This window comes from Clarias gariepinus, chromosome 27, assembly GCF_024256425.1.
Source record: "Clarias gariepinus isolate MV-2021 ecotype Netherlands chromosome 27, CGAR_prim_01v2, whole genome shotgun sequence".
In the NCBI taxonomy this organism is placed as follows: Eukaryota; Metazoa; Chordata; class Actinopteri; order Siluriformes; family Clariidae; genus Clarias; species Clarias gariepinus.
In genome coordinates this window covers 23,284,445-23,356,533 of record NC_071126.1, presented here as the reverse complement: position 1 = coordinate 23,356,533, position 72,089 = coordinate 23,284,445, and the positions used below count along the sequence as shown (strand labels likewise).

General features: G+C 39.9%; 1 protein-coding gene and 1 non-coding gene across 2 annotated transcripts; one reads left to right on the top strand and one right to left on the bottom strand.

Moving 5' to 3' along the window:
- Window positions 1-4,331: 4,331 nt before the first annotated feature.
- Window positions 4,332-4,404, top strand: trnat-ugu (transfer RNA threonine (anticodon UGU)). Its single transcript has one exon. It is a non-coding gene; the product is annotated as a tRNA-Thr (tRNA).
- Window positions 4,405-47,150: 42,746 nt separating this feature from the next.
- Window positions 47,151-63,902, bottom strand: flrt2 (fibronectin leucine rich transmembrane protein 2). Its single transcript, XM_053488637.1, has 2 exons — window positions 63,602-63,902; window positions 47,151-53,168 (listed from the first exon to the last, which is right to left on the bottom strand). Exon 2 carries the CDS (start codon window positions 52,752-52,754, stop codon window positions 50,739-50,741), a length of 2,016 nt encoding a protein of 671 aa, XP_053344612.1. The 5' UTR covers window positions 52,755-53,168; window positions 63,602-63,902; the 3' UTR covers window positions 47,151-50,738.
- Between the last annotated feature and the right edge of the window lie 8,187 nt (window positions 63,903-72,089).

The following is a 72,089-nucleotide window of genomic DNA, read 5'->3' as shown; positions in this document are numbered from 1 at the left end:
GCTCCCTGCACTCAATCTACAGCAAGTGGTGCTGGACCAAGGCCAGAAAGATCGTGAAGGACCTCAGCCATCCCAACAATAGACTGTTTTTTCTGTTGCAGTCAGGAAAGCGCTCCACTCCCTGAAAGCCAACACAGAGAGACTGAGGAGGAGCTTCTTTTCACAGGTGATACGATCACTCAATTAAAACACCACACAGGACTAAAAACATCCTTTTTTTGCACACTTCACTTTATGGACATTGCTTACACCTGACATTAACGATCCATTTATGGATATTATACATTTAAACATTCATGCACATTTACACACAATTCTGGACATTTCTATTTCTATTTATTCTATATACTGTATTATATTTTGTTTTTCTATTTTCTATATTTTATTCTTATTCTTATACCATTCCCTAATTTATTTCTTATTGATCATTTAGCGGTTGTATAAGCATTCCACTAAATATGTGTATAACGTTGTATGTGACAAATAAAATTTGTATTAGAATTTTTATTGAATTTGTTTGTTGTAATAATGTGCATTAGTGTGTAATTAAATACATTTCATATAAAATCAATCAATTTAATTTATTAAATGTGTTATTAAAAGTTGTACAATATGTACTTACAATTATTATTTTTTTATTTATGGTTGCTTTTGGTGGTAAAAAAAAAATGTGTGTGTGTTTTATTAGCAGGCTGAACATTTTAAATTCAGTGAATAAAAACAAAACTAAACCACAATTATTAACATAGTTGCACAAATATATCCCTTTAATTATGTTAAAAAGATTTTACTTTTATATTGAGTTTTTACATTAAAGTTTAACTTTTAAAAGGTAACTTTTTTGTGTTTAAGTTTATAAGTGACGAAAAAATTGTTAAAAAAATGTTAAAGAAAAAATGTTAAAAATGTATTTAAAAGTAGTATTAAGTTTAATGTACTGTGAAAAATCTGTTCACAACATAAATTTAAAGCAGTACAGTAACCATAATCAATTAATTAACATGCACCTGTGGAATGGTCGTTAAGACCTTAACAGCTTACAGAAAGTAGGCATTTAAGGTCACAGTTCTAAAAACGCAGGACACTAAAGAGACTTGTCTACCGACTGTGAAAAACACCCAAAGAAAGATGCCCAGGGTCCCTGCTCATCTGCGTGAACGTGCATTAGGCATGCTGCAGGGAGGCATGAGGACCGCTGAAGTGGCTAGGGCGATAAATCGCCATGTCCGCACCGTGAGACGCCTAAGACGGCGCTACAGGGAGACAGGAAGGACAACTGATCATCCTCGCAGTGGAAGACCACGTGTAACAACACCTGCACAGGATGGGTACATCCGAATATTTAAAAGAAAAATTAAAAGAAAAATGATCCAGTTAAAAGAAAAATGATTAGAGATAAGAAACTCGCTCCTTGGTATAACGATCACACACGCACTCTAAAACAAACCGCTCGGAAATTAGAACGCAAATGGCGTCAAACTAAATTGTTAGTTTTCCAAATAGCATGGAAGGAGAGCATCCTGAACTATAGAAAAGCTCTTAGTGTAGCTAGATCAACATATCTCTCCACTCTTATAGAAAATAACAAAAATAATCCTAGATTTTTATTTAATACCGTAGCTAAATTAACTAAAAACAAGACCACTGCAGAAATCTCCACAACAACAACATACAGTAGTGAGGATTTCATGAACTTTTTCAATAACAAAATCATAAATATTAGGCAAAAAATTCAGGCTTTAAAACCAGACAATTTAAGTAATACAGATGATAAATTAATCACATCACATCAGAACCTAGAATACTTTACTCCCCTTGAAGCGAGTGAACTAATTTCACTCATCTCTTCTTCAAAATCATCATAGGAATAGCATACATGAATTGTATCAGTCAGGATTTAGGCCTCATCACAGCACAGAGACAGCACTCGTTAAAGTAGTAAATGACCTCCTAGTGGCCTCTGATCAGGGTTGTGTCACTATACTTGTGTTACTTGTGTTACTTGTGTTGTCTCAGTGTTTAAGTCCAGGCTAAAAACCTATTTATTTAGCCAAGCATTTTTATAAATAGATTAGCCATAGGTAAAGGAGCAGATCTGGGGGACTCATGGACGTAGAGTATTATGGTGAACTGGTATGTTTGGATGCTGTCTTCCTCACTCTCATTGATCACTCAGGTTTGCTGACGGTGAGGTGATTGTTTGCTTTACATCTCAGTTCCCCCTCATGTCTGTGTTTCCTTCTGGCTCCTCCCTTTTAGTTATGATGTCATAGTTAGTCCTGCCGGAGTCTCTGCTTGCACTCTGCACTAAATATACATTCACTTTTTACATTGTTCGACTGTGACCATACCTAACTGTTATTTCTCCATCTCTTTGCTCTCTCCTTTTCTGCTCTCTCCTCTCTCTCTCTCTCCCGCTCTCCTTTTTCCTCTACCTATCTCTCTGTCGAGCTATACATGTCGCTCCTGAGCTGCCAGTGATCCAGACCCCCTCTGCCCGCTGGACCTCTCTAACTCATCCTGGAGTCCTGCTTCTGGTTGGAGATCTTATCACATGGATGCCCCCGTGTGGTCTGCCTGGAATGCGTGTGGTGACTGGGGTTGGTTCCAGTTTTCCATGAAGGTGGTCCTGTCCTCGACTGATGCAGACAGCTGTTCTCTGAGGACCTGTGACTTCAGTCGCTCAATAGTTCAGGACTGAAATTTTTCACAGTCTACCTGAGCCTCCAGGAACAAACTGGACTTTAATCTTACACATCTCCTCTTATACTGAACTTTTAGTCTCGCATATTATTATGCAGATCAATCCCTGCTATCTGTTTTCACCCAGATGAGGATGGGTTCCCTGTTGAGTCTGGTTCCTCTCAAGGTTTCTTCCTATTACCATCTCAGGGAGTTTTTCCTTGCCACTGTCGCCGTCGTCCTAGGCTTGCTCATCAGGGACAATCAGGGACAATCATATCATTTTGATTCATACACATTCACATTTCATACAAACTTAGTTCTTTTGATTGTGTAAAGCTGCTTTGTGATGATGTAAATCGTTAAAAGCGCTATACAAATAAAATTGAATTAAATTGAATTGAATTGAATATCACACCTGCGTGACAGGTACAGGATGGCCACAACAACTGGCCGAGTCACACCAGGAACACACGATCCCTCCATCAGTGCTCAGACTGTCCGCAATAGGCAGTCCATGAGGAGGAGATGCACTGCAGTACTTCAAGCAGCTGGTGGCCACCAGATACTGACTGGTACTTTTGATTTTGAGCCTCCCTTCATTCAGGGACACATTGGGAAACATTTTTAGTTTATGTCTTATGGTGTCGACTCTTTTAGTGTTCATACAAATATTTACACATTAAGTTTACTGAAAGTAAAAACAGTGAAAGTCAGAGGACGTTTCTTTTTTTGCTGAGTATATAAGGAATAAAACATTTAAAAAATTATGTTTGTATAACCTGTTAATATTGTAAAGTATATGAGATGTGTGATAAAGTGTGACATTAATTTGACCGACTGTCAGATTTCACAGCGTCCTAACGTCTTCCTGCTTCTCAGTCGTACCAGTAAAGATCGGATTAAACAGTAAGATATGTGCTGTGTGAGCTGAACGTGAGTGCACTTTCTATAAGCTTTATAAATCAAAACATCATGCATTAAAGTGTAAGTATAAAGGACACAAACCTTCCTTAAAGGATAAAAAGTTCAGCTCTTGATTAAAGGAACAAGTTTCTTTTTTCTTTTTTAATGTTCTTTCCCTCCAGTAATCAATCTGCCCTGATTTGTCTCAGTGCTCTCGTTAAGGGAGTAATTAAAGTTGCAGGATGGTTGAGATGAGACAGAATGAGGGGACTTCATCGATTTTTTGCTTCGTTTACTGGAAACGCTGAGTGATTCCGCTCAATAACTCTGGACGCCTGAGGAGGATCCATGTGCACAGTGTTACAGACAAAACTAGTGAAATAGACAGCAAGTTAGGAACACGCCGGGTGAAAACAAGAGGAACAGGAGGTAAGATCCAACAAGCCAAGCTCAGACACAGAGCAGCAGACCTGTAGGTGAAAGATCTGGTACGTTAAAGAGAAGGGTATGATTGTTTGTACATGGCACATCCATTTATAATTAAACAAACTAGAATAATTAGCTGATAAGTAAAATATTTGTACACAAAGCCCTAAAAATTAGACCAGTAAATACTGGAAACATAAAGGATTGGACAAATGATGCACTGGGGACATGGGACGTTGGGAATGTTGGACCCTAGAAATATGGTGATGTAAAAACTTATGGATCTCTGGGAATTAAAAAGCATAAAGGTTGTGCAAGGCTCCATAGCTCAGTGGTTAGAGCACTGGTCTTGTAAACCAGGGGTCGTGAGTTCAATCCTCACTGGGGCCTGGGAGTGACCTCTTGTTCACAGCCATACAAGTCGTGCCCTGTACCAGAGCATTTGATTTTGTCTGATCTCAGAAGCTAAGCAGGCTCTGGCCTGGTTTGTACTTGGATGGAAGACCGCCTGGGAATACCAGGTGAAGCTTTATATGGGCAGTGGTAGCTGAGAGGTTTAAGGGACTAAGCTACTGCACAGAACGTCAGTGGTTCAAACCCCACCTACTCCATGTTGCTGTTGTTGGGCCCTTAACTCTATATGCTCCTCTGCACTCTGACTTCAGATAGGCTAGGAAAGTATTTCACTGTGCAGTAAGGGGTGTATACACTCACCTAAAGGATTATTAGGAACACCTATTCAATTTTTTTATTAATGCATTTATCTAATCAACCAATCACATGGCAGTTGCTTCAATGCATTTAGGGGTGTGGTCCTGGTCAAGACAATCTCCTGAACTCCAAACTGTCAGAATGGGAAAAAAAGGGGATTTAAGCACTTTTGAGCGTTGCATGGTTGTTGGTGCCAGACGGGCCGGTCTGAGTATTTCACAATCTGCTCAGTTACTGGGATTTACACGCACAACCATTTCTAGGGTTTACAAAGAATGGTGTGAAAAGGGAAAAACATCCAGTATGCGTCAGTCCTGTGGGCGAAAATGCCTTGTTGATGCTAGAGGTCAGAGGAGAATGGGCCGACTGATTCAAGCTGATAGAAGAGCAACTTTGACTGAAATAACCACTTGTTACAACCGAGGTATGCAGCAAAGCATTTGTGAAGCCACAACACGCACAACCTTGAGGCGGATGGACTACAACAGCAGAAGACCCCACCGGGTACCACTCATCTCCTCTACAAATAGAAAAAAGAGGCTACAATTTGCACGAGCTCACCAAAATTGGACAGTTGAAGACTGGAAAAATGTTGCCTGGTCTGATGAGTCTCGATTTCTGTTAAGACATTCAAATGGTAGAGTCAGAATTTGGCGTAAACAGAATGAGAACATGGATCCATCATGCCTTGTTACCACTGTGCAGGCTGGTGGTGGTGGTGTAATGGTGTGGGGGATGTTTTCTTGGCACACTTTAGGCCCCTTAGTGCCAATTGGGCATGGTTTAAATGCCACGGGCTACCTGAGCATTGTTTCTGACCATGTCCATCCCTTTATGACCACCATGTACCCATCCTCTGATGGCTACTTCCAGCAGGATAATGCACCATGTCACAAAGCTCCAATCATTTCAAATTGGTTTCTTGAACATGACAATGAGTTCACTGTACTAAAATGGCCCCACAGTCACCAGATCTCAATCCAACAGAGCATCTTTGGGATGTGGTGGAACGGGAGCTTCGTGCCCTGGATGTGCATCCCACAAATCTCCATCAACTACAAGATGCTATCCTATCAATATGGGCCAACATTTCTAAAGAATGCTTTCAGCACCTTGTTAAATCAATGTCACGTAGAATTAAGGCAGTTCTGAAGGGGGAAAGGGGTCAAACACCATATGGTGTTCCTAATAGTCCTTCAGGTGAGTGTACATGACAATTAGCTTAGCTTGACTAAATACCTGAGAATACAGGACCCTGGGAATGTGTAGACTCTGGGAGTATGTACACCCAGTGAATGCAGGACCCTAAAAATATTTTTCTGGAAATATAGGATCCTGGCTTTGCACAATTCCACTGGACACATTAACACATCGTAAAACTGTTGTATTTTTTTTATTATTTGTTTGTTTTTATGAATAAAGACAATTAATTTTGATCACTTAATGAAACTGTCTACAATTTGATGGAAAACTCCCGGATGTAACATCATTCTGTCACGCTGATTGATGACCCATTTCACCATTTTTAGATTGTTATCTCTCTCTCTCTCTCTCTGTCTCTCTCTCTCTCTTTCTCTCTCTCTCTCTCACACACACACACACACACACACACACACAGAGACATCACATCTTTACTAATGGGATGTTTGACATCATGCGTCTTTAAAAACTTTATTCATCAATCCTCCAGTTGATTCATTAAAGTCTGGATTAGCGTGAGGATGAAAAATGGCTCGTATCATCTGACATTCAATTCCAGATGGAAAGTCAAGATGTCAACACACATTCTCTCTCTCTCTCTCTCTCTCTCTCTCTCCTTTCTCTCCTTTCTCTCTCTCTCTCTGTCACACACACACACACACACACACACACTCACAGAGGTGTGTAACTAATAAAAGTAGGCAGGAGACTATGCATTGCATCCAATTAAAAGCGTGCGCTCGGACGGACAAGATTAGAGACGGACAGCGATGGCCTTTCACGTTGCTGAGTTACGACTTTACAAAGCTGTTTACTAAAAATGCAAAGCACTGAGTTTGGTTTCTGCTTCTGCTGCACTTTTACACTTTAACTGGCGCTGAAATTAAATCTTCTGTGTAAGTAAGTAGGCGAGATTACTGGGGACGTCATCGAGAAGCTCAACCAGTCTGAAAGTTATAATGAATGAATGTTATAGTGAAGCAGGAAGTCATGTGACCATGACTTATAGGTTTAAATATTCTTCCACAGATAAGTAACAGGATGAAAATGAAACAAATACGCAAATCTAAATTAGACAACGACTAATCTATGACAAATCACAAGGAACTTTAGGCTAAGTCTTATGCTAATGCTAACAACACTCATGGCAGAAGCAACAGAGTAACATTAACAGTGTTAATAACACGGAGGACGTCGTCAGTAAACCACACAGACGTAAGACAAAACACCGGCTGCTAAATAAACAAACAGGTGACCACAGAACGAGGTGCAGGTCAAACACTCAGGAGGCTGTGACTGTGAGGTGCATGCTGGGAAATGAAGAAGATAAAAACCCTGGGGGAAACACAAAAACAACGACAGATAGGTGAGGATCCCGACAGCTTGGAGGTGGAATGGAGGCGTTTTGATGTTCAGTTAAAGCTTCATTTCGATTGTTAGCTTGAATGTGCAGCCTGCTTACACCTAAAGTACAGTGTGTGTGATTGAAAATAGGGGTGTTACACTTGGTCCACAAAGAGCTGGTGTGTGTGTGTGTGTGTGTGTGTGTGCAGGTTTTCACTCCAACTAACCTAAAGCCCCACCTGATAGTCTATTGAAAGCCAAGAATGACTTATTAAACAGGTGGCATCAGGTGTAGCTTCTGCCTAACTGGAATGGAATCCTGCACACACACACACACACACACTTGCCCTTTCAGGATCCAGTTTGACATCCCAGATTTAAAACATCCAATAATCATTGCTATCGAGTGTTTTGTTATAATATTTCCAGTTTGGACAAATCATCAGCATCTATAACTGTGTTTGCACTGAAGCCCTGAAGCCCCCTGACTCCGCCTTAATGATCTCAGAAGGACAGAAGAACAAATCTCAGTCCAACCGAACGACTTGCCGATTCAAACCTTTCAGCATTTCATCAGAAGAGTGTACAAACCACGCTTTCTCACATTTTCACTTCCATTAAAACCTGCTTTAATATTCCTACAAATAACTACACATAATCCTCACCGTCCCGTCATTCCGTAATCGAGTTCCACTCAGACTTTATTTGTCAAGTCGATCTCTTTCAGCGCAAAACAATTAAGAAAATAAAATGAGACAATCAGAAGCACTTCATGAATAAAAGATGTTGTTCGGCAGTACATCTTTCATCTTCTGATGGAAATTAGCCTCGCCCTGCTGTCAGTACCGAGCCGAAAGATCACAGAGAAGATTAAAGGCGATTAAATTAGCATCGCAGAGTAAATATGTCTCTCATCCGAAACCAGGCTTGTTTAAAAAAAAAACAAAAAAAAAAACAATTCTCATTAATTCCACCGGCGAAATTTAATTCCATTCCAAACATCATTCACAAACTAATTACAAAGCGCTTTTCACGCTTTTATAGCTCCTGTCCCATTACGAACAAATTAAAACTTTAAACCACATTCACAAAAACCCTTCATCATTACTGTAGAGAAAAGAAGAGCGCGCCCCAAGGAGAATAAAACTGATCTTTTAAGCATCCGAAGAGAATTTACACAACACACAAATATAAAAAAACACACATTATGTTTAAACGGAAAATAACAGATGAGTAAAATTGTGTTTCTGTGTATCTGTGTGATAAACCACACACACACACACACACACACACACACGGTCAGGGTCAGGGTAAATGTCCAGGCTGAAGGCTATTGTTACATTGTCTCTCAGTATCAGTCTTAACCCCCCCCCCCTTACCCCCCACCCATCCCCACCCCCCCATCACCACCCCCTAAAAAAAATTGAAATGAATTACAGAATGAGTACAGATTCATCATAAAGTAATTATCCTCTTGTAGATGGAGCTGAATAACGTATAATGAATTCAGTCAATTTGGGGCAGAAAGCAGTTAATTGTTTCTTACTGTTGCTAGGCAACCGTTGTAGCATTCGGGGAAAACGAGGATGGAAACGAGAAATAAGGACAACACAGAAAAAGAAATAATATTTAAGTTGCTGCACTCCACATTCACATTTAGTGAAGTGATTACTGCCTCACATAGAGCAACATTTTACATTCTGTCTATGATTAAAATATAAAGCAAACATGAACTGCAAAAAATGACATCTTAGCAAATGAAATATTCTTACAGTAAATCTAACCAAACCCACATGTTAACCAACCCCTTAAAATATGTTTACAACCAACCAAACATAAAATTAAAAAAAATGTTTCATTCAAAAATGCCTGATTATACCGGCAGTTTGTTTAGAAAGCACCCCCCCGAGGGTCAGCGTCTTGAAGTATGACGACACCATGAGCTGCTGTGTTGATTTCCTGGTTTCACGTGGAGTCTTAATGCTCCTGAGTTAGATTGCTGTCAAAGGTCACGTGCAGTATTGCCAGGTAGGTAAAACCGAATAATTGTTTAGAGACCCCAGGACAATCAAATTCTAATAAAAATTTTATTTGTCACATACACAGTCATACACAATATGATATGCAGTGAAACGCTTAAATGACCGTCCGTGACCTTAAAAAAAGATTATTAATAGGAAATAAAGATGGATTAAAATAAGAAATAAAAACTAGAAAATAAATTTAGCTAGGGAAAAATATATCTATAGAAGATGAAACAAAATATAAAATATAAGGAAAAACATAACTGTAAAAATACACATTATAAAATAAAGAAAAACCCAGGTGTACAAATACGGGAAAAAATATTTTTTTTCTGTACAAATATGGAAAAATATAAAATCTTTAGTGTGGATATGAAGTGGGATTTAAATACAAATGTCCAGGAAGTGTGCAGATATGCATGAAAGTGTTTATGTGCAACAAGCAAAAATTAACTAGAAATATGTGTAAATGTTAATGCAGATGTGCAGTGCCAATAAGTGTCCATGAATATACAGAAAGGGTGCAAAAAAAAATTTCCTAAGTGTGTAATGTGCAAAAAAAAGTTTAGTTCTGTGTAGTGTTGTATGAACGTATTGTCTGCGGGAAGAAGCTCCTCCTCAGTCCCTTTCTGTTGGTCCTCAAAGAGCGGAATCACTTTCCTGACTGCAACAGAGAGAATAGTCCATTGTTGGGGGGCTGAGGTCCTTCACGATCTTTCTGTCCTGGTCCAGCACCTCTTGCTGTAGATTGAGTGCAGGTCAGGGAGCACGGTGCGGATAGTGCACTCGACTGATCTCACCACCCTCTGTAGACCTTGTCTGTCCTGCATTGTGCTATTCCAGAACCAAGTGCTCTCTATGGTGCACGAGTAGAAGTTTCTGAGCATCCTGGAGGGCAGTCTAAAGTCTCTCAAGCATTTGAGGTGGTAGAGACGCTGACAGGCCTTTTTCACCAGGACAGGACCATGACAGGTTCTACGTGATGTGTAGACCGAGGTAATCGGAAAGTGTCCACTCTCTCCACTGTGCTCCTGTTGATGACTTGGGTCTTTTAGTTCCTCTCCTGCTTTGCACTGAAGTCCACTATCATCATCCTTGTCTTTGTTGTTTAGAAGGAGATGGTTCCTCTGGCACTCAGCAGTGTCATTAGCAAACTTGATGATGGTAGTGGAGTTGGTAGCAGCCACGAAATCATATGTGTACAAATAGTACAGCAGGGAGCTCAGAACACAACCCTGGGGGGCTCCAGTGCATAGAGTAAGGAAGGCTAAGACATGCCTGCCCATCTTTACTGCCTGTGGTCTGCCAGTTAGAAAATTGGAGATCCACTGGCACAGAGATGGGCTGAGTCCCAGGTGCTCTAGCTTGGTGGTGAGTGTAGAGGGAATTATGGAACTGTAGTCAACAAAGAACATTTTAACATAATTACCCTTTATGGTGTCCAGGTGAGAGAGGCATGTGTGGAGGAGGTGAGAGATGGGATCTTCTGTAGAGTGGTCTGAACGGTAAGCAAAGTGTAAAAAGTAAAGTGTGTCAGGTAGTGAAGAAATGATGAAGTCTCTGACCAGCCGCTCAAAACACTTTATCACTACTGAGGTGAGGGCTGTTCTTGTTGGTCTTTCGGCTGCTCCCAGTAAGGGGTCGCCACAGCGGAATACCCAGTCCCCACTACAACTTGGCACAGGTTTTACACCAGATGCCCTTCCTGACACAACCCTCCCATTTTATCCGGTCTTGGGACCGGCACTGCATCCAGGGGCTGGGGTTTTGGTCACTGGCTGGGAATCGAACTTGGGCCTTCCACATGGCAGCCAAAACACCTACCACTGAGCCACCAGTGCTCTAGGACTACATGGTGAAAATCACTGAGGGAAGCAGGATGGGGTTGGGCTCTTTAACCTTCCTCTTGTGTTAGGGTCAGCACCGACCTGTTTTACTTTTAAATGCAAATAAAACTACTACCTAATTGTGTTTATTGTATCAAGGCTTTTTGACTTTGTTAGGAATCTTTATTTATTTAATATATAAAAAAAAAAAAAAAAAAAAAAGGTCCTAAACTTGCTCTGGTGAAAATTATTACCTTTGTGTTGGTAGGGTCAGTCTTGACCCAGTTCTAATTTAAGGTTATAAAACAATAGTTAGGGTCAAAACAAAAGTCATAAAGACACTTTGAGGGGATTGTCTCTTTGCCTGTGTGTCTCCTTACCTGGACAAACAAACAAAGATAGACATGCTCAGACATGTAAGGCTTGCATAAGACAGATTTAGTTTAGCGTTGGTGATTTGCAGAGTCACATCTCCTGTTTGCAGCAGTCAAAAATGAGAAAAAGATGTATAGTAAGACAAGTTTTGGATCATATCTTTTCTGAAAATGAGGCAGAGGACACAGAACAGCAGAGTGATACAGATGAGCAGGTTTCCGAGGAAGAAGACATTGTGGAGTATCTACCAGAAGGCACAGATACATCTGATGAGTCTGATGAGGAGTTCACCGATGCTGAAGCTACACTCACTCCTGCTGAAACGTTTAAATCCAAAAGTAGTAACATCTGTTGGAGCTCAGTACCTCCTGACTTACATGGCAGGACAGCTGCTGCAAATGTCATCAAAATGACACCAGGAATCACAAGGTTTGCTGTGACAAGAGTAAGCGACACCAAGACATGTTTTGATCTGTTTATGCCATTGTCACTAAAGAAAGTCATGATTGCTATGACAAACCTTAAAGGAAAAAAGTTTCATATGGAATGACATTGATGAGAAATACCTGGATGCTTATATTGGTGTTCTTCTTCTTGCTGGTGTTTAGAAATCCAGGAATGAGGCCACTGATGGGATGCATCGACAGACAGAAATGTTTTCCAGGCAATGTCAGTCATTTCGAATGGTATCAAGAGTCCTTAGATTTGACAACAGAGAAACTAGAGAAAAATCTAAGAAGCTATAATAAAAACAAAGGTGGGGTGGACAACCTGGACAAGCTGACTGCCACACACACTTGCCAGAGAATGACCAGGAGATGGCCAATATTTGTGTTTTATAAAACATATGTGTCTGCATACAATGCATTTGTGTTGTGGACCCACATTCACCTAGGGTGGATCTCAACCAGAAAAAACAAGCGGAGAATGTTTCTTGAGGAAGTTCCCTTGTCAAGGCACATATTGAGCGAAGGGAACGGGTTCCCCGGGATCCAGCCACTGCAGCCCTGGTCAGACAGCTGGAGAGCTCACATAGCACTCCTTCCACACCATCAGCAACACAAAGAGCATCAGTGCCAGCATCCTCGCTAAAAGTGTCACTTTTTGCCACACATCTAATGCACGTGCATTTAGATTTGTTATATATATATATATACCCCTCAGCAATAGTCAGGTAACATAACAACCTTTAAATGTATTTAAATAATTCTTTTGGGGTTCACTTAATAATTTTTTTTTAATTGAAAACGTGAGCTATGCTGTTATAGTAAGAGCTCACGGGGTCACAGCAAAAGTATTAAAAACATTCTTTTAATAGACAAGGAAGCGTAACAAAGTAACCAAGAAAAGGTAACAGTAAGCTAACATAAGCGGAAGGTTAAAGTATGTGGGGATCACCGACTGGGATAAGGAGAGGTTAAATATTTCTGTGAACACAGGTGCTAGCTGGTCTGTGCATGCTCTGAGGACTCGCCCTGAGATGCCGTCTGGTCCTGCTGCTTTCCTGGTATTTACTTTCCTGAAGGCTCTCCTCATGTCATGATCAGAGATGATGAACGCATTTCCGGTGCTGGCAGTGTATTACTGTCTGCAGCGGATGGCACCACTAGAATTAGCATGGCTAGCAATAGTACTGATAGCATTAGCATTGCTAGCGTCTTTAGCTGCAGCCTTGAAGTAAAGATAGAAGGTGTTCAGCTCACCTGCAAGGGACACGTCCGCGTTTGTCATACCAGTTGTTGGGGCTTTATAGTCCGTAATTGTCCCTTATCCCTGCCACAGGCCCCTAGCGTCACTCTGTTGGAGCTGTGACTATAGTTTCATCCCGTAGCGAGATGGTTTTATCTACCCATGGCTTCCATAAACACGCTGATGTCTCATTCTGGATCAGCAAGTGCGTCCTGTAGAGCATGCACTGATTGATCCATCCAGCGCAGGAGCTCCCTCTGAACCAGAACTTCCTGTCCAGCCTTTGTTTGGATTTTGGCATGATGAAGATGGCGGCATGGTCGGATTTTCCAAATGTGGGGCGAGATTGTGTCTTGTAGCAATCCTTGACTGTTGTATAATAATGATCCAGTGTCCTTTTGCCCCTGGTGGCTCAGGTGATATGCTGATTAAGTTTCGGCACTGCGCGTTTGAGGTTGGCGTTGTTAAAGTCCCCCACCCCAATAAGTCCCTGTGTTGCATTTTGTGCTGTGTGAGTGCCTCATGCAGCTCGCATAAGGCAATGACCATGTCCCCTTGTGGTGGAATGTAAACAGCGCTGATTATGACCAATGTAAATTCCCAAAGAAAGTTAAAAGGGACAACATTGGATGGTCAATAATTCCAGGTTGGGTGTGCAGGAGTGTGTGAGAGGAACAACGCTCACGCTGTTGCACCAGCTGTTGTTCACCATTAACACATGCTGCCTTCCCTTGGCTTCCCTAATTCCAGTGTTCTGTCCATGAGGCAAACCAAGAAAAACTCAGCCAGCTGGATGGCATGGTCCATGATGAAAATTTGATTGCATCACCCAGGAACTGAGTTGCAGCGTATATAACTAGATCTACAACTTCACCTATTCAAACTATTTTTTGAGCATTGATTATTATGCCTGCACAGTCTACACTGTTTACCGCTAACTAGCTAGGAGGCTCCTGTGTCTGGCTGTCTCATGAAATTTCAGTAGAGATCTGGATTGGCTCATTTATTACAGTTCCAGTGTCAGTTATCTGTGACATGTGAGTATGTATACACTGAATAATGAGACTGGCTCCAAATCTGACCCGCACTGTTTAACTGAGACCAAAAACTATAACCTGAAATTATTGTAGATTTAGACATTTTTACAGTCACTGATTATACATTGTATAGAGATCAAGATGTGATAATTATTGTACCCCTGCCAACACTGTTTACGTGTGTAAAGCATGCTTCATATATACATTTGTCTCAAAAATCTGCATGCGCTTGCATATGTCTCACAATGAATTATTATTATTATTATTATTATTATTATTATTATTATAACACCAAAGTTAATAACTTATTCCTCCCACAGTCCAAAGACACACAGATTAGGCTATTTGGCATTCCTAAATTGCCCATAGTGTGTGAATGAGTGTGTGAGTGTGTGTATATGTGTGTGCAATGCAATGGGTTGGCTCCCCATCCAGGTTGTACCGAAGCCTCCTGGGATAGGCTCCAGCCCCCCGTGACCCTGATTACAGATTAAAGCGGTATAGATGATGAGTGAGTGAGTGGGGAAATAATTCAGTGCTGTAAATGATATATTATAGAGCCATGTTTTTCGATTACTTTTCATTGGAAATGATGTAGAATTTTGTTATTGAGTCTGTAAACACCAAACATGATGTCGGTCGTACGTTCATTAACCCACGTTAAAGCGAGCTTCTCGTCACACAGCGCATTGTACGGTGTAGGAGACAAAACAGTGGATTCATTTTGGGTAACAATGATCATAACTAGAGACTCAGCAGTCTAGTGCTGCAGTGCCAATCCTAATACACTAATCTCTCCTGCTGAAGTCAGAGAGCCGCTTCCTCCTGCCTCAGCACATTCGCTGGGTTGCGTCCTGAACCACAAGTGCTGAGACATCAAATGGTCTTGCCGCGGTCACTGATCCCGTTCGTGCAGAGCCAGCGTAGGGGTTAGAGGACAGGACAGAGCAAACCCTCAGCGATCCTGAGGAGGAGGAATTCATCCAAGAGGCCCAGAGCCAGATGTCTTGCATATATACACACACACACATACACACATGTATAAATAATTTCCTACACCACTGAGCTGTCAGCGGCCCTTGAACTGATCCAGAGCTTCTCCATGACAGAGCACATGGGACGTCATTATCACATCACCTTCTGCTCTGCTCAAGTGGACTGTGTTTGAAGGTAAACTCACAGCTGAAATTTCTTTTCCATTATTGTGAAAAACAACAACAAAGCCTTCTGGATACAACACAAAACAACATCTGAGCTAAAACAACATCTGACAAAAACACCATCTGACACAACCTCTAACCCAACACAACCTCTAACCCAGTGGTTCTCAAAGTGTGTGGCGCCCCACTAGTGGTGAATACAGACATGACAGGTGGGGCGCAATGAACGGGAGGGAATTAGTGGAAAATAATAGGAAAGTACCTTTTCTAATTCATGCTTTTCTTTATTGATTTATTTAATCTTTATTTTCTTCATCGGACACTCGAAACTAAATAATGACACACAAAGAAATGGATCATTAATACAAGTAAATTAAAATAACATCAGAGAAAAAGTGGAACCATAGTGCAACAATAACAGTTTAACGTCGGCATGTTAATTGCAGAGGAACAATATATAAGGAAACATTCGGTATTATATATGTCATTTCAAATAACTAATTATTTATCACAAATGACACTAAATAAATATTGTTTGTGGTGAAAAATTACAGGAAACGATTTTTATTATAAAATAAGCAATATAAAATGGCATATTAGACCATAATACAGTAGCGTACTGTATGTAGTGAGCGTAATAACATCAATGGATACATTTGTTACATGGACCACAAATAAGCAGGTGATTCAGCATCATCAGCCTAATCAACCAAAAATCCAACCGAAAGGAAAACATGATGAAGCCTACTGTATGTTGCACTTGGATTCATGGTGGGGATGGTGGGGGCAGAGGAGAGACACGTGTGTGTTTTGTGTCTTAAACCGCTGGCAGCAGACAGCATGAGACAAAGTATGAAGACACTTAGAGACAACACACCCCAGTCACGTTAATAAGCCACTCGACTTCTTTGAAAGAAAGCTCTAGATAAGTGACGAAGTAAGCCTGTTATAACAATTGCACATGTATTTTATCTGTTTTGAACTTGGTGTTATTTGATCTTATTGGTTTAGAAATTGATATTTTAATAAATATTACACTTGGCCGTTTTCGTTATCATTTTGTTGACAAGTGGGGCTTGAAAATTCGCCCACCGCCTTAAGTGGGGAACGACAGAAAATGTTTGAGAACCTCTGGTCTAACCCAACACAACTCCTAACACACCACAACGTCTGACCCAACACAACCTCTAACCCAACACAACCTCTAACCCAACACAACTCCTAACACACCACAACCTCTGACCCAATACAACCTCTGACCCAACACAACCTCTAACCCAACACAACCTCTGACCCAACACAACTCCTAACACACCACAACCTCTGACCCAATACAACCTCTGACCCAACACAACCTCTAACCCAACACAACCTCTGACCCAACACAACCTCTGACCCAACACAACCTCTGACCCAATACAACCTCTGACCCAATACAACCTCTGACCCAACACAACTCCTAACACACCACAACCTCTAACCCAACACAACCTCTGACCCAACACAACCTCTGACCCAACACAACCTCTGATCCAACACAACCTCTGACCCAACACAACGTCTGACACAAAGTCTGATAAAACACAACATTTGATGCAACACAACCTTATAAGTCATTAAAGGGCCACTTTTAAATTATTTATCCAGCAACGTATGTAAACGTCCCTCATATACGCCACCAAACACATGTTCTTCCACTACAATTCTGTTCCATTTTTATGAAATGTCTAAGAAATAAAGAAAACTCCTGAGTGTAAGTTACACCCCCTCCATGCTCTACACATACTGACCGAGTCATGATCCGGAGCGTTTCACAATCAGGTCCATGCAGGTGCCTCGTGGTTAAGCACACAGGAAGGAAATGATGAGACAAGCCAGACTGTAAACCCACAGGGGTAGCCACAGACAACCGTGTGCAGTTTAAAGTCCATATGCATTAGAATCCTCATATGGTACGATTTGAATGTGTTGTTTCACTGTTCTACAAGCTTACGGTTACAGTATATAACTATAAAGTTTATAATTATACAGTATAAAGAACAACATTCACCATGGATTACCCAACGTCATGTGTTTGTGTGTAATCTGTGCACCTTGACTTGCTTCCTGCTTCCTCGTTATAGCTCCATCCCTACAGTTTATTTTACACACATAGATATATAGGTCACATAAGGGGTAAAAAAAAATAGACAAAAAAAATGAGTACGTGCACACACACACACACACACACACACACACATACACACACACTGGAGAGCCAGGACCTTCCACCCCAGAATGTTCTCTGTGTTTGGGATGTGAGCTGAGAGTAAACATGGATCCCTGGCGTGAGCGAGCGGTAACTGATCAGGTTCACATGCCCAAGTACATGATTTTCTGTTGCCAGTGTGACGCCGCGGTTAGAGAAACATTTCAGATTTCCAGCTGAGTTCTTTATTTCTTCTTTGTCATGATCAGGAATGTCAGAGGTTTTATCTCGGTGTTCCCCAGCTGCCCAGCCGTCATGTTCTCGCTGCTTTTTCTCACACATGTACACGGGCTCTGGTCTCCGTTCCCTGCCTCACCGTTCGAATCCGCACAGAGCTTACTCTGATCCACACTTCTGAGAACTAGAGATTAATGCAGAGGAGCTTCACCCAGTTTCTTCATGAGTCAGGATTTTAAAATAGGCGCGCACTGGTGTAAAATCTCACAGCCTGAAGTGACGCCGCGTTGCTAAATAGCGTGCTTTACTCCTCGTCATTTATTTACGCGACTCTAATTACAGCCATTCCTCAAGTTTAAATATTTATTTGTTACAACAGAGAGATAAACATCACCATATCTTCGCCTTCGTCTCTCTTATTAACCCAGCGCTAACACACTGAGCTTCGGGGGATGACCTCTGACCTTTAATTAACCAATCTTCTATTTATTAAATATTAAATATAATATACAGTATTAAATCTGCGTGGGATTAGTGCTAACACAATAACGCAGCTAATGTGTACAGCGCTGGCTCCGCGGAGATCGCTCGCTAATACAGTGAAGCTTCCCTTCATCTCAGCTCTGTGTGTAACACCAGTGTAAGGAGTCTCCGGTGCGAGAGCCGTGTAACAGTCAGGGGTGAAGCTGGAACTGGAACTGATCGGGAAGGGTTCTCAGTCACATGACCAGCTGAGCTTTTATCTAATTCAATTGAAGTGTTGGGTGGAGGAGTGTTTATTTATAGCTGCTATAACGTCAGTGACGACAGAAACCTGATTCATGAACATGAAATGTAAAAATAAAAGGCTTGGAACAACTTTGATTTTTAACAAATGTAAAAAACAGCTTGTTGGCAAATTGTTGTGGTTTAAGAGGAATAAAGCACGCAGCTGGTCATGTGACTGACACACCGCAGGACTTCAACAGCTTTCGCTAATAGATTTATCTCTAATTGTTAATAGTTTTTGTTCTTTTATTGCTAATTATTTTATTATATAAACATTTCCCACAAACCGAGGAAATCATTTATAATTTAATTGTTAATTGTTAATTCTAATAGATTTATCACTAATCTATAATAAAGGTTATTATTAAACAACTATGCTGAATACTAATGAATCAGCATTACATCACTAACCGTTAATATTTTTTAGCTACTGATTATTAGTTTTATTAATAATTGTTATAAATCTCGTCACTAATCATTTTATTGCTGTTAGTCTTCAAATCATTTATAATTTAATCACTCACTGATCGTTAACATTTTATCACTAAACTATAATAAAACATTATTCAATAGGAATACTAAATACTACTAAAATAGTTTTATTGCTAATCATTTAATGATTCATCTGTAACGTTATTATTAATCTGAGAAAGTCATTTAATATATTTATATATATTTTATTACAAATTGTTTTATTGCTAATCACCGTAGCGATAAGTGTTAATAGTTTTATCCCTTCAGTACAGTAAGTGTGTGAGGAAGTTACTTTATATTCTTTATATTCTTTATTCTTCTTGGTCCTTAGCCAATCAGAAGGCAGCACAGGGGACGCATATTAATGAAGTGTGCTGGCGTGGGATTGGAGCGATCCCCTTCCTTCTCTGTCTCTCCAGGGGTATCTCAGTGGTTAAGGCATTGGACTACGGTTCGGACGATCCCAGGTTTAAACCCCACAACCACCAGGTTCTCCCTGTTGGGCCCTTGAGTGCGGCCCTTAACCCTCAACTGCTCAGATAAAAATGTAAGTCACTCTGGATAAGAGCGTCTGCTAAATGTCTCTGTCTCTCTCTCTTTCAGGCCCGCTCTGTCTTTTATTCTCTCTGTCTCTCTCTCTGTGCCTCTCTCTCTCTTTCAGTTTCACTGTCTCTCTCTCTCTCTCTCTCTCTCTTTCAGTCTCTCTGTCTCTTTCTTTCTCTTTCAGTCGCTCTGTCTCTCTCTCTCTGTCTCTCTCTCTCTCTCTCTCTCTCTTTCAGTTGCTCTGTCTCTATCTTTCAGTCTCTCTCTCTGTCTCTCTCTGTCTCTCTCTCTCTCTCTCTCTTTCAGTCTCGTTGTGTCTCTCTCTCCCTCTCTCTGAGATTGCAGTATACTGTACATCCTCTGAAGCTGACAGAAACACTGATAGTGTGCTGCAGACGGAGACGCCGGGGCCGAGCGGGGAAGCGTCTGGGCTCTCGTAAATCTGTGGGTGTGCAGTGAGGAGTGGAGTGTGTCCAGACGAGACGAGGCTTCATGTCCTCGGGGAGAAGTTTGTAGGCTGTAAAGTTTGATTTTTCAAACCGTTATGGTGTTCTGTAATTATTTACAGTAATGTTTAATGTGGGTTTCAATGTTCCTGCATAGGATCTCACAGAAACACACACACACACACACACACACACACACACACACACACACAATTACCTGAGGTTTTCATCTCTGCCCTAAAAGATAGCACAGCATGAATCACTTTCTGACAAAAAACACAACACACTGAAGGAGGAACTATTCCTGTACACTACAGCAGTAAATAATCCTGCGCTCTGATTGGTCAGAAGCTGTTGATTAATTCTCTACCTGAGGATCTCCTCATGTTTTCTGATTATCTTCTCACGCCTGGTGCTAATGAAAGCACTTTATCAGCAGATGCGCAGCCTCTCTCATGGAGGTGTGATAGAGGAAACCATGTGCTGTCGTTTCCTCCGCAGCTGTAAAACCCAGTCTTAAACAAAGTATGAACGCAACGTGCCCTTGACATTTTCGGGAGGATGAAGCAATCCTGGGGCTCGGCTGCGAAAGCAGGAGTAGGAGGATGATGATGATGATGATGATGATGGAGCTGCGGGCTGAGCCGGGGTCAGATCAGACGGCTTTATCTCTCACACTATGCCACTGTTTTATCTTCTGTAACTGTGCAGATCATCTCCTGCTTCTCAGACTCCTCTCTCCTGCACCATGTGTCCCATTTATCAGCCGTGTCCTGTTCCCCATCCCTCTCTATATGCAGTGCTAAACTGCCGAAATATCATTTTATTAAATGAAGATGAAATTAAATATGAACTGAGTGTTAGACGGACATTAGATGGCTGTTAAAGGAGAACCGAGGAAGCATAAATGAATGTTAGCTGAGGAATGAGAACGTTAACTCAACATTAGATGAGTATTAGAGCGGCGCTAGATGAATGTCAGCTAAGCGTTTTTAGGTGTGTGTTAGATGAGTGTTATAAAGAGGGTTAGGTGATTGTAGGAGAGGTACAACATAAACATTAGATAAGTGTCGAAGCAGTTCTAGATAAACGTTAGATGAGCGTTAGATTAGTGAGTAGTAAGACTAAGTAGGACTAGATTAGTGTTATATAAATGTTACATGAGTATTAGAAGAATGTTGGGTGAGCGTGGAATTAACATGAGATAAACAGTAGATGAGTGTGAGATTAACGTTAGATGAGCAATAGGTGTAGATTATATAAACATTAGACATGTGTTCTATGAATATTAGATAAACGTTCTGCTTCTTCTTTAAACCCTAGCGGGTGAATGGAGGAGCAGGTTGTCTGGTCAACACACTAGAGGGAGATTGTGTTAGAGAGATGTTAGATGAGCATTCATGGAACATTACATGAATGTTAGATGTGAAATATAAAAATGTGATGAGTGTTAGATGAATCGTGGAGCAGTAGAGCCGTGTGATCAGTGTTAGAGGTTAGAAACCCTTCAACATGACCTCAGTTAGAGAGCCATGTCCCCATACTGATAGCAGAAATGATTAGAAGAAGATTCCGCTAACTTCATCAAGTTTACAAGCATGTCTAATATGCAATTATAAAGTTATTACAAGTTATTCCTGCTTCTTTCTTCCCTCTGGGAAACTTTAATCCAGTACACCAGGAGAACGTCCATGGAGCTACAGAGACACAGAATTACAGAATAGGAGGAAAAATGTCCTTCAAGGACATTTGGAGGACATCCTAAACATTCCGGTTAGATGGGGTGGAATGTTTCTTTAGTCGCTGGGTTTACAGAAGGAAGACGAAGGTTGCACTGATGAAACGCAGGGACGAGTCTGAGCTCATGGTGTGGGAGAGAAGCTCCTTTGATGATCCTGATGGGAAGTAAGGAGTTCTGCTGATGTCTGTGTCCTTGGAGTGTCTCCAGAGGAATAAGTGCAGATGATGGACCTGATCCAAGTCACCTACAGAATAGAACTGATCATATGGTGAGGGGGCGGGGCATTTAGAATGGCATATTAAAATCACGCTAAATGGAGAAAAATCTTCATCAAAATGTCTATTGTTTTATGTTAATATAATTCACACTGAGTTTCTCTGAGTTTCTTTCTCTCTCTTTCTCTGTGTGTGTGTGTGTGTGTGTGTGTGTGTGTGTGTGTGTGTGTGTGTGTGTGTGTGTGTCAGCTGACAGTTATTTCCTTCAACTATCATCAGCAGCATAAATAAAGAATTTGAGCAAAAGCTCTGTTAAGAATGAGGGCAGACGAGACGGCGTTATTTTCTCTCATCCACACACACACACACACACACACACACACTGCATCTGAGCGTCTCCAGATGAATATAAAAAAAGTTATAATTATGAATCTCATTTCCCTGAAGCTTGTGTTTTATTCTCCCTAAACTGAAGAATATCGGATCGTCTCACTCTTTAATCGACAGCATGAATGATTCATAAAACTGCACAAAGCCTTTTATCTGCTCGGAAATGTTCTGACGGAGCGAGACCACAGCTTCAGAAAGTCAGAGTGAAAAGTTTAGAATTTGTGCACTTTAAGTTTAGTGTGTGATGTTTGTTAAAAAGGTGAAGTGTGCTATATTTTAGTGCCAGTCTACTGTATAGTGTCTTATTTCCTGGAATTAGACATGACATTAGAGAGAAAGTCAGCAATACAGATGTTTTGAAATGAGCTGTAGTGACTGTGACAGTGTCCAGAGGTGGAATGTAACTAACAACACTTACTTTGTTACTGTACTTTAGTACATATTTCATTTATCTGTATGTTGAATAGTTTCATTACTGTGTGTTTTTACTGTTACTTCACTAAATTATACAGCATATATCTGTACTTTCTTCCTCACTACATTTCTTACCTGCTGACTATATTAAGAGTAACTGCGTGATTTGCCTTCCCTCTGTGAAACGCTCAACCATGTAGCAGGTGTTCAAAATCATCAGCGAAGACTGTAAATCTAAAGGTGAATACTTTGGAATTTTTGTGTATGGAAGATTATTGTACTTTTACTCAAGCACAGGATTTGTGCACTTTGCCCACACCTGTCAGTGGCACAACATCTGATGAGCAAACCAAGACCAGTGGAGCTGAGTTTGGGGTTAAACCAGATCTCACTACAACTAATATTTCCCAATAGAACTCTTCCAAAGATAGAGAGATCTACTGTACAGTACTGTATATCTGGATCTATAAATGTGGTGTGAAAATGTCCTACAGGATACTGAGGGGGTTCAGCTGTGAGGAGGCGGAGTTATATTACCTGTTGTACCTGCTGAGTGTTTTATCTCTTTATGCCCCAGAAACGTATCCATCTATACAGTTTTACCATAATACAGTCATGCTTGTGTCTTATTATTATTATTATTATTATTATTATTATAGTTTTATTACTTAGTACTCAGTACCTGGTTCTCAGCCCTGCTGCCTCGCACCTCCAGGGACCAGAGTCTGAATTCCACCTTTGGATCTGTATCTGTAGCAAAAGTGAAAGTTTGATGCTGTCTACAACATTCTGTACCCTACATCAGTGGAGTCGAAGGTTGTTGAGCACCATCGCTGACTGGGGTTGGCTTAGACACCTGGAAGACTAGAGGTTTATTTATTTAAGATTAGGGTTGAGCTCTTGATGCTACTGAGACATCTTAGCACACAAACCAAAAATCTTCTCCGTTCTGGAGATGGAACGTAAAGTTACGACTTTAGCACTGGAGACTCCTTCCATGTTAGAATGAATGTCTTCTTACAGAACACCTCATGTGGCAGGTTGGGCTGCAGATGTTGTGTAAGAGGAATAAAAAGTCTCAGTAATTTAGTGTAAGAGCTGTCACAGTCTTTAGATGTGTAAAATGAATTTCTAATGAAGAACGCAGAGGTTGATGAAATCAGGATGTTGAGAGAGATTTCAGTTTTGTACGTGTCTTTGCTTATCAGTGTTTCTCGTTCCAACGTTTCTGTGCGACAGGTTTGTGCGTAACAAATGCAAATGTAGTGCTGAATATGAAATGGAATCATTTATTAAATCCTTTTCATCAGCCTTCGCTCAGCAGGAGACGGTTTGTTTGTCCATCTGCTGTCTAACGAGCTGCATATTGAGTGTCCTGTCTCCGGGACGAGCTCTTCCACTGCAGGGATGTGTTCGAGGAATACAGAGACAGCAATTTATTTAGAATGCAGACAAATAATAGAATCTATGACAAGCTCGCTATATATGTGTCTGTGTGTATGTGTGTGTGTGTGTGTGTGTGTGAGAGCGAGAGAGAGAGAGAGAGAGAGATTACTTTGTTATTAATCTGCTGATTTGTCCACCGACTCTTTTTAATGTTATACAAGGCTTTAAGGTTAGATCAGATCCACTTATGGAGCTCAGCACATTAATGCGCTCACACTGATGGTTTGTTAGAGAGTGTCTGATCATCAGCCTTTAGATTTGGAATATTATTCCATCACACACAGAGCAGACAGACAGAGTAATTGAGTGATTCAGAAAGATCTGTGTCAGAGACGGAGAGTGTACAGAATTATAAATCGGATCCACAAGAAGGTCTAATTATTGCGGTTTACCAACTGTAGATACTTAGCCGGATCTCTCACTTTCTCTCTCTCTCTCTCTCTCTCTCTCTCTCTTTCTCTCTAATCTCCACTATTATCCTCTCACTAAAGCGATCAGAAGCATCAAGCCTCGATAACTAATGGCGAGTGGTGCTTAGTTCAATCATCTCAAAGTGCTTAGAGACACCAGTCATGGCCTTCATGAGAGCATCATCACACATTGACCCTTATCACTTTGTTTCAAGTGATCAGACCCACTGAGGACACCTTTACACCATGCTGGATTGGTTATAAAGCATCGGAACTTGGGTGTCAGGGGCACAGGGGTGTCAGGGGCACAGGGGTGTTCTACGCCACGCCCTCATCTGAAGAATCTGATCAATAACTCTGATACAATTTAAAAGTTAATATTAAAATGTACCGTCTAAGAATGGAGAAAGGATTTAAGGATGTTTTAGTTTTAGTAAAACCACACACATTTCAATGAAAGTGTCTTTACACCTCACCAACCCCCCCCCCCCCCCCCCCCCCCCCCCAAAAAAAAAAAAAAAAATACTGACAATCTGGTAATTAACGATAATAGATATGAAAACATTGAGGAAATAAAAGCCACTGGAATTACTTCCTGTGTGTTCCGAGCCATCAGCTGATAGTTATTCTGAAATATACTGACAGGAGCATCAGGACACACAAAGGCTAGGCTCATCTTCCATTAAATCTGCTCCGAATTTATGATTTAGAGGACCTCTAAAGCTGCTGCGTGCTATAAAAATTGCATCAACGCCAGCATGATTAATGCTTATAAAACAGGAAACATCCATTAGCCATGAAAAACACTTGAGTCAGTTCATTGGCAGGAACAATGGCGTAACAACGGCTTTAATTAATGACCTGGACATTTTCTCCTTCAGGTCATTTGTAGCGCTGGTGGAAAGGCTAATATTCCATACTGCACAGGAATCAGAGCTGCTTTTTAGGAGGGACACATAACATTCTCTCGTTTGCGCGACTCCTGACCATCCGGCGCGCAAACACAGCTCTGTGTGAGGTCTTTGTTTTAAAAGCATTAGCATACATTTGCATAAATCTCTCCGTTTCTGAGTTATTTCAGATTCGTCCTTTCAGAGAGTCGCTGTCCGTAGCGCAGGTCAGATAATAAACAGAGATACTAAAGCCATTATCCAACATTCAAACAGGCAGGCAGAGGTCGGAAAAATAGAAGATTAGCGCGCTAGGGTTTGATCCAGGAAACAAGATGAGATCATAGAGCTCAGGAAGACGAAGGGTCGAAGGTCAGCCATGTTTATGATAAAATTCCACATTAACAGGAACTACCAGGGTTCCCAAGCTCTGATACATAGTTGAACTCATGATGTTCGTGTTAGCAATAAATGCTAAGTACATTTACACCATTACTGAGTCTTTTCCTAGTAACTGAGCAACACTTCTCTGATGGTTCAGTTTCAGCTAGATCATATTCCTATTCATACGTCTATGGGAAAGGCTGATGTTCCGAACGATTCTGACTTATTTACACTCTCTCTTACACCGATAGCCGTAAGTACGGTTCATCACAATTCATCGAGTTTTGGCGCTGTGATTACGTTTCCATTTTTCCGCGCGTCGGCCCTTGTATAGTCAAACCGCATAGGTGAGATAGGGTGAGGTATAACAGCAGGAATAACAGAGGGAGTGGGTTATCAGGGGCGGGGCTTGTAGGACGACTTTCATACACACACACTAATGGAATCACCGCTGTCTGGCTCACGGATTACATAAAGTGTCGAAATAATGGATTACATTTTTAAAAAGAGTACCTAAATGGCGACCTAATGCCTTAGATTACTTATTACATCAAAAAAGTAATCAAAGTACCCTACTTTTTAATGTGGTATACCCAACCCATCAATAAACTGGGTATAGTACAGCCAGTACTATATTATTATATGTGCTATTAAGAGAGTTTAACATACAGCATGGTATGTAATTAATGTTGCATACATACAGTGGTACCATATTATAGAAGTTATTTTATTATAGTACATGAGCATGCATAACATATGTTTGACTGTATCCCGGGATCCGCTCACGGATACATTAACCTTGTACTATGTGGAACCATACACCATGCTAATGTCCACTGAATCACCAGGTTATCACATCTATGGAGGTTTTCTTCCACATATTACAGGCTTCGTGAGTATTCCCATACTGAAGTAGGGGTTCTCATCAATGAAATCTTGCAAGTCTACCCTACTATAGTATAATACATTTACATTTAGTTATTTGGCAGCTTATCTTATTCAGAGCAACTTACTGTACAAAAGTGCTTTGAAGTTTCTATTATTAGATAGATCCTAACATTGGTTAAGGTTCCTAACTAGGACTACCAGTCACATAATGTTGGGAAGGGTTTTTTTGTTTGTTTTGTTTTCTAGTGTTGTATATATACAGTACTATATCAGCAAAGAAAAAAACATATCATGGTGTAGGTACCAAGTCCGATGTACTATATATACAACACAACACAACACTATATATACAACACAACACAACACTATATATACAACACAACACAACACTATATATACAACACAACACAAAAGAAAACAAAAGAAAAAAACCTTGGCCGCTGGTCCAACCAGATTCCACTTTATATGACAAGTGTGTTTCCAGACAATAACCTTCTAAATGACCTTGTCTCCTTCTCGTCACTGTCCTGTGATGCTTTTACATCTTCTTACATCATGTTTTTACTGTCTCTGCTGTGATGTCTTTAGAGATGTGATGAATATTCACATGGCCTTAAAATGTCCCAAGCTTGTTATAAAATGAAGGTAAGCATATGGTGCTTGATGAAGAAACAGAACATAGTTTCAGTTTAGGTAGACAGACAGAAAGAAAAAAAGACAGACAGATAGATGAATGTACATTCAGACTTTCTGAAGCTGTGGTCTCGCTCCGTCAGAACATTTCCGAGCGGATAAAAGGCTTTGTACAGTTTTATGAATCATTCATGCTGTCGATTAAAGAGTGAGACGATCTCGGATCATCCCTTATTCTTTTAGGGATGCATACGGTAGGTTTAGTGAGAATAAAACACAAGCTTCGGGGAAATGAGATTCATAATTATAACTTTTTTTATGAAACCTGTCCTTTCTCTTTCTATCCATACCCATCGATGCAGTGTGTGTGTGTGTGGAGGAGGAGAAAAAGAAGAGTTTTATCTTTACTCTGCACAAATTCACCTCAATGCCCTTTAACCTCTCATTTTGTTCCTTTGAATGTCTTATCAGATAATAAATGCTTGAAAAAACAGCTAGTAGAAACAATGTGAGAAAAAAATGGTGGTGTCACAGTGAAGAGTGAGACAAGGCAAGAATTCTCACACAGATGGTGTTTGGGATTTAGATGCAGGTACGAGGATGTGGAAAATGATTAAGTCATGAGCTTATCACAAAGGAGACAGATGTTATGATGTAGATACATTGTCTTCCTGCAAGTTACAAGCAGGTCGGGTCAAAACATTAAAATCCACATTAACTAAGAAGAAAAAATAGATTTTAAGAAGATGCACATATGGAGTGTGGGGGAAATTAGACAACATGGAAACGAGGACTCAGAATAAAGAACATGTGCAGAGTTAGAGTTATGTACTGTAGAGCTGACGGCAAGACGAGTGAAGTGAGACTGGGATTAATACTGTGGAAGGTCAGATTCCTGACCACGATCGAGGGGAAGGAGCATGAAGTGACTGTTCAGTTCCAGAAATATAGCGTTGTTTTGCATATTGTATAATAATTCGAAACATATTACCAGGTGTGTGCTTTGGAAAGACTGGTAAAGATGTCTACAGTCATCACTTTTACTGAACAATACATAACAAAGTTTAGGAAAAATGTGACTGTGAGAAGCACAACTTGACCTACATGATGTTCTGCACCATGATCCTGGACACCTGGGGTTGAGACCGTGGAAGGATCGGGACCTCAGATTGAGACTAATAACTGACAGTGTAAGAGACTATGGAAAGATCAGAGTCTGGGATTGAGACTGAAGAAGGATAAGAGACTGAGAGTAAGAGTGTGGAGGGATCAGAGTCAGGTTTTGAGACGACTGAAGGATGTCGAGAGTGTGTGTGTGTGTGTGTGTTTCAGTGGATTGTATAACATCAATCTCAGAACTAGAGATGAAAAACATACAGGACTAACAAACTCTAAGAGCATTTGATTAAACAAGCAGAGAGTGCAAAAGTGAGAAAAACCTGCGCGAGCGCTATTCACTGTGGAATAAAAGAATTTATAACAATACCTCACTGATTGGATCATCATTCACTAGTACATTTATTTTATGCTATTAATTTAAGACTTTTTTTTATATCAGCTGTATAAGAAGAAGCATCAGACTCTTGAACTCAGAATTAAGATTTGACTGTATGGATTTAAATAAAGTCCGAACCATAACGATTATACTGTAGATTTATTCATAGCATTGGCTCAGATACGCACTAATGTAAGGGTACTGAATAAGAACTTTAAAGTGTGTGTTTAAGGTAATCAGATAGCCTCAGGCAGCTTTGTGCAGGGAAACATGAATCTCTAAGCAGTGTGTGTGTGTGTGTGTGTGTGTGTGCTCCCAGGAATCTCCGGCAGTGAAAACGGCGAGCCGCGAGCTCGTGTCAGAGTCCATTGTCCGTCAGACGTCTGAGTGTCGAGCTGAACAATGTCTGTGATTGTTAGCAGCTTTTCCTCCGATATTAATTCAGCCTGTGTATTATTTAGTTGTCGCTCCGGTCGTGATTGATGGCATAATTAATAGCCTTCGTGCTGGAGAAGTCAGCGTAAGAATGGGAGACCTTTAAAAGTTCAGGTTTCAAACTGGCACACATGGACGAGGAATAAATTTATTTATAAATGTCAGCAACCTGGAAGGAAATGAATGTGTGGGAATTAACCTGAGAGCCTGACCCGGATTAATCCGCTCTCGCACTCTGCAGTTATCACGTTCACATGTGAAGATGTGTTAAAAAGAATACAATGACATTAGCGTTCGGAGTTAATGAAGCTTAAAAGCAGAGGCCGAGCGGATTTAATGAAAAGTCTAGTGAGAGGATGATTTCATACAGTTTTATCTGTTTCTCTGATTATTATCGGACCGAGCGTGCCTTCCTCCGTGTCTGCTGAGAAGCGTCTGATGTTCAGCCCTGCCACAACAATTCAACCTGGTTCTGATAAAAAGCTTTGGTTTAACAGGAGCCGTAACTCCAGGACAGGAGGACCGCATGGCATTTACAGCTCAAATCATAAACCTGTAATATTTAGCAAATTTATTCTTTCCTTTTTTTTAACTGTCATTCAGTCATACAACAGTGCAGAGACACTACTGAGTGTAGATCTTCTCTACACTGTAAAGCCGAATAAGTTGGCAAAACTCAAAAAATTTAAGGTAATCAGTTACATCAATTTTTTTAAAGTAATGATGTTTCCAGTTTTAAGTAAATGGAACTATGAGTTTTTGAGTTTGTTGTACTCATTTTTTTTAGTTGTTGCAAATCAAATAAATTGTTGTTGGTCTTTCGGCTGCTCCGGGCGATGGGTCGCTACAGCAGACAATCCGTCCCACACACAAGCTTGGCACAGGTTTTACACCAGATGCCCTTCCTGACGTAACCCTTCCATTTTATCTGGTCTTGGGACAGGCACTTCATCCAGTTGTTGGGAATTGAACCCGGGCCTTTCACATGGCAGGTGAAACACCTACCACTGAGCCAAGTTGGTGGAACTTTAAGGTGACAGTTACTGCTACTTAAGTACTTAAAAGATACATAAAATAAAATTTGTTCAGCTAACTTGAAAAATGTCATTTCTACAAACTCATAAATACCAAAAAGTTCTAAATACTCATAAAGGTCTAGTAATTTGAACTAATTGTAATTATTTAAGTCAACAGTACTCAATATGTTTAATTACTTTGAGCATTAGGGTTTACAGTGTATCTGACTGTAAAAATAATACAATTCTGCCGCACGTTCTTCAAACCTCGTGTGTAACTTCCTGCACACGGAGAATAGCGTTGTTTTTTATGGTGTAGTTTGATGGGTTGGCTAACTGGAGATCCATATTGCAATTTCACAAATAATTTGTGTACTAACACTAATAATAGTAATTTTTATTTGATGCTAAAAGCTGTCACTACACTGAACAAAGTGAAAGTGCTGTGTCACTGATACAAAATATGTTTCTACATTAATCTGATGAAAATTTTTGATTTCCTATAGGAAACTGATATTTTTTTATTTTATATTAATTTTGAGAATCCAGAAGACCCTCTGAGAACAGCATTTATGTCCATACTGGACTCGGTAGGAGTAAATCAGTGTGTAGTAGGACTCACTCATAAAGCAGGTCACACTTTAGATTTAATAATATTATTCGGATTAAGAAAGAGAAACATAATTACAATCCCACAGTCTGAAGCTATCTTAGATCACTATCTTGTCTCATTTAAAGTTTGTCATACACTATAAACCCTAATGCACAAAGTAATATTGAGTACTGTTACCTTAAATAATTACAATTAGTTCAAATTAATAGAACTTTTTTTCTACGTTTGTAGAAATTACACTTTTCAAGTTAGCTAAACAAATTGGATATTTTAAGTACTTACTGTAATTAACAGTAACTGTCACCTTAAAGTTCCAACAACTTAAAATCTTTCAGACTAGCGATTTTGTGTGTGACATCATCAGAGCAGTACAGCACTGGTGGCTCAGTGTTAGGTGTTGCCTTCGCCATGCGAAAGGCCCAGGTTCAAAGTGCCTGTCCCGAACCCAGATAAAATGGGAGGGTTGCATCAGAAAGGGCAGCCAAGCTTGTGTGCGGACCGGATTGTCTGCTGTAGTGACCCTTTGCCGGAAGCAGCCGAAAGACCAACAACAATTTATTTGATTTGCAACAACTAAAAAAAATATATATATTAATTGCTATTAAATAGTATGAGTTAGGCTACTTAACAATGCAAATAAAGAACGATTAATATGAAAGAGTATAACAAACTCAAAAACTAATAGTTCCGTTTACTTAAAACTTATTCGGGTTTACAGTGTAGTAATAATGTACACGCAGCGCCGCGCTACAACATTAAACGTACATTTATATTAAATACCACAAAAAGCTTTATCAATAATCTCCCAGAGTTACCAACTTTGATTGGATCGCCATCTGACTCCATAGAACTCATCAGCAACCTAGGGCTACTTCATAAACCCTTTCAATAACAAAATCACAAATATTAGGCCAAAAATTCTGGCATTAAAACCAGACAATTTAAGTGATACAGACTAACCACCTCACATCAGAACCTATAATACTTTACTTCCCTTGAAGAGAATTAACTAATTTTACTCATCTCTTCTTCAACCTTTATATTAGATCCTATACTGAAGCATTTCCTTAAACAGATACCAGCAATAACATAACCCCTGTTAAAAAATAATTAACTAATCACTCTTCACTCTTTTGGTTATGTTCCAAAATATTTAAAATTAGCAGTTATTGAACCATTAATTAAGAAACCTGACCTTGACCCCTGTCAGCTTTCTAAGTGCAGGGCGATATCAAACCTCCCCTTTATCTCTGAGATTCTGGAAAAGGTAGTTGTGCAGCAGCTATGTTCATATCTACATAGAAACAGCACAAACACACCATATCAGTTGGGATTTAGGCCTCATCACAGAACAGAGACAGCACTCGTTAAAGTAGTAAATGACCTCCTATTGGCCTCTGATCAGGGTTGCATCACTAGGCTTGTGTTACTCGACCTCAGTGCAGCTTTTAACACCGTTGATCATACAGTAGTATTTTTCATTTACAGATTAGAAAATGTAGTAGGAATTAAGGGTACAGCCCTCTCCTGGCTCAGATCCTATTTGACTGATCGTTATTAGTATGTAGATTTAAATGGTGATTATTCTATAGAGTTTGGTGTTCCACAGGGCTCAGTTTTAAGCCCATTGCTTTTTGCAACATAATTTGTAAGCATGAAAATAGTTTTCATTGTTATGCTGATGACACAGTTATATGCCTGAGCAAAACCAGATGAGATAAACCAGCTTACTAAAGTTGAGCAATGTGTGCAGGACATAAGAGACAGGATGTTAATTAACTTCCTTCTGCTTAATCCTGATAAGACAGAAGTTCTAGTCATAGGACCACAAGCAGCTAGTAAAAAAAAGTAAGCTTTTTGATCACACTGTAACTTTAGATGGTCTTTCTGTTCCATCAAGTGCAACAGTAAAAGACCTTGGTGTGGTTATTGATTCCAGCCTTTCATTTGAAGCACATGTAGATAATATTACCAGGATTGCATTCTTTCACCTCAGAAATATTGCCAGGATAAGAAATATATTGTCGCTAAACGATGCAGAAAAACTAGTTCATGCTTTTATCACCTCTAGGTTGGACTATTGTAAAGCCTTACTGTCTGGTTGTTAAAAAATACTACTTTTGACGTACAGTATAAAGCATTAAATGGTCTTGCGCCACAGTATCTGAGTGAACTGCTAGTGTCTTAAAACCTATTTATTTAGCCAAGCATTTTTATAAATAGATTAGCCTTAGGTAAAGGAGCAGATCTGGGGGTCTCATGGACGTAGAGTATTATGGTGAACTGGTATGTTTGGATGCTGTCTTCCTCACTCTCATTGATCACTCAGGTTTGCTGACGGTGAGGTGATTGTTTGCTTTACATCTCAGTTCCCCCTCATGTTTGTGTTTCCTTCTGGCTCTCCCTTTTAGTTATGATGTCATAGTTAGTTCTGTCGGAGTCCCTGCTTGCACTGTTCGACTGTGACCATACCTAACTGCCCTCTCTTCATCTCTTTTGCTCTCTCCTCTCTCTCTCTCTCCCGCTCTCCTTTTTCCTCTACCTATCTCTCTGCCGAGCTATACGTCTCTCCTGAGCTGCCGTGATCCAGACCCCCTCTGCCCTCTGGATCTGTCTAACTCATCCTGGAGTCCTGCTTCTGGTTGGAGATCTCATCACATAAATGCCCGTGTGGTCTGCCTGGAATGCGTGTGGTAACTGGGGATGGTGGTCCCACTTTTCCACGAAGACGGTCCTGTTTCTCTGAGGACCTGTGACTTCAGTCGCTCAATAATTCAGGACTGGAATTTCCTACAGTCTACCTGAAACTTCAGAAACAAACTGGAATCCATTTAATTTAACACATCTCCTGTTTTATGCAGATCAATCCCTGCTATCCGTTATCACCCAGATGAGGATGGGTTCCCTGTTGAGTCTGGTTCCTCTCAAGGTTTCTTCCTATTACCATCTCAGGAAGTTTTTCTTTGCCACTGTCGCCGTCGTCCTCGGCTTGCTTATCAGAGACAATCTCATTATTTTGATTCATACACATTCACATTCCATACAGACTTAAATAATTCTTTTGACTGTGTAAAGCTGCTTTGCGACAATGGCAATTGTTAAAAGCGCTATACAAATAAAATTTAATTGAATTAAATTGAATATAATTCAGTCAATGTTGCCCAAGGTTTCTTCTCAAAGTCCACATTTTAATTATTTAATTTTGAATTTTTTGTTAAAATTCTATTTAGATTTTACATATTTATATATTATCTATTTTTTATGATTTATTATTTTTTACTGACTTTTAGAGTTATTGGATTTTGTTTTTATTAACGTTTTTATAACGTTTTATTCTTATCTTTTGCTTCTCATCTTATTTTGGGTTATCTTATGCATTTTGTTAGACTAACACTAATTCCAGATATGTAAATAAGTATTTTTTTTCTCCTAAAAAGCACCTTGGGTCAGCTGCTGTTGTTTTAAATGTTTTACACGTAAAATGGATTGACTTTTGTGTGTTTTTTAGAGGAAAAATACAGAAATCTCATTTTGCAAACAGCTTAAATATGTCTGAAGTAGAGAGTGTGTGTGTGTGTTTAGAATTATAAAGATGAAAGTCAACTGTTAGATTACAGTATGTTTAGAAAGTTGATAAACCTGGTTTCTAACACTGTGGTGAACATTTCTTTCATAATGTTTCTGGAAGCTCTTAAAGCTGTTTTTTTAATTATTATTATTATTATTATTATTATTATTATTATTTATTTATTTATTTAAGTGTGGTGCATCAGGGTGAAGGTGTGAGTAAATCCTCTGAACACATGTTACTGTAACTTCAGTTCAGGCTCAGTCCTGCGTGTGTAAGTGAAAGCATTGCGCTAACACTCTCCACTGGAGCCTCAGATTATAATAAACACACATTGGTGCCTAAACCTGGTCCCTACACTGTACTGTACCGTGAGACCCAGCATGGGCTAGGTTTTAGAACAGTCTCTCTACTTTAACTAAAACATGAACATGATTAAAGTCCCAGGAATTAAAGGTCTCAGGTAGTTTATTGTGTAAAGTCTTTGAACATCACAGAAAAATATAACATTTGTTATGCTGTCTTTCCTCGGAGATGTTACTGGAAGTAGTTTTTAGTGTCAGTGCTCTGTTATATTCAGGGGTTGCTGGCCTCTTCAGGACAGTTGGAGCTCTTTAGGGTGTCATGTGAATGTTTCCCAGAGGTCCTACTGCTGTCTACATTGGTCATACAGATGGGAATAAACGCAGTGGTCACCACTGGCCTCCACAGCCCCTAGTTAGACTACAGAGGTTCCTAGAAGGATGAATGGATTGATGGATCACATTTACTACAGTAATTAGGCGACTTCTGAGGGCATTCTGAGGGGGTGAATAGTGAGTATATATACAGTGCCTTGCAAAAGTATTCATAGCCCTTAAACGTTGTTGTTGGTCTTTCTTTCTTTGCAAGAAGAGCATTATTCAGAGACGCAGCCAGGAGGCCCACGGTAACACTGGAGGAGCTGCAGAGATCCACAGCTCAGGTGGGAGAATCTGTCCACAGCTCAGGTGTCAGTCGTGCACTACACAAATCTGGCCCTTATGGAAGAGTAGCAAAAGGGAAGCCACTGTTAAACGAAAGCCATAAGAAGTCTTGTTTGAGGTTCCACATGGCTGGTCACAAACTGCAAATGGGATTTCTTATGGCTTTCTTTCTTTCCTTTTTTTCAGTGATTCATTCCTGCTGTTTCGTGTAATTGCAGCACACCGTAAGTTAGATGTAATTCTATAGAACGATAAGGAATTAATTATATTGTAATAATTTATTTATCATGAAGGGTGTGTTAGTTTGGAGATTAGACCCACTGTGAGTTATTCACTATGAAACTATTCTCAGAGCTTTATGAGTAGATCAGACATGACGACATCACTCTCAGTTCTTATTAAAGGAGTTTTAAAGCTTTTGATCCTTCAGCACTGATTCACCTTTACACTCAAAACTCATCCAGCTCCTCCATCACGTTGTGTAATCTGCACCGAGCCAAGTTCTTACCACACACACACACACACACACACACACACACACACATACGCTCAGCTTCATATTTCTCATACAGCTCCAGACTAATTAATGTTCTCTTAAATAAACTTCAGTAAAAATGATGAGAATGTGATCAGTAACGGAGAGTTTAGTGCCTGAAGCACGCTCAGAACTAAAACTAAAACCGGTCCAGCTGTGTTAATGACGGTGTTACGGCTCCCGCAGTGGGATCTGAAGGACTGTGTAATGTGCTGTGGTGTAGTAAAGTGAAGTGTATCTCTATATAAATAGCAGAAAACAAAAACACACTGGGTGAAAAATGCCAGAAAAAATAGTGGATAGAGGTGAGGAGGTTTTTTTTCTTTCCAGCAAAAAATTTCCAATTTATTTTCTTTCTTGGAAATAAATTGAAAATGATATTTTATTGCTAATATTAACATGCGAAGAGATTAGATTCGATTTTTAGGATCAATTTCATCATGTACAAGCTTTTTTAAATATTAGATCAGATTAGATTAATTGAATTAAATATAATTAAATTAGATTCAGGTATAGTGGTCGCCTCGCGCCTCTGGGTCCAGGTTCAATTCCCACCTTGGGGTCTGTGTGTGTACAGTAGGTTTCCTCTGGGTACTCCAGTTTCCTCCCACAACCAAAGAAAAAAACACTACTTGGTGTTCACAAATTGCCGGTAATGTGTGAATGAGTGGGTGTGAGTGTATACAGGGGTCTAAAGGTCTGGCACCCTATATAGTGTCTACTCCATCTGGGATAGGGACCAGGCCTCACAAGACCCTGTACAGGACACGCGCTATAGAAAATGAGTGAGTGATTTAATTAGATTTGATTCAAATTAAATCATATTACAATAGATAACATTAAATATAATTAGATTAAATAAGAATAGATTAGATTTGATTAAATAAAAATGTATTTAATGAAATTTGATTACAATAGACTAAATTAAATTAGATTCGATTAAATTAAATTAAAATAGACTTGATTAGATTACATTAGTCCAGATTAAAGTAGATTAAATTAGATTAGATTGAATTGCATCAGATTAGATTAGATGATGTAGGATTAAATTAGATATAAGTATGTTTGATTAGATTAGATTTGATTAGAATATATATGATTACAATGGATATGACTATCTTAAATTAGATTATATAAGATTAGATTTAGATTAGATTAAATAGAATTAGATCATATATTACTATGTTAGTTTAGATTAAATAGTTTTAGATTAGATATGAGTATGTTAGATTATATTATATTAGATTTGATTGGATTAGATTTGATAAGAATAGATTAGATTGGATTGGGTTGGCTTGGATTAAATTAGATTTACAGTATGATTTTTGAGGCAGTGGTTTTATGCACGTTGCGTTTTAGTTGTTTGTTTTTTCCTGTATAAGTGAAGTGTCTCAAATACCTTTAAAGGTCCCATATTTTACTCTGTCACATGAAGGCTGGAGTGTGATGTGAGGCTGATGTAGGAGCGCAGATGGAAGTGGAGGAAATCAAAAACGAAAGATCAGGTTCCACGTGGTTGGTGATGTTTACACTGATATGAGCAGAAAAGTCAAATCTGGGAGATTTTTGTCTGCAGTCTGTTAGGACGTAGCCTAAGCTCTGTAATTTCCTTCATAAATAAACTAAACTAAGTGCGTCCACTAGCAGCGATGTATATTTTTTAGTGACTGCAGCCCTGTTCAGACTGGATGAGTTGCCATGTGGACGTGTGGAAGGTAATTATTCCCAGGGTTTGTCTGGCATTTTACTCTGAATTAGTTTAGACTGAGTGGTAGAAATCACTCCAGGTAAAATAAATCCCGTCTGAACGGACAGGAGGGGACAGACGGTGTTCTATCCTGTGAGGAAGCAGGTTTGTTTTTCTCTTTCGCTCCACAGAAGCACTCGCACGATTCTCTTTTTGTATCGTCTCAAACGTACAGGGTAGAATTCAGGACAGTGAAGTACAAGCCGTGTTTAAAACGGTCTTTATAGTGAGGGTATTTAGTTCCTAACATATGTACTAGAGACTATAGACATTTTAGGGTTATAAAAAGGGTAAAAGTAGGTTATCATGTGACCTACTGATGATCAAGTGAGGCCACGCCCCCTACAACAGGTCCTTATATTAAAGATTAGAGTAATCTCTGTAGTTTATACATTCGAAATAATCGGCTCTATACAACAGTAAGATCTGACCGAGTAATCTGATTGGACGAGAGGCGTTCCCCCAGAGCTGATAGACAGTAACAGCACTGGAATTCTTAACTATATGCATCACAGTGGTTAATTACACTAACTGGGGCGGCGTCTCTGCAGTAATCGCCTGAACCGTCCGTGTCGTTCTGTTCACGGCTAACGCCGGCTACAACGATACCAAGCTTCTAACACAAGGAAGGATCCTAAATACCTCTCCAACCCCTAATCAAGGGCACTTGGTGTGTGGAACAAGGGATTGTACACCCTACATAGTGCACTAACTTTCCATTTAACACTATTCGATCCTGAAACCCGGGGGTTAACGGAGCTGATATCCTAAAGTGTAATAAGTGTAAATATACAGTAAATCTGGTGAGTTTCTCAGGACTGTCCACCACCTCCATGGTTTATTCTCATCACCTTCCGCCTACAGAGTATCACTAAGAGTTTAACACCACTCTCACCTCCTGTTAGTTACACTAACTGTCGCTCGCCAGCCCCGCCAGTCGCATTAGTGAGTTCCGCCAGGCACGGAAGGATGTGTGAAGGTGGAGCAAAATCACTGGTTAAACATAAAACAAATCATAATATGTTGATAATAAATGGTGTTTGTGGACCTGTTATAAAAGTGATGTCACACTCAGTCAATTCAATTCAATTTTATTTGTATAGCGCCTTTAGCAATTGTCATTGTCCCAAAGCAGCTTTACACAATCAAAAGAATTATTTAAGTTTGTATGAAATGTAAATGTGTATGAATCAAAATGGTCAGTTTGTCCCTGGTGAGCAAGCCGAGGGCGACAGTGGCAAGGAAAAACTCCCTGAGATGGTAATAGGAAGAAACCTTGAGAGGAACCAGACTCAACAGGGAACCCATCCTCATCTGGGTGATAACAGTGAGCAGGAATTGATCTGCATTTATACAGTGTGTAGGGTGGGAGGAACTTGATGTTAATATGTAGTCCAGGTAGTTATTGGAGACTCAGGTAGGCCTGAACCAGTCCTGAACTATCGAGCAACTGCAGCCAAGTCAAGTCCCCAGAGAAACAGTTGCCAACACCAGTCGAGGCCAGAACCATCTTCTAGGTAGAGAGAATCATTCCCAGACACCAGACGCATCCCAGAGAGACACACGGGGCATCCATGTGACGAGATCTTCAGCCAGAAGCGGGGCACCAGGATGGGTCAGACAGGTCCGGAGGGCAGAGGTAGTCTGGATCACTGGCAGCTCAGGAACGACATGTGTAGCTCGACAGAGAGAGAGGGAGAGAGAACAGAAGAGGGTAGAACAGAAGAGAGAGGGGAGAGCAGGCTGTGATATCTTTAATACTCTAACTGCATCCTCCTGTAACCGCATCACCGCCGTGCTGACCGTAGCTCTGGTGTAACACTCACACAGGGAAACACTTACACGCTGACCATCTCTCAGCTGATTGGGTAAAGAGGAACATATGCAAACGTTATGTAAATTATCTATTTCATATAACACTTTCTTTCAAAATTAAATATATAATTAGCCTTGTACGACACACGAATATGTAAATGTGTTGCACATGACAAATTACACCAAATGTTGCATCTGCACGGAAAAGTCTAACTGGAAATGAGCCAAAACTCAAACACACAATAAAGTTTGAGTGTGTGTGTGTGCGTGTGTATGTGTGTGTTGTGAATAAAGGTACGTGATGAAGGACGAGAGAAGCAGATTGTTGGAATAAATTATCACATCGGTGTGTTTGCTTGTTTTTCTCCCAGGAGACGAGATGATTAAATTATGCCAAGGTCGAGGGAGTGTGAATGAAATGAAGCTTCACGTCTCTCGGTCTGCTGAAAGAGAGCCACACTGAGGTGCTCCAGATGATTTAATGCTATTTCCATGCAGTGAAGGTTCTCCGCACACCTCTCCTCTACACGCTCCACATCACTGCAAGGTTCAAAATGGTGACCGGTTTATCCATTTATTTTCATTATTAATGAGATGCTGAAGCACTTTTTATGTCCAAGTTTTTTGCATTTTTTAACACTGATGGACTGCAGTAATGACATCACCGTTCCCATCAGCAGTTTGTTGCTATGACAACAAAGAAGTCTATGTTTACCTTAAAAGATAAAAAAATATAATGAATTAGTATATTACTGCAATTTATATTGTAATTAACAGTGCCCGAACCCCAGCCACGGGAGGCAGTGCCGGTCCCAAGCCCGGGTAAAATGAGAGGGTTGCATCAGGAAGGGCATCCGGCGTAAAACCTGTGCCAAGCTTGTATGTGACGACCCCTTGCCGAGAGCAGCCGAAAGAGCAACAACAACATATTGTAATTAACATAATTTAAAATAAATGATTCAAATGGTGATTCAATTTCATTTGTATAGCGTTTTAAACAATTGGCATCTTAACAGCTTTACACAATCAAAAGAATTATTTAAGTTTGTATGAAATGTGAATGTGTATGAATCAAAATGATCAGATTGTCCCTGATGAACAAGCCGAGGACGACAGTGGCAAGAAAAAACTCCCCGAGATGGCAATAGGGGCAGGAGCCAGACTCAACAGGGAACCCATCCCCATCTGGTGAGACACAGATGTGTGATGTGGGCGGTAACTAGACCCTGATTGGTTACGGAGGTAATGTGGGCGGTAACTAGACCCTGATTGGTTACGGAGGTAATGTGGGCGGTAACTAGACCCTGATTGGTTACAGAGGTAATGTGGGCGGTAACTAGACCCTGATTGGTTACGGAGGTAATGTGGGCGGTAACTAGACCCTGATTGGTTACAGAGGTAATGTAGGCGGTTACTAGACCCTGATTGGTTACAGAGGTAATGTGGGCGGTTACTAGACCCTGATTGGTTACAGAGGTAATGTGGGTGGTAACTAGACCCTGATTGGTTACAGAGGTAATGTGGGCGGTAACTAGACCCTGATTAGTTACAGAGGTAATGTGGGCGGTTACTAGACCCTGATTGGTTACAGAGGTACTGTGGGGGGGAAATGGCCTCTGATTGGTGGATTAGTGTAACATTGTACACTTACTTCTATAAATTAATATTCATTAGTGTTATAATATATCCTGATATAAATTTTATATTTTTATATAAGTTTTATACGTCTGAAGTGACTGACGGACTCATCATCACAACATTTAATAAATCACACAAATTCAGGCTCCACTTAAAGCCTAATGAATCTTTCATTAGTAACGAGCTTCGGCTATCAGTGTTTTAATTTCGGTCTAAAAGCAGGGAGTGAGCTCATGGCCAGTGGAAGGTCTCCGCAGAGAGCTCGGGGCCGAGAGAGCAACACGTCTGACGCTCGGCCCGTGAATAATTCAGACGCTGCGGCGTGATTCATTTAGTGCTTAATGACTTTTTCATTATGTAAGATTGGAGAGGACAAAATGCATGAAATATTAATTTATCACGGAACTCAATCCCCGAAGATCAATCACAGTGTGTGTGTGTGTGTGTGTGTGTGTTGTTTATTCCACTTACTGTAAGAGAATCCCTCTCTGTATTACACCACTAATAAAAGAGCAACCGAAATGACACTTTAACACTTTTTATTCATTAGTAAATTTAATTATTAATTAATCAAACCAGTAACTATATAAGTAAATAAATAAACAAGCAAAAAATAACTAACAAAGAAGAAAATAAATAAATATTTGTTTTTATTTGATCTTTCTCTCTGTTTGCACACTTGTTCACAAAATATATATATTTTTTTCTTTGAAATATATGATTTGTAGTAATATACATACATAATAAAAAAAACAAAACACAAGAGCGTCCCATCATCCCTCACTCTTATCAGTTTTGTTTCTCAAAGTTTCACTTCTAATTTACATAACGTTACACTTGACTCCATGACCTGACCACGCCCACACCACTGCCTGACTGCCATTACCGGTGATGTCATAACACGTGTTATTTGTTTCACTGTATGAAAAATACGTCAAATCTCATACAAAGCCAAACTCCTTATAAATAATTTATAGCTTCCTGCATTTTGTGTCTTAACGTAATTCAGTTCCTGGAATAAAAGGCTTCAGTGTGTATAATCCTCAGTGCATTTAGTCACACGCTGGAAAGGTCAAAGGTCAGGAGAGTTCATGGCCTCGTGTCAAATTTCAGAGGGTTTAGGTTAGGACATGCTTTGAGCAGAAACAGCGAGAGGGAGAGACGTTTATTAGCACATACTCACAATCAGAAGCGTCCAATCACATCCAGTCACCTCTACTCCAGGAGAATTCAGGAGATGTCTCACACCACCATGTCCTTATCACACCACAGTTCATGAATTTCAGTCTGGAACATTAATGATAAACACACAGCTATATGATGTGGTCAGAAACCATGTTGTGTTAGCGTCTCCACCACGAGTGGATTCATTTTCTACAACAGCACGTCTTTACCTCTGACACTGGAGACTCCATCGTAGAGTGTGCACCTTCCACATCCCTGTAAATGACACGTTGCTATGGAAATGAAACATATAAGAGCAAGCGGATTAATAAAAACTTGATATTGATGATACTGTCAGAGCTGCTTTTATAGAAAATGACCCTGAAAATGAACCTCAGACGCTCAGTGGTGCTGTAGTGCTTGGACCCTGAGCATCGCCCCTGGTAAGATATCACCCTATAATAAACAGCTAAAGGGGATTATTGATATTACAGTAAATAATGATGCAGAACTGAACATATTCCTTCTCAAGGTATCTCAGCACGCTTACATTAGTGTGTTATAACACATGCTCGGTCTCTCTGCATGTCCGCACAGTGATTTGTGTGAAAGCGCTCAGTAGTGCAGGGTTTTAGCAAAACTGCAAGTGTAAGTGCTTCTGTGTAAACAACCTCGACACGTCGGCTGATTTATTCCCCACCGAGAGCCGGGAGGACGGAGCGTCAGTGCTTCAGAGACGAGATACACACTCACACACACTTACACACACAGACACTCGGGATGTAAACACTGTCACTGGGTGTTTGGAGCATACGTAGAGCAGTCACAACTCTTAGAGTAATATGGAAATCTCTGTCAAAATTTACGTCTTACAGATAACTGTACAATCTGTTATCAGGGAGTGTCGTCCAGTCAGATCTCTCCTCAAAGGAACCTGAAGTCCCTGGAGGCTCCCAGAATGTACAAACAGGTCACACAGAAAAATATTAGCATGCAGGATACAGTATGGTTAGAGCTGAAGCTTGTTTTTTATTCAGAACACCAAACATTGGGGATTTACGAGCTGGGAACGTACAGCAAAACTTGTTGGAACTGTGGGATGCTGGAGAACCGGCGATCTTTAGCATCCTGCAGGTCTGCTTCATGGAAATATGAATAAAACAGTGAATTATTTATGCCATTCTATTTGGTTCAGTTTTATTCATATAGAGCTTTTATTAATGTTGTGGCAAACAGGTTTACAGAACCAAAAAAACTATTATGGAAATTAGTTTTCTGAGAAAATGTGTATGAATCAGAATGATCAGATTGTCCCTAACGAGCAAGCCGAGAGCGACGGTGCTGACGGAAAAACTCCCTCCTTCAATAGGAAGAAACCTTGAGATGATCTAGCATTACTGAATAACTAGCAGGCTAACGATCAGCTAGCAGTATATGCAGGCACTCCAGCATTATTATATTTCATACTACATGTAATATCGCATACATCTACCCAGTGAGTGAATGAGCGAGAGCAAGAGAGATCAATTCAGGTTTCTTGGTTAGGGGTCAGGTTACTGATCCATCACCACCATAAACCCCTGAATCCCCTACCTGCATGCCCAGACTTGGTGGCGCTGTTGATCTCAGCAGAATCTTTGCTTTGTACAAAAAAAACGTGATGAATGTTCTAGGCTAGTTATTTGTCTGCTAACACACAAGATGAGCTAAATGTAAAAAAAGAAAAAATCTAGAGATGTGATGCAAAAACTAACTAAAATCATAAAAAAAAAAAACACACCCGACTACGGCTGCCAGAGCTCTTGATTATAGGTAAGAGTTTAAAAGGGTCATTACCATGTTCCCAATTTTTTATGGCACATAATTTAAGCATGACACGGGGTCCAAATTAAGTCGAAAATGATCTGCATTCTAGTTACATCAAAACTTGTGTTGTAAAAGTTTCTTAAAGAGAATCATTATTGGTGACGAGGCTTGGATTTATCACCAGGGTACATGGGTTCAACAATCAACAGTGCTCGTTACAGCGAGACGCTTATTAAACAGTTAAAGCCTAAACTTCAGATTAAACGCAGAGGAATGCTATCTGGGGGCTAAAACTAAAAACTTGTTTAGAGGTGTTAAAGCATCCTCCCTATAATCCTTTTCTTGCTCTATCAGACTTTCACCTGTTTGGTCCCCTGAAAGCAGCCCTATGAGGTCGTTTAAATAAAGACAGCGGTGCATTCGTAGCTCACAGCTCAGCCTAAAACATTTTTTAATGAGGAAATAGAACATTCTACATTTTTGATATTCATTGTATTGTTTTTCATGATTTATTTAAACGGCAACAGCAAAAAATAAAAATATACCAGTAAGCTAGTGATGCACAATTAAGCCTCTGCAACAAATTGAAGACATAGTGATATAGCTGTGATTATATAATTAGCCGTAATAATGGAGTAAGGATACAGTGATATTGCACATGGTGACAATATACGCTTGTCATTTCAATAATTGTTTTCAATAAAAAAAAATAAAAAAAAAAACCTCTTCTCAGTTGTGTTTGACTAATGGCACTTAGTTATTAACCTAGTTAACCCAGTGTAAGTATGTATCCAATGATGTAAACTTTAAAGCACTTTTTGTAAGTCGCTCTGGATGAGAGCGTCTGCCAAATGCCTAAATGTAAATGTAAATGTAAATAATGCAATTTATCCATATGCACCAGTCACATTCTTTCGGAAAAAAAATTATGTACAGTGAAACCTCGGATTGCAAGTAACGCAGTTTGCAAGTGTTCCACAAGACGAGCAAAGATTTTTAATATATTTTGACTTTAAAAACGAGCAAGTCTTGGTTTACGAGTACCAAGTATCAAACGTGTATCTATTTGTTTTGATGCCGAGCGTCACGTGATCACAACTGAGCCAATGGTTTTTCTCTCTCTTGTGCTGTGAAATTGTGGGTAATCGTCCCCCCTGCTGGGTCTTAGTGCGCGTCTCTTACTGGTATAATCAACATCCGTGCAAGCGTCTACTGTTTACTATAACACTGTGACCATGTGCGCGTAAAACATATTTTCATTTGTGTTTTTAAGCGTGTGTACTGTTTCGCGCGTGTGTAAAGCAAACGAAAGGTTAAAAATTTATTTTCTCACTCAGCCTGTCATGTGTGCGTGCGTAATTTGACACTGTGCCGATTCACACACTATCTCTCTCTCTCTCTTGCCTTTAGTGTGTGTGTGTGTGTTTGTGTGTAAAGCACCCCTTTTTGCTTCGCTCACACACACAAAAAACACACACATACACACACACACACACTCTGCTCTACACAGAAAAACTGCTCTGTCACAATTCTTTGCAAAAGTAAAGTGTGGGTTCATTTGTTTGTTTGTTTTACTTTACAGCAGTGAATCCGTTAGTTTGCGATCACGTGAGTATCATTAGCGATGTTGCTTGCAAATGTTTTCGACAAAACAGTTTTTCCGTTAGTGTATATGTGTGTGTGTCTGTGTTTGTGTGAAATTCAAAAAAAAAGGAGAAAAGCTTACTGTGTAAGATGAGAAGGGGAGACAGGAGGGGCTGAAAGTAGAAGTCTCCTCTTACTTTAGCCACACACACAGCGACTGCGTGCATAAATGGAAACACTTATCTGTCAGGATTTATTTTTACCTTTAAAAGGTGAAGTGCTGGTAATTTTTTATTTTATTTTTACTTTTTATATTTTGTATTAATTATTATTTTGCAATTGTATTTTGTATTTTTGGCAGGCTGTGGAACGAATAATTTGAGTTTCCAAAATTTCTTATGGGAAAATTAAGTTTGGTTTACGAGTGTTTTGGAACACAAACCCGCTTCTGGAACGAATCGTGCTCGTAATCCAAGGTTCCACTGTATTCGTCTTCTAAAAGTTAAAACAGCCAGTGTGCGGATAATTTTTTACTCTCCCTGTGAGTTGTTCTCAGCTCTCTATGTTCTGCAGCTCTCTATTGGCTACTGAGTTCAGTTTATGAACATTTTGTTCCTTTTTTAGATGAATTCCTGTCTTGAGACCTCCAAAACACACATGAAAAGATTTAGTTGAGTCTATGTTTAAATAAACTGTATAAAATTCAGAAAATATTTTATCTTAAAATAGATCATACTTGTTTCAAAGACAGCAGTACGGTTAATGTGTGAGGTAACAAAAAAATTAACTGGGGAACATAGGACCCTGAGGATGTACGGTACACTCGCAACAATCAAATGTTTAGTTAGCATTTCAATTAGCAGTCTAATGATTAGCTAGCATACCGTTAGGATTTAACTGTTCAGCTAACATAAGCTAGCATTACAGCTAGCAGTCTAGCCATTAAGTTGCTTTGCTAAGACAGGCTTGTGCATATAACTATCAGACTAATCCAGGAGTTAGCAATAGCCTAGCTGTATGGTAATGTTATACAGTAGAACAATTTAAAGTATGTATTAGCTTTACAGCAAACATGCTAAAACATACTAGCAGCTTTGTTTCTCCCTTAAAATAAAAAAATCTCTCATGAGTAAAAATAACAGGCATACTGTGAGCTTTATCCTGTGTTTATTTTCTTGTTTATTATTGAGTAGTTACCTAAAGTGCTAACTTTTAGTTGATATGGTTAGCAATAAATTCTAATTAAAGTCACAGCGTGCTCGAGCGAGAATAATATACAAATGATCTGAATAAAGAAAATTAAACCAACAAATTTACCAGTATTTAAATCAGAGATTTATTTATTTAAAAAATGAAATCAAACAACAAGGAAAAAACCTTTTTATGTACAATTTGTGCAAAAAACATTAAAGGTGTCGAGGACTACACTGTCAATTTATTTTCAAGGCACGTACAAGAAACAACAATGAGCTCGTAGAATATTAAAAAACAATCAAATAAAATAGGAAAAAGTTGCTTTGGTTGGTCCGGCTCTCAGGATTATCCAGTTTATACCATGAAATAAAATAAAAACCCAATGACGTTTTGGAATTGATCACGAAAATGCTTAAGATGTTATGGCTTTTTCTTTTTTTTTTTTTTTATTAAATGTGTTCTTTTATTAAAGAATTAAATTATCAGTAATTAAATAATCATTGATTCAGTGGAATTCCAGATGTAGATGAGTTTGGTGTCCTTTTGCAGCAAGCTTTGTTCGAATTTTGTTTGAATCCTGTAAACCCCCCCCCCTTTTTTTTTCTGCCGTAGGTTCATTAGCATCCGAGTTGCAGATAAAATGCTAAAACGCTAAACTCGCTGATCTCCACTCCTGCTTTCTGTCGCTGAAACTTTAGAGGTGCGGCCGATGATTAAAACCGTTCGTCACGAAGAAAAAGAAAAAAAAACCTGTCTGGATTCAATCAGTGAACGTCGGCTCGTAGAGGATAAAATACACTAGCGAGAGAGAGACAGAGAGGGGGGGTGGGCGGGGGGGTTGTACAGTATTATGAGACATGACGCATTAAATCCACAAATATTCGTTAAAATCCACCTTTACAAAAAATAACCCGAGGTGGATGAACGTTTCTGAGCTCCTGTGCTCACATTCGAGCAGAGTTAGCATGACGGCTATGTTATGAGCGGATTACACGGGCGGCGTTTGTGCTTCTGACAAAAAAAGAAAGAAAACAAAGAAAAACTCAACATTCATTTTTTATCTTACTTTTTTATCCCAGATCAAAGATTACTTCATTTAGAGTAAGAAAGAGACATCGCCAAGGTTAAAGATGAAAACAAATAACTTTTGCTTTTAAAAAGAGGACAGTGTATTTTCCTACCCTCAGATTAGCACAGAGGTGATGATCGCGCAATCTGTGTGAGTGTATTAACTGCGTGTGGAGGCTACAGGCTGGCGTGTAAAGCTCTGGTGCTGCATCATTAGAGAACATTAGCAATAAAACTAGGGCTGTGTGATTACTGTACTTAGACACGTATTGCGTTCACGAGTTAAACCTCGATTAAATGCAGCATATTGTGTTCTAACGTATTTACAGTATCGAGACTAGCGTCAGATAACGGGACAAATAATCGTTTTAAAAGGATCTGCGCCAAGATTTATTTAATTAACTCAAAATTATATTTAAAAAAATAATCAAATACTTAAATTACTGACAAACTCAACATAAATTCCTGACTACGTGTATACTATTAGACTTATATACTATTATTATATTCTATATTAATACATTTTGTGAATAGATAATTGCACAGGTCTGATTGTGATGTGATGTAATTTCAGAGTTAAATCAGATCCCCGGAGTGAACGCGTTCCCATCAGCACCATGGAGTTAATTGTTTTATTTTAATATTTATTTTAGGATATGTTTATATTTTTTTATACAACAGTTAAGTTTTTTTTTTTATTTTAGGTTTTGGCGGAATTTCTTTAGCGACTAACCCTGCACTTTATTGTTTAAAGACTCTGATTAAAAGACGACTGTGTTTTGTGTAAGTAATAATAACAATTTCCTTCTCGAACCTGGACGCGTGCCGTGTGGAGCCGGGGGCAACTCGCTCTGAGAAAAACACTCCGCCAGCGAGTGAGTCCAGGAGCTCTGTTTTTCCCTTCTTTCTCAGAGACACATCTGTTTTTGCTACATGAACAAAATACTTGTGGGTTTGTTTTATTTTTTTTTACAGTTAGAACATGTGGAGTTCGAATCATGTCTGAGTTCGATGATGTTCTTGAGCCGGAGTTTATTTCTTTAAAAACCGACCGCCCTGCCGGCCTACGAAGGGTTAAACACTCTCAATCACCCTCTCTCTCTCTCGCGCGCACTTTTTCTTTCTCTCCCTCTCTTCTCTGTATTCTGATTCGTTGCTCCAGGGCGAAAATAACCTCTGCATATTTCTCCTCCTTTTTCTTTTCCTTTCTATCCTTTTTGTCAGAAGTAGGGATTATGAGCAAGAGATTCTTTGAACTTGACCCTTGAAATAAAATCTTGTTAAAGCAAATAAATCCAGAGAGAAACAGTGCATAATAATAATAATAATAATAATAATAATAAGGAGTTCTCCGTGGTGAGGCGGCGTTCCTAAGCAGGCGGCCCGACTTGGAAAAACCAGCGCAGCATTAAAAATAGTTTTAATTGCGCTCATGCGGGGATCTGAGGGCAAACCGAGCTCTGCCACATACCACCGCTTGGATTCTGGAGGTTTTTGTTTTTTTGTCCCACAATTCATCATCCTACCTAAACAGCTGCCTGATTAAATTTGGGAAACAAAGGAAAATGCGAGTCATAGTGTACCTGTAACCCTGTAAGCTTTAACAAAAAAAAAAAAAAAAAGAGACCTAGATTTCCAGCAAAGTGAAAGTTCTGTGTATACACGCTGTCAGATTCACCATGGAGAAGACTGTGAAAAAAATTATAAAAACAATAGTAATAATAATAATAATGCACCAAAGACTCCAGTGCTTGTTAGAAAAATTTGTAAATGCTTTTAAGTCATGTGAGACATGCAGACATTAACGTCAGCAACTGAGAGAATGAGCTCATAGACACCTGCTCCAGAGACCTCACCCGAAACCCCGGCGGCCCTCTGCATGTTAAATTTGTTTGACATGAAAATCTAAACATGACAGCGAAAACAAAAAAGGCAATATGAAATTAGTGGGATTGGATCTGTAATGTCTGGTTAATGGTTGAACGAATCCTCTAAAGGAAAGAAAAAAAAAAAGAAAAAAAAAAACCCTGCCCTCTGGTGGCAGAAAGCCAACCCAAACACGACACCAGCTTGTAGATCGGCTCGCGAGCTCTCGGCTTCTCTTGGCCTCTTGCAGGCTTTGTGGTGTTGAAATGTTGTAACCGTGTTTAAATGTGACTTTTACAAAAAGCCATTTCCTGAACGGCTGCTTTGCTCCGCCACGTCGACAATAAGACAAATAAGATGTAAAAACATCTCGGTCCAGTATTATTTTTTCCACTGCAGGCTAATCAGCAGTGTTTAATTTTTCTGACCGGTTTGTTTTCTTTACTACCGTTTCTCCCCAGGGGTTTGTGTTTCATGTCTTAGCGAGGTATCCGCATTCACACCCAAGAGGCAGAAAACCTGGACTAGTGCATTTAAACACCGGCCTTGATTGTAGAAACATCGCTGACTTACACCAGAGGCAGAAAAATAACAAAACCATGTGCTAACAAACATAAGGAACAAACCCAAAGCCAGGGTTTCACATAGTTGTCCTCAGTATAAATTACCATGGGGGAGTATATTCATATGCAGATTTAGATTTAGATAAAAAACTGTGTGTGTCTGTGTGTGTGTGTGCAATGTACAGTCGTACAGAGAATGTTTATTACGTCCTCATGGCATCACGTGGGGCAGAATTCCACCCCAGGAACATTGCTGCTCTTGCAGTAAACGATGCTGTTGTTACTCAGGTGGCAGTCTCTGTACCCGATGCCAACATTGGGTGTGTAAATGGGCTGGATCCTGAAATCGCCCTTTAGAAGCTGCTCATTGTTCAGTGGCACAATCTGAAAGCTGGTCTCGGTCATTTCAAGAATGGAGTTGTCCTTCTTGGTGCCGGCTTCGCAGTAGTCATCTTTTCTCCTGCCTCGGTTGTATTTCCATTTGGACGAGGAACAGGAGGACCTGCTCTTCTTGTGCATGTACCAGCAAAACAGACTAAGCAAGATGATCAAAATGAGCAGCACAACGCCACCAATCACACCGGCTAAAAGGAACGTGGACGTGACATCCTGTTGTGCCACCTGATCTGACTCAGATACATTGTTATTGTTGGAGTTTTTTGAGGCTGATTTGGTCCTGATCTCAGAACAGATTGTGTCCTCTCCGGGTCTGTAACTGTATAAGGAATCAAGAATGTAAACACAGATCCGGTACTTGGATCTAGGTTCCAAGTCATACAAGTTAAGTCTGCGCTGCTCCCCAGGTACCGTCCTCTCCTGGCTAATATCCATCATTAAGTTCTGACCCCTCTTCACCCAAGTGACTTTGTAAGCCGTCACTGTAAAATAAGATTCCCAGGTGACCACAACACACGTTCCATTCACAACATTCAAGGATATTTTCAGGGGGTCTTCATAGGGAGGATAGGGAGCAGGTGGGAAATTGGGGACTGGTGGTGTGGGGTTGGTTGTAGTTGAGTAAAAAGCTGTAGATGGCATGGTGCTGGTGGTGGTGGTGATGGTGGGGGTGGTTTTGGGTAGGGTGATGGTTCTATGAGGTGGCGATGAAGATGGAGGTAAGTAAGGGGGCCCCTGATCGATATCAGTGCTGGTAGGACACTCGAGGATATCAAGGTTAAGTTCTCGGATTATCATCCCCTTTAGTCTGTCTGGTTGGTGACAAAAAAAACCACGGACGTTCACGGAGGATGGCAAGGACTTCAGCCAAATGACTATCCACTTAATAGCACAATCACAGCGCCACTGGTTGTTTCGAACGTTGAGATGTGTCAGGCTTCTCAGCCCATCAAAAGCACCTTGTGGTACAGTCTGTAATGGGTTAAATGACAGATCAAGTTTCTCCAGCATCCTAAGTTCTGAGAAGACTAAAACAGGGATGTCATTAATCTGGTTCTCCTGCAGGTTCAGTTTAGTAAGGGACACCGAAGGAAGCAAAGGTGGCGGCACTGTGAGAGAATTCCGGGATAACGAAAGCTCTTTGAGCTTGGCCAGGTTCTTAAAGGTGCCAGGCGCGATGGCATCATCCTCCAGAAGATTTCCATCCAGCATCAGCTGCTGTAGGTTTGTAACGTTTTGAAAAGCTCCTTCATCTATTTCTGCAATACGGTTTTCATCCAGACGCAGTTCCTTAAGACCTGCTGGTAATCCAATAGGAATGCTGCTCAAGTGATTCTTAGTGAGGAAGAGGAGCTTAAGGTTAACCGCTTCCCGGAACGCCCCTTCCTCAACCCCAACTGTGGAGATGGAGTTGTCGTCCAAGTGCAGTTCTTCCAGCTTGGGTAGTTGGGCAAGTGCTGCCCTGGAAATGGTCTGGATGTTGTTTTCCTGTAAATGGAGTACTTTAACATTTCTGGGAAGGTTAAGAGGGAACTCATCCAGCTGATTCCCATACAAGTACACAGTGTCCACCGACTCCACGTTGTGGAGCTCCATCGGAAATCCAGCGCTGTTGATCTGGTTGTTGTGGAGGTAGAGGATCTTGTATCCCTCCCCAATGCCCAGAGGCACAGATGTCAAACTCCTCTCATTGCAGTAAATAAACATTTTGTCACAACGACACTCTTTGGGACATGATGCAACAGGATTGAACTGCACATGCAAGCTCAGCAATACGGTAAACCAAAATCGAACAAATGAGGTCCAATCATTATTCCACAATCCCACTTGGAACTCCATTGTGGGAAAATGAGAAAGAAATAAAGAAAGAAATAAAGTAAAAAAAAAAAAAAAAAAAACTCAAAACCACTCTCAAAATCTGTGGTTTAAACGAAGAAATAAATCCAGCGAGGTGCTTTATAGGATCGCACTAATGTAGAGGAAGTCCGGGGTTAATCCTCTGATAATTGCTAGTCCTCCACCTCAGCGCCACGGTCTCATTTTTGAGGTCAGAGGTTTCGTGATTGGCGCCATCCATGCTAAAATATCAAAGCACGGCAGGACTTGTTTGGCCTGGAGCCTGTGTGAAATTGCAACGGCAGCCCTGGAGCTGAGAAGCTGAGAAGCCCACGACTCCTCCTTTCCTCTCTGTTACACTCCACTGGGTCTTAACCCAGGACAATTTCAGGCGGTGGGACATCTGGAGCCCGGGACCTGCGGGAAGAAAGAAACACGCTGATTAAAATTCTGCTTTTTTCCCCCATTCCATTTATTGTTGATGCACCAAAAGGAAGCGGATATTGCACATGTTCTCGGTCATCATTTGGGAATAAACATTAACTCATGTTTTATCTAAACAACTGCTCTTGGAATTTGGATTAACAAATGGAAAAACCTATATTATGGAAGGACATGTAAAAAAAAAAAAAAAGTAGATCATGTAGAGCTTTCAAGTAGCTCTGAAGACACACGTATCCAAAGCTTACACTCTTTCTGAGCCAATGTTATGGCATGCAGCTCATCATAAATTAAAATAAGAATTTTGAAATAAACCCTCAACCCAACAGCAATAAATTAGAGCCGATGCATATTTATTTAAGGAGTCTGAAAGTGGTTTCAGTTGTTTACATTGTAATTACAGAATTATGGAATTATAGGAAAACTTGCCTGTCCTTGATTAAAGTGCTCATAACAAAATATACGTTTGTCTTTGGGACGCTTCATGTAAACACTCAAAAGTAAAAACTGGAATCTATTTTAAACTTAATGAAAAGTCTTAAAGCAGAACCATGTTAGATTCCTAAACCTCTTTAAACCTCTTTAGGTTTTATGTAGAACTCGACAATGTTGTTTCTTCACCAGAAAGAAGAAGTTAAAAAAGCTATGAGATGATAATTATCCAATCAAGCAATAAAGATGCCTTATGCTTTTAACCAGTGACGTTTCTTTAGCTTGTGCTGCTATCCTTCCATGTAATGAGTGTTTAGCTATTAGAGAAAGTTCCAAGTAGAACTATTATTAAAAAAAAAAAAAAGTAATTATCTGATGATAATTATCCAATCCATTATCCTGTCTTAACGTTTCCCTATTAGACCCAGTTCCAAGTACAACCCTTTTAGGCAAATAAGACCCTTTAATCATCCAATTAGCTCTTTTTCTTCTTTTTGTAAAGGTCACTCTCAGAGTTGATTAATTCAGTCTAAAAAATCAGACGGATATTTATTTCAGGAACCACGAATCTGGTTTCAGGCACAGGACTCAAGATTCATTTCATCTGTAAGAATATTAATAAAACAAAGCTGTACATACACACAAAGAATAAACTCTGTGAATAATTAGATTCCTTTGTTCTACAATGGTTCGAACCGAAGGCCTGTCAGGTTTCAGTCGTTAATAAATACACATGTTAAATGTTTACTCCTCAGTTATCCAAATAAAGCCTTGAAGAACCGGTGAGAGTGTGTGTATTAACTGGGAAAGGGCGTGGTGCAAACTCTAAATAACTGCGCGGTATTTCCCTCATATATAGAAACCGTCAAGCTTACAAGCCGAGGATGCTAAGGACCTTTAATTATTCACTGAACAATCGAGGAACTTTGACATTAAAATGTCAGAACAGAAAGTAATATTAAAACACATTAACATCTATTAGGAAATAATGTTGAGGACCACGACATCAGAATCCAGACCTATCAGAAAGAGTCAGAGCAGAAACACTTTTAAGGGCTTTTTTAATAGGACCTGTTTGTTATTGGTCCGTTCCCTGCCCGGAAATAAACGGTTGAGGGTCTCCAGTGGTTTGTTGGATAAATAATTAGGTTAATTGGTCACTATTTTCTTCATAACGCCTTCTAGAGCAACTTTAACCCCATCCATACTATGTAGAGTACCCAGGCAAGTACTGGGGCACTTCAGTGGGAACAGTGGTATTATTATGGTGTGTACCTCAATACTTTGGTAAATACCCTGGTACTTATTTGGCACCACAGAGTCTAATAAAAAAGTTTCACAGGCATCTGATATGGAATGTTTGTACAAACTGTATGATATTGTATATGTTACAACACAAACTTTGGTATTTAATAAATGTTACACACTACAGTATGTGCTAGGGACAGGAATCACCACCCGATACAACCCAATACATGTACCAGGTGATACATACATGACCAAAGGAAAGAATTGCAATACATCACTTGACCAATGTTTCCAACTTTTCCAGCATCTCTACTGTGTACCATAAAGGTACATGTTCTACTGTGTAAATACTGTTAGTACAATGGTACCATATACTGTAGTACATGTACCATGATACCAGACTATCGTGGTACCAAGATACCCAAAATATTCCTGTGGGTGTTAGTGAGCTAAAAATCCCTGGAGCTCTTGAAGAACCTTTCCACAAAGAGGAGCTCACTGGATGATTAAAGGTTCTTAGTTTTGAAACTTTGGTTTTATCTGAAACCCTTTTTGATAGGAAACCTTCACCACAGTCACTCAGTAAAGGGTGTAAGAGGTGAGCGAGGAATTTCACTTTCTCAGTGTTTCTGATCCACAAAACATGAAACGCTTCACAAATAGGCATTTTAAACTAAACCTCACTGTATTTACACTGGAACTGAACTCTCACAGGTGAAACGCTCGTGGCTTTCGCACGCCATGTGTCCGTGTTTTTGCCGTTTCGTGACTGTTTGGTTGAAAAAACAAAAAGAATGATTCTACAGAGCGAGAGAGCGGGGGTACAGTGAGGGGGGGGGGGGGGGCAGGAGAAGAGTGACGAACAGCAGCTGTCAGACGGAATGGGACGGGAGGATAATTTACCCGCTCCACCCGCTATAAGCGATCGATCCGCGCTATTTATCCCACTGGAGAGGATTTAGGAGTTGACCCAGGACTCAGTGACGAGGTTTAAGCGCTTATCCAGTGACCCAGGTGATTGAAACAGGTCACAGTGTAGAGCGTATTAAAGAGATACTTCACTCCGAGCTGAACCCAAACACAGCAGCACCAGAACTCCATTTATTATATAACCAACACACACACACACACACACACACGCACAATAAATAAAGATATCTAGAAGGAATTTACTTTCAGTTATTACTTTAACTATAAAGCAGAGTCTAAGAAGAAGAAAGAAAAAAAAACAGGGTTCTTCATGAAACAATAACTGACTTATGGTTACTTAAACAACTAACGTCCTTATTTTTACTGCATAATTATCCAAAAAAGAATAATTAAGAGTGTGTATTAATGAGGAAAGTGTGTGGAATAAAGTCCACATTACTGCACATTATTTACAATGTTTTAATGTTCCAAGTAGAACCATTACTTGGAATCTTAGAACCTTAAAACTTGAACTTGTGTACAACGCTAAAAAGTTCTTCGCTGCTACTCCTGAGAGAACCCTTAAAGATCATAAACACCCTCACACCAGAGTGTTCCCCTTCTTAACCAGACGTATCAGTGGAGCCCTTTTTGAAAGCTAATTACTCTTAATTGGCCAATTACATCTTAGAAATGATTGATCTGAAGGTTTACACTTTGTAAAGGTTCTACACATGTACTGTATCTGTGAAGGAACAGTTAAAAAATTATAACTTCAACAGAGAGTTTTTAAGAAGAACTTTGAAGAACACTTTTATTTCTGTAAGAGTGTACAGCGAATGGAAGAAGAATCTCTGGACCGGTTCGTAACTAGATCAAAAGAATAACTGAAGGGTTCTTCGCTTCACAGACATTAGGGTTGAGTATCGAAAACCGGTGCCAATACACCAACGTTACCTATATAACCGGTATGTACCGGACCAAAACAGAACGAGAATTTCGGTGCCTCATTTCGGTGTCACTTAAATGCCTGAACTGTCCATTTAAATATTCGTTCTTTAGGGCGATGATGACGCAGTTGTAATAAGCATCAGATTCATCAACACACACGATCGCTAGTAAAATTTAAATACTGCATTCACGGGGCGTCAGAAATGATCGGAAAAACAAATGATTTCCTTAATTAGAAAAATCTTGAGACCTTCGGAAAGCTTTAATAATACAAATCCTAAACATTGTTGCAGTAATGTTACTGTCCATTTTATTTTTGTAGATTAAAAGTTTATTAGATTAAATAAAAAAAGTAAAAACACAAATCATGAGACCGCCTAAGATGCGCGTGAATGCAGCAACTAACGTTACACTTGTTGGTGGTCTACCGCTATCTTAGCTTGCTAAATTAAACAACTTTTGTTAAAATGCCTAAAACTAAACAGTCGAAAGTGTGGCTATATTTCAAAAGAAAGGATTCCGACACTGCGACGTGCAGCAAATGTTTTACAGCGGTTGTGTGTAAAGGGGGAAACACGTCAAATCTAATGAAACATTTCAGGGCACTCGGAATAAAGTTAAAAGCAGAGGGAGGCACCGTGTTTGACAGCTTGCGGACAACAGCTGGTACTATCGGTGTGGACGACCCCGGTCCCGGTTGTTGTTTTTTGTATTTACTTATATATTTATATATAAATACACTACATTTAATACATTTTTTTGAATAAAAATGTATTCTTGAGTCATCCACCATAATTTTGTGGCTTTTGTAAAGTATCAGTTCAGGCATCATTTTGGCACCGGTATCGAAAAAAACCGAACGATACCCAACCCTAATAGACATGGGCTCTAACTTCTGATTTAGTGAAATATCTTCTACCATCATTACAGTTTGTCACAGTTCATTTTTATAACCATGCAACTTTGACTAAAAAGTAGATGATTAATAGAGATATTTAAAAAAAATCTAATCATTTCCATATCGTGCATATCTTTTGTTTGGGGATTTAAAACAAAAACAAAACATTGCATTTAAGCTTGCATTGGCAGTCGTACGATAGTGTAGTTCCTCTATCATCCTGCACTAAACTATTCATAAATTCGCAGGCAGCATGGGGAGTTGGTTATAAATTGCAACATAATCTAAAAAAAACACAAATTATAGAAATAGAATAGTTATAAAATCATGATATCAACAGAATTGTAATACAAACTGAATCTCATATCGGGACGTCCCTGCCGATTCCCATCCCTACTGAATAAAGTTACAGGTAAAGATTACAATCTTTAATATTGCACAATTGTTCGTTTTTTCAGTGTTTCAGCATTTTAATGCATATTTAATAAAGACATGAACTTTGAAGATTGTTCGAGTGTATTATAATGGCCTTTATGTGTGCTGGGGTGATATTTTGCCCGTGTGATCCAGCCCTAATGAAAACATGTGCATAACTTTAATTCTTTTTCTGTTAAATAAAAAATATAAATCAAATGTTTATTCAGAAATCTATCAATATAATGATGCATAATGTTTATTGTAAAGATGTCCTGCTGTATCGCGATATTATATTTTTACCATATAGCCCAAACCCTCCGGAGCACGAGAGTGATACAATGTAACAGTAAATCGAATGTTACATTTTTAGATAATACATAAAACACAAAGCAGTTAAAAATACATGTTAAACAGATATTAACAACTCAACTGCTTTGTTTTTACATTTTATTCCGATGATTATTGTCTCCTTGTTTTTAAATTCCTTTCACCCTGAGTGTGTATAATCATGAGGACAGGCAGACTGTCTCGGACATAGCGGCGGTCTCGACGCTGGAGTGAAACCCCCGAGAGAGCGTCCGGGAGCCGAGACAGCAGACATGTCAGATGTTAAACGAGGAGAACTAGGAACCCGTCCTCCAGGTTCATCTGCCCACATCACAACCGCACACTTACAGCCTTATTTACAAAACACACACACACACACACATACACACACACGGCTCTAACGGAACATGGAAAACACCACGGTACGTTCAGCAGTGTGCCGGCTTAGGTAACGAACACAGCTCAGGACCACTGCCTCATCACTCTGGAGCACGCACACACACACGCACACACGCACACACACACACACACACACACACACACGCACACACACTCACTTATCTTCTATACAGCTTTATCCTGTATTCAGGGTCGCGGGGGCCTGGAGCCTATCCCAGGAGACTTAGGGCACGAGGGAGGATACACAATGGACAGGGTGCCAATCCATCGCAGGGCACACACACACACACACTCATTCACACACTACAGGCAATTTGGGAACGCCAATTAGCCTAACCTACATATATTTGGACTGTGGGAGGAAACCGGAGTACCCGGAAGAAACCCACCAAGCACAGGGAGAACATGCAAACTCCATGCACACAGAGACGGGAATCGAGCCTGGCCGGGAATCGAACCCAGACCCTGGAGGTGCAAGGCAATTTGTTAAAAATAATTTAGCCATACATCATCCTTGGCACTGTGTGTGTGTGTGTGTGTGTGCTTAATTTTGTGTAGGTGGGTGTTTCATTTTTTTTTTTTTTTATCCTAAGAAAGAAAATTGTCTCCCAAGATTTCTGAAGGAAAAAAAGGCAACAAAAAAAATTACCAGCTGCCTCTTCTGATTTTGAGAAGATGGATGTCAAATTTTTTTTTTTGCTCTTACAAACATTAATCTAAAAATTAAAATCCTAGAACGAGTTCCATGAGTTATTAGCCTAGGCATGTGTTTTAAAGGCACTGTGTCCAAATTCTCCTGCTGGTGTAAAGGACAAATAGGACAAACTTTTGCCTCTGAGTGCAGAAACATTTCACTAAAATATGAATATGGAATATTCAGTTCAGTAAAAATACCTCACACAGTGTAGACAGATTTACATAATAAACTGTAAGTTTTATTTCCCGATTTGACTTTAGCAGAAAGTACTAAGCTTGTTTTTTTGTTTTTTTACTTTTACAGTTTGTTTGATTGTAGGTTGACTGGATGTTTTCATTTTAAAAAGACACTAAAGTAAACTTTAAAATGATTTATCTAACATGTTTTTATTGTTTTGTTTGATGTTTTGTACTGGATTTCATTCACCTTCATAATTATTTGACATAATTACGTGTATAACATTATGATTTGAGTAAAGCAGACGATGACGTGTATAACTTTACTTATTATTTTACACAATAACATGACAAATATATATGTAGTCTGCAAATGTGACACAGGTGGGTTTAATGTAGACATAAAACAGAAATATATAATATATTATGTTACACTATTCTATAAAACTGAGGAATTGGTAGTACAGTAACGATGTCAGTACAATATTGATAGCATGTCATGTAGTGTAGTGATTTTGTACAGTACAGTATAGAACTGATGTATTGCTGTTGTAGTGTAGTGTACTGTACTGTAGTGTAATACAGTACAGTACAGTAGAGTATAATACTGATGTATTGTGGATACACCTTACAGTATAGTATAGTACTGATGTAGTGTGGTGTAGTACGGTGTAGTGTAGTTTACTAAACTGTTAAAGTAGAGTACAGTACAGTATTAAGTGTTAATGTAGTATCTTAGAGTATATTATAGTAATGATATAGTATGCTGTAGTAAAGTATATTGTACTGTAGTATAATTTAGTATACTGTTGCTATCATAAAGTACTGATGTAATGCAGTATTGTTAAGTGCACAGTAATGTTATGGTAGTGTAGTAGAGTATAGTACAGATGTAGTGTGGTTAGTACAGTGTAGTGTAGTTTATTATACTGTTGCTGTATAGTACACTGTAGTTTAATATGTAGTCTTGGTGTATAGTATAGTGTGGTGTAGTGTGTATTATAAAGTATAGTGTGGTGTAGTGGGGGGTATAGAGTATAGTGTGGTGTAGTGTGTAGTATAGAGTACAGTGTGGTGTAGTGTGTAGTATACAGTATAGAGTGGTGTAGTGTGTAGTATACAGTATAGTGTGGAGTAGTGTGTAGTATAGAGTGGTGTAGTGTGTAGTATACAGTATAGTGTGGTGTAGTGTGTAGTATAGAGTGTAGTGTGGTGTAGTGTGTACTATAGTGTGGTGTAGTGTGTAGTATACAGTATAGTGTGGTGTAGGGTGTATTATACAGTATAGTGTGGGTAGTGTGTAGTATACAGTATAGTGTGGTGTAGTGTGTAGTATTCGATATAGTGTGGTGTAGTATAGAGTATAGTGTGGTGTAGTATAGTGTGGTGTAGTATACAGTATAGTGTGGTGTAGTGTGTAGTATAGTGTGGTGTAGTGTGTAGTATAGAGTATGGTGTGGTGTAGTGTGTAGTATACAGTATAGTGTGGTGTGTAGTATACAGTATAGTGTGGTGTAGTGTGTAGTATACAGTATAGTGTGGTGTAGTGTGTAGTATAGAGTGTAGTGTGGTGTAGTGTGTAGTATACAGTATAGTGTGGTGTAGTGTGTAGTATACAGTATAGTGTGGTGTAGTGTGTAGTATAGAGTGTAGTGTGGTGTAGTGTGTAGAATAGAGTGTAGTGTGGTGTAGTGTGTAGTATACAGTATAGTGTGGTGTAGTGTGTAGTATAGAGTGTAGTGTGGTGTAGTGTGTAGTATACAGTGTAGTGTGGTGTACTGTGTAGTATAGAGTGTAGTGTGGTGTAGTGTGTAGTATAGAGTATAGTGTGGTGTAGTGTGTAGTATACAGTATATTGTGGTGTAGTGTGTAGTATACAGTATAGTGTGGTGTAGTGTGTAGTATACAGTATAGTGTGGTGTAGTGTGTAGTATAGAGTGTAGTGTGGTGTAGTGTGTAGTATACAGTATAGTGTGGTGTAGTATGTAGTATAGAGTATAGAGTGGTGTAGTGTGTAGTATACAGTATAGTGTGGTGTAGTGTGTAGTATAAAGTATAGAGTGGTGTAGTGTGTAGTATACAGTATAGTGTGGTGTAGTGTGTAGTATACAGTATAGTGTGGTGTAGTGTGTAGTATAGAGTGTAGTGTGGTGTAATGTGTAGTATACAGTATAGTGTGGTGTAGTGTGTAGTATAGTGTGGTGTAGTGTGTAGTATACAGTATAGTGTGGTGTAGTGTGTAGTATAGAGTATAGTGTGGTGTAGTGTGTAGTATAGTGTGGTGTAGTGTGTAGTATAGAGTATAGAGTGGTGTGATGTGTAGTATAGTGTGGTGTAGTGTGTAGTATACAGTATAGAGTGGTGTGATGTGTAGTATAGTGTGGTGTAGTGTGTAGTATAGAGTGTAGTGTGGTGTAATGTGTAGTATACAGTATAGTGTGGTGTAGTGTGTAGTATAGTGTGGTGTAGTGTGTAGTATACAGTATAGTGTGGTGTAGTGTGTAGTATAGAGTATAGTGTGGTGTAGTGTGTAGTATAGTGTGGTGTAGTGTGTAGTATAGAGTATAGAGTGGTGTGATGTGTAGTATAGTGTGGTGTAGTGTGTAGTATACAGTATAGTGTGGTGTAGTGTGTAGTATACAGTATAGTGTGGTGTAGTGTGTAGTATACAGTGTAGTGTGGTGTAGTGTGTAGTATACAGTATAGTGTGGTGTAGTGTGTAGTATACAGTATAGTGTGGTGTAGTGTGTAGTATACAGTATAGTGTGGTGTAGTGTGTAGTATAGAGTGTAGTGTGGTGTAGTGTGTAGTATACAGTATAGTGTGGTGTAGTATGTAGTATAGAGTATAGAGTGGTGTAGTGTGTAGTATACAGTATAGTGTGGTGTAGTGTGTAGTATAAAGTATAGAGTGGTGTAGTGTGTAGTATACAGTATAGTGTGGTGTAGTGTGTAGTATACAGTATAGTGTGGTGTAGTGTGTAGTATAGAGTGTAGTGTGGTGTAATGTGTAGTATACAGTATAGTGTGGTGTAGTGTGTAGTATAGTGTGGTGTAGTGTGTAGTATACAGTATAGTGTGCTGTAGTGTGTAGTATAGAGTATAGTGTGTAGTATAGTGTGGTGTAGTGTGTAGTATAGAGTATAGAGTGGTGTGATGTGTAGTATAGTGTGGTGTAGTGTGTAGTATACAGTATAGAGTGGTGTGATGTGTAGTATAGTGTGGTGTAGTGTGTAGTATAGAGTGTAGTGTGGTGTAATGTGTAGTATACAGTATAGTGTGGTGTAGTGTGTAGTATAGTGTGGTGTAGTGTGTAGTATAGTGTGGTGTAGTGTGTAGTATACAGTATAGTGTGGTGTAGTGTGTAGTATAGAGTATAGTGTGGTGTAGTGTGTAGTATAGTGTGGTGTAGTGTGTAGTATAGAGTATAGTGTGGTGTAGTGTGTAGTATAGTGTGGTGTAGTGTGTAGTATAGAGTATAGAGTGGTGTGATGTGTAGTATAGTGTGGTGTAGTGTGTAGTATACAGTATAGAGTGGTGTGATGTGTAGTATAGTGTGGTGTAGTGTGTAGTATAGAGTGTAGTGTGGTGTAATGTGTAGTATACAGTATAGTGTGGTGTAGTGTGTAGTATAGTGTGGTGTAGTGTGTAGTATACAGTATAGTGTGGTGTAGTGTGTAGTATAGAGTATAGAGTGGTGTGATGTGTAGTATAGTGTGGTGTAGTGTGTAGTATAGAGTATAGTGTGGTGTAGTGTGTAGTATAGTGTGGTGTAGTGTGTAGTATAGAGTATAGAGTGGTGTGATGTGTAGTATAGTGTGGTGTAGTGTGTAGTATAGTGTGGTGTAGTGTGTAGTATAGAGTATAGAGTGGTGTGATGTGTAGTATAGTGTGGTGTAGTGTGTAGTATACAGTATAGAGTGGTGTGATGTGTAGTATAAAGTGTAATGTAGTACCTTTCTCTTCGCGCGTGCACTCATCCGGTTCACACTGTATCCTCTCTCTCTCTCTCTCTCAGTAACTCTCCTCCGCTCGGTTCCTCACGCGCACCGGGACCCCGCTCCTGTTCGGGAAACCCGGCTCGCGCTCTGACTCGGACACTTCCACATCCTCTCTCTCTCCGGTTTTGTAGATCCGTTAAACAGCGCGCGACCGCTACCGAAACTCCAGCGCGAGACACAGAGAAAGAAAAGAAAAAAGAAAGAAGAGAAGAAGCGCTAGCGGTAAAGTGGAGAAGTGTGTGTGTGTGTGTGTGTGTGAGAGAGCTCCGCTCTTCTCCACTCTCACTCTCACTCTGTGTCCCTCTCTCACTTCTACAGCCCTCCTCTCTCTCTCTCTCTCTCTCTCTCTCACACACACACACGTGAAGAATGTGTTCCGCCCGCGTGAGGCGCTATAGTGAGAAGATAGATAGATAGATAGATAGATATGGAGAGAGAGATGGAGAGAGAGGGAGAGAGGGGGGGGGGTTGCCCTGTGACTCCGCCCATGTCCAGCTCCCTAATGATGGTCCGATAATCAAATGAAGACTAAACTGTTACCTGACAGTTATACCTGTGGCACCATCACAGCATGACATCACAGCATGACATCACAGCATGACATCACAGCATGACATCACAGCATGACATCTGACACGTCTGTAACGGAACTACCGTCCAAACATCAGCCCAACATTATATATATATATACTTATAGATCTCTGTCTGAAGTTTAATCTGCACCATCAGTGAATCTAAATGTGGAGTAAAAGTGATGTTATGAACAGTTATGTGTGGGATTTAATAATCTACTGTAAAATAATCTACTAATGCGCTCCTGTCTCAATGTAAACAAACACCTGCACCAATAGATATTAATTAGAAAAGATAAAGTGAATATTTTGACTGGGATTAGTTCATATTTTCACTTTGGCTGAAATAACAGCGCTGAAGTGGTATAAGTGAATTTTAACACGCTGGAGTGGTTTTAAGACAAAACTTCATCTTTATCCTTTTATCTCCTTTTTCCATTTCTCATCTGTGATTCACTCTCCGATTACCGAACAGGGAGTGTATTTGTCTGAGCACCAAAGAAGGACAACTTAGTGTAAACAAGGCGTAAGATACTCAACCTTACAGAATGGGATTTCTTTGTATTAATAAGTTAGACAGAGAGTTCTGCTGTACAGAGAGACACACAGACATGGACGTGGGCTTCAACCTCAAATAATAATAATAATAATATCACTGATTACACTAAAGATCAGATCAGATTATTATTAGATTTAACATTTTAATTATTTCTAGAGACTCTACTAAACCACTTCCACTTATACATATACATGGTGGTTTATGGTAGTAAATAGTTTAGACAGCAGCCACAACGAAGGAGTGCCAGAGTGTTCAGGGCGTGGCCAAAAGGGCGGCTCTCTTCACCATGCTCTAAAAAAGGTCCGACTGCACAGCCTAGCTCACAACCGACCTTCCGGTCCAGCATCCTGTGAAGGTCAACCTGGCAATCTCCTCAACCAGCACTTAACAATGGTCAGTGAAGCACTATGCACTCATGCCAGGTCCCTGTCATGCCCTGATTTATGTCCTGTTCCACCCAAATCCTGCCCATGTACCTCGCTCTGATGCCAGCTGCTGACTTTGAGGACGATATGCTTACTCCGTCAGCCCAGCACCCATGCCGTCTTCGGCTCTTACGTCATGCTCCAGCCATACAGCACCTTGTTGACCTTTGCCTTGAGGCACCCCAGCCTCTGCACTGGAGGAGCCAACACTGGTCCTGACTGTCCTGGGTCACCTGTAGGCACATCTGAGCCACGCCTTAAAAGGCGGGTTCTGTCAGGGTTTTTTCTCTAGTGGTGCGCAGTAGCAGCCATGCACTGAGTCTTTATTAGTTATTTTCAGGATTTCTAGTTCTGGTGTTCTTAATGTTCATGCATCTCTTTTGTTTTTTGCTCTGTAGTTTCCTTGGTGTTAGGTTCTTTCATGTTGCTGCGTTTATGAGATGCTGTAAAACTATGTTTTTTTTGTTCCCTCAACATAATAAAAAACGGTTGTATTGCTTAAAATGTATTAAAAATGAATTCATAATAATGTAATTTGCATTGTTAAATTGTGTTAAAAATGCACAGTAAGCTTTATGAAAGTTGAAACGCAAAGGAAAAGTTGACTATAAAGGCAGGTAGTGTACATGAGGGTCTCCAGGGACCGAGAGTGGAGCAGAGCAGAACGTTTAGAGAAGATTTTCTGGTATGTGACTTGAATTAAAACGTCAAACTTCAGCGATCAGACATCGGAATAAAGCGTGACATGTGCGGTCCGAGCAGCTGCAGCCGAGAGCCGTGTGTAATTTACTGTAATTATCACCTTTGTCTTGTGAGTGTCAGCGTTTTAGATTCCATCAGGAGAAAAACGTACACAAACACGTGTGTATCCATAACACCGGTTCTCCGGCTCTGTTCCTGCGTTCCCCCGTTCCCCTGTTCTTTACCTGACTACTGCACACATGAACATCACCAACATCTCCAACATCTTGTCTCTATTAAAATGATTCAGCATGTGTGTGTGTGTGTGTGTGTGTGTGTGTGTGTGTTGACTTTAACTTCAGGACATTCCTCCTGTGTAACGTGATCCTCGGCACTGAAGGAAAAAAGAGAGAAAAGAGCGATAGGCCTGAGAACGGCGGCTGCAGAACGGTTGCCATAACAAGCTTGAGGAACCCAAGGAGGATTTTTCACATTCTTCACATATGTGGAGGTCGAAAGAGCTGATTTCCCCGGAGGACCGCAGAGAATAACGTGTGTATGTGTATCTATACAGTGTGTATTGTGTATCTTTCTTCTTTTATTCCTATCATCATCCTGTAATAGTTCTATGTAGAAACACGATTCTTAGTAAACGCTTCCAGTTTCCTAAGAACCCCTGGTTATCCAGTACACCCTCAGAGATCCCCCTGAAGAACACTATTTTTTCAATAAATATGTATGAAGTAATCCTACTCTTTTAAGGTTCCTTAATTGTAAACTGGCAGTACATTTAAACTTAATATTCCTTAAAGGTTCTATATAAAGCATCAAACTTTGAAAGTTGTCAAAAGTTGAAAGCTATGACTCTTAAATCTCCAAGGAACCCTTAAAGAACCATAGAAAAACCATCTTATTAACCTGAGCACCCTGGATTATCCAACACACCTTCAAGAACACTTTAGTCTTTAACCTTTAAGCGTTCTGTATTTGTCACTTGAAATCCCTAAAGCAATATTATCCTACGGAGCAAAGAATTTCAGAATTCTCTTTTGTGTGGGAGAACCTCTAATAAAAGGAAAAAAATCCTTTGCAGACCAAATGTTATGTATAAATATACTAGAGAGTATTTGTAGTTTTGCCTGCGTGCTGCCTTGCCTGAGAGTGTGCGGTCAACCGGCTGCTGCTCCTCACGCGGCTCGTATGTGCATGTCGGCCCGGTCCGGGGTTTCAGTGGCTCTGAGCTCGGCCTGTGTGTGTGAGTTCCCCGCTGTAACAATGCCTATGACATGCTCACAGAATTTGATGATGACCCTACGTATTGTTACGTCACAGTATGACATAGACACTGATGATGCACTGCCTACGGTTACATCCAGTAATGAAGACGTCTGTGACTCGACTGTGATGAAACTATCAGTGCAAACACACAATCAGCGCCCACTCATGTTTCCACCGGAGACTACGCCGCTTATTGTTACACTGACACAGATAGATTTACACGTAAACGTTTCTAAGTCCGTAATAATATAAGAACATTAGTACATACACTTTTAATGAGCAGGGTGACTGCAGGGTTCTTTAAAGGTTCAAAGATTCTTTGCTTTCCAAAACGGTTCTACATATTAGGAAGAAAATGATTACCAATAACACTAAACCCTAATTATACAATAATGCCTTAAAGGTCTTTTTGACTAGAGTCGATTTCTGGAAGCTCAAAACCCCTGAATCATCCGTTTCCTCTTGAGAGAACCCTTTGTAAGGTCTGATAACCTTATAGAACCCTAACCATTTAGAATCCCTTATAAAGAACTCAACAACAAATTGTTTCCAAACATTTCTTCATGTGTGTTAAATGGTCGTGTGTTCTACAGAAGCTCAGAACCAATAAACTCTTAAAGAACCAATTTCATTCATATTATTAGTGATCAAGTCCGTATCAGAACAGTTCCACATACTGTAGAGGGAGGTGAAGTTTAGTGATCCTCTGAACCCTTGGAGCCTAGGGGCCTGTTCACACTGGGGACCCGGTACGTGTGAGGAGTGCGAACACTCTGTAGTACGAAGTATTAAAGGTAACTGTCTCTAAACAGGGAGTGGCCCACTGATTAGAAGGTGACATCATCAGTGGCATCTGTCTCTTCTTGTATCTGGCTGTGTGTGTGTGTGTGTGTGTGTCATTGTCATAGTCATAGCTGATAAAACAGGAATGTAGGCGAGACGGCCGCTCCTGACATTGTCTCTGAAATATCAGTAATACGAGGTGTAGTGTAAAGGTTCACCTCCTCAATCTCTTCCTGTCTTTAAGTTTACTGACGTATCACAAACCAACTAGACACATACTGCCTCCTGCTGTACCGGAGCGCATAAATCCACAAGTGTATTCAAGTGTGAGACAATATTACACATTTAGAAGCAATCGTACTGTACCTAGTGTGAAAGCATGTGAAGTGTGTAGGGCACAAGTGTGCAGAACTCAAACCAAATTCTTGCTAATTTTTAGAAGATAAAATGCGACTAAAAGCTGAAGATTCACAGGTCAGTTCGTGAGAACCCAAAATTGTTCTCCGTAGACCGTCTAAGTAAGAATGTTTCATTGCAAGGGTCGGTCATAAAATTGTTATTATTGTTAAAAAAAAATGAATGAATTGAAAACAAACATTGGTCATGAGCTTAGTCCTTCTCTACACATCCTCCACCTGGGGTCACGCACTCCTCCAAACCATGGATGAGCTGGTGGAGAACGTCTTGGAAGAAGTCTTTTTTCCTTGACTCTTGAGGAAAAATTCCATCTCAGTAATTACCTCGTCACTGTCGAACGCGTGTCAAAGTGGTTTCTCCAAGTGATGGAACAGAAAGAAGTGACTGGGTGCAAAGGTCGGGGAAGAAGCGGGGATGAGACAGGATTCTTTACCCCAAGTCACCCGCAGGTTTCACCGTTTGGTGAGTGGAATGGGCTGGCGTGTTGTCATGAAGAAGGCAAACCCCCTTCGTGAGTATTTCATAACGCCTCGTCTTGGTTTTGACCCCCTAGGGGTGTGGTGTGGAACTGCAGATGAGCTGTACGCTGTCCCTCGCGGTTATGCTGTTTATTTAAAGGCATGTTTTTAGCGGATTCTTACACATTTCCGGGTCAGAGTGCCTCCTGCCATTGTTCACCTCAAGAACTATAATTTTGCAAGACATGTGCTTCAGCACAAGAAGCATTTTTGGCATACAAGCGACTGAAAATACTTTCAGTTACGCGTACATCCGGTAGCCAATTAAAACTTGTTAATGACAGTGGAAAGCCAAGCGAAGCGAATTCACAGTTTTTTTGTTTGTTTGTTTGTTTGTTTGCCTTTTTGTGTAATATTTACTGAAGACAGATCACCGCGGGTCCCAAGAATGTTATTAAGGACGGTAGCAGGAAGAAAAGGGAGCCGCTTTCAGTTTGTGTTTTTTCACCTGGTGCCAAGAGGAATCATAAATTAAGGTTTAATGTCTATTTATTTTATATTTTATTTAATTTACATGTTTTTTTCCAAAGTTTGATTGTTTTATATGTTTTTATATGATATGTTGGAAATTGGTAATATTGGTAATAATTTTAGGTGGCTGGAACAGATTATCTGCATTTTTATTAATTCTTATGGGAATGTGTGTTTCACAATATGGAATTTCACCTTAAGAACTCGAGCTTGCGTGTTGAGGTATCGCTGTACAGGAGCAGCTCGACTCCCAGCCACTGTATCTGTGTGTGGGTTCGACTCAGTCAGACTAACACAACCTCATGTAAATGTCTTGGGTGTATGTGTGTTAACAGGGTGTGTGTGTGTGTGTGTGTGTGTGCCGTACAGATGATCACTGGTGAATAATTTCTTCATCTAAAAAACCCTCACTGGACCGAAATGAAGAAAATTCCTGTGTACTTCTGTAAATGTTTTCGTGTGCGTGTACAATCCTGTGGAAAACCTCTGCTTTATCATTTACTACTGAAGAACAATGTACTGACTTCCTGAATTCCTTTCTCTCTCTCTCACACACACACACACACACACACTGATCTGATTTTGAGGGAGGAATGATGAGACACGGTGCAGTGTTTTGGACGCTGAGGCTTATTGTGCTGTCGAGGGTGAGATACTGACAGCACAGAGACAGAGAGACAGAGAGAGAGAGACACAGAGAGAGACAGAGAGAAAGAGACAGACACATCCTCATCCCAGCTAATGAGGTCGTAAATTTGTGCTTTTTGTGAAAATCACCAACCTTAACCACTGAACAAAACCACAACATGAAAAAATTCAACATCTCTCTCTTTTTCCACACACACACACACACACACACACTAGAAAACAAAAGAGGCATTGTTGGCCTAAAGCATGTCGTCCGTACGAGTTAGTCCGCTTTCACTTTTCCGCTTGAGTGAGCGAGTGAGATTTTGTCAGCAGCGTAATCCGACACTAATCCCGCACTAAACCACGTCGTTAATCAGAATAACGACGCGCGTCGTCATGAAAACGACAAAAATGATAAAAGAGAAGGCTAATTTTTGAACCCAGTGTAAAATAGATCTCGTAAAATCCCAGATATTTGGTAAATTTATGAGCTAATTAAGGAGAGTAAACACACGCGCGCTCACCACAACACCGTTTAATTCATCATGATTTATACTGAAACTCGCTTCGATAACTTCATATTGCTTTCACAGGAGCAGCTCGTACAGCGGATAAATAAGGCCATGACACGTGAAGGTTTCTTAAAGCGAGAAGAGTTTATGTGACATTTTTGGAGGAGTCTCAGGTACCATGATTTGCCTGAGAACAGAAACAATAAATAAAACTGCAAACGGATGAAGCGTAATGTTCATTATTAGATCAAACTAAACGCTATATTGCTGATATACGAGAGGAATCAAACACTTTACTCTGAATATAGTAACGGAAACGTGACATGGAATGTGGTTGAAATATGAATCGTCACTAAAACTCAGGAATCCGACCGATTAGATCAAATAAACATTCCGCTCTTTTTCCACCCTGATTTTCGTTAATAATCTGCCCCGAAAATACAACACTTAAGGGAGAAATCAGATGTTTTCCATGTTCTCCCCCTGTCCCCGGGCCTCTCCTACGCCTCTCTGCACATTTGGACGCTTTCACACACTCGACGTTTGTGCTCGGACTAAGTGAGTTTGTAGTATTTACTTAATCTCACCTTTCGTTTCTCATGGCCATAAACCGGATCACGGGGAAAAGAAAACAAACGTTATACTTTAGTTAATGCGCGTGCTGCACAGCTCAGACGCGGAGACTAAATGTGACGTGACACACGTGAAGGCGTTCGGCGTGTTCCCGAGGTTCAGAAATGTAAATGATGAAATGGTCCCGGTGGGAAAAGCACTAAAGGGGAAATTATCAGGACTAATGCGTTCCACATGCGGTGGGAAACACGCCGAGGGTTCGCGAGGGTAAACACCATCCGGTGTTACTGCGCTGCAGCGAGGTGTTTGGGTCGAGCCTGAAGTCGAAACGAGATGAGTTTCGCTCGTTTATTATCTGACCTTTATGTGATAAATTATAGATGATTACAGATGGTTTTCACCCAGAGCCGCAGGTTTCTGTTCTCTGGTTCAGGCTGATATTAGATAAGGAAATATATTCTACTCGCAGTGAGAACGGGAAGTGGAAGTAAGCTCATCGTTTTGGTCGGATTATCCAGGACGGAGCATACAGCGTCCTGTTCCCTGTTGAACGCAAGCTGATTTTTTAATTATTATTTAAATTATTTTAGAAAATTGAAAAAAAATTAAATTTAATTAAATAGATTTAGATTTAAGGTTTTAAGCTCTACTCTGAATTATTATTTTCTATCCAGAAACATTGTACACCATCCCGAATAAACATCAGTGCAAGAAACATTCTGTTATATTCAAGTACGCACAATGAAATTCCTAACATATCTCCAAATCTGAGAAACAGGGCGAAGCTCCTGCAGCTTTCAAAACTTTCTTCTCATCCTGAGTGTGACTTCAAAAAAATGCACGAGTTCAGGAGCAGAGTAAGTCCTGGAGTCATCTGTCTGACCTCTGACCTCAGGAGCAGTTTGACCTCTTGCTTCAAGGCGTGAGATACCCGAGGGTCAAACCAAGATCAGATAAATAGAGAGAGAGACAGAGACAGAGAGAGAGAGAGAGAGAGAGAGAGAGAGAAAGCAGTTAATATAAA

Excerpts from the sequence above, each read along its gene's own strand:
- flrt2 (XM_053488637.1), bottom strand. The coding sequence starts at position 52,754 with ATGGAGTTCCAAGTGGGATTGTGGAATAATGATTGGACCTCATTTGTT.